General features: G+C 45.6%; 2 protein-coding genes across 2 annotated transcripts; both read left to right on the forward strand.

Moving 5' to 3' along the window:
- The first annotated feature begins 13262 nt into the window (after positions 1-13262).
- PET100 (PET100 cytochrome c oxidase chaperone) lies at positions 13263-20203 on the forward strand. The gene is made up of 4 exons (XM_075276122.1): positions 13263-13375; positions 16763-16849; positions 19050-19082; positions 20016-20203. The coding sequence occupies exons 1-4, from the start codon at positions 13349-13351 to the stop codon at positions 20082-20084; spliced, it is 216 nt and encodes a 71-aa protein (XP_075132223.1). The 5' UTR covers positions 13263-13348; the 3' UTR covers positions 20085-20203.
- Positions 20204-26264: 6061 nt separating this feature from the next.
- STXBP2 (syntaxin binding protein 2) lies at positions 26265-60616 on the forward strand. Its single transcript, XM_075272853.1, has 19 exons — positions 26265-26458; positions 38203-38252; positions 38802-38883; positions 39331-39407; positions 43091-43169; positions 43597-43700; positions 46715-46863; positions 47904-47988; positions 48290-48420; positions 49852-49959; positions 50043-50100; positions 50890-50955; positions 52832-52912; positions 53472-53610; positions 54314-54420; positions 54841-54939; positions 55348-55439; positions 56601-56758; positions 57856-60616. The coding sequence occupies exons 1-19, from the start codon at positions 26422-26424 to the stop codon at positions 57933-57935; spliced, it is 1782 nt and encodes a 593-aa protein (XP_075128954.1). The 5' UTR covers positions 26265-26421; the 3' UTR covers positions 57936-60616.
- The last annotated feature ends 332 nt before the right edge of the window (positions 60617-60948 follow it).

Raw genomic sequence — 60948 nt, forward strand, 5'->3', positions numbered from 1 at the left:
AGCAGAGCTGAGGGTGCACAAGGGTTCAAGTGCACCCTCGGCTCTCCTACATCAGAGCCGAGGGTGCGCTTGAACCCTTGTGCAGCCTCGGCTCTGCTACATCAGAGCCGAGGGTGCGCTTGAACCCTTGTGCACACTCTGCTTCATCAAGCTAATAGAATGCATTGGCCAGCACTGATTGGCCAGAGTACGGAATTCGGCCAATCAGCGCTGGCCAATGCATCCCTATGGGAAAAAGTTTATCTCACAAAAATCACAATTACACACCCGATAGAGCCCCAAAAAGTTATTTTTAATAACATTCCCCCCTAAATAAAGGTTATCCCTAGCTATCCCTGCCTGTACAGCTATCCCTGTCTCATAGTCACAAAGTTCACATTCTCATATGACCCGGATTTGAAATCCACTATTCGTCTAAAATGGAGGTCACCTGATTTCGGCAGCCAATGACTTTTTCCAATTTTTTTCAATGCCCCCGGTGTCGTAGTTCCTGTCCCACCTCCCCTGCGCTGTTATTGGTGCAAAAAAGGCGCCAGGGAAGGTGGGAGGGGAATCGAATTTTGGCGCACTTTACCACGTGGTGTTCGATTCGATTCGAACATGGCGAACACCCTGATATCCGATCGAACATGTGTTCGATAGAACACTGTTCGCTCATCTCTAGTATTGACATCTTGAGACTGGATGTTCTGCTTCCCACCTGTAGCCTGATGTGTATCTTGAGATTGTTGATACCTGTATCTATCAGACACTTATGGCATATCTTATGGGAATACTCCTTTAGCTTTGTAAATGTGTGACATCATAATCATAAATCCATATATACTGAGGCCAACAAATAGGAATCTTATTATTAGTAGTTTTTATCTTACCAGATGGAGTTTCTAGGTAAGTCATATAATAACATAAAAAACACTTAAAAGAGACACATACAAGACAATGATGAAAGTTATCTTACCACGTTGGCACCGGGCAGTATTCCCATTCGCTTTTACATCTACACAATTCAAGTTGCATTCACATTTTGGTTCTGGTCTTCCTCCCCAGTTGCCTCCACCTCCTCCCCAAGGGCATCCACCTCCTCCTCCTCCCCAAGGGCCTCCACCTCCTCCCCAGTGCCAACCAAACGCCGGAGGCTGTGAATCTGCAAATAGAAAAATTCAGATCATTCAGTTAGTTTTACAATGTGAAAACTACCCATCTCTCCTAGGTAGTGCCCTACCATAGGGATTCCTAATGTTCAATTTCCCCACAGCGCCACCACAGGGAACATGAGGTATTGCACATGGTCTGTGCATGTGATACTTGTCAGCTCAGATACTTACAAGATATGGCTACCAGCAGGCTGCAGACCAGGAGTAACAGAAATGCCATTTTACGGCAAAACAAAAAAGTACAGACTGTATATGATGTAAGATTTTAGACTTATACGACTCACACGTGGATTTTAGACTTATACGACTCACACGTAGATTTTAGACTCAAATCATTCATTTCTCCAATATACCTTTATACCCACTGCTGTGCCATCCTGATGCCTTAAGTTACATCCCATCCTATAACCCTATTGCCACCTACTCACTACTCTCCCTGACTCATAACCCTCTGCACTAGATGCCATGTTCCACCTTACCCTGCACCCCAGCGGCATGAATCCCATATGCCAACCTCTCACAGACCCCTAAATTCCATGTTACACCTCTGTACTGAACCATATATTCCACCTTTTCCCCCATCTTTCCTGCATTGCAGCCAACAGCCCAGCTACTCACCTTCCCTTGCAAACTGCAACTATGCAAAAACTACATCCCGTCCCTTTTTATACCCTGTCACCTTTTCAGATATATACGCTACAATTTTTTTGACTCTTTACGCCACCCTATAATTGCAATAGGTGTGTGCCCGCTTGACACCACCCCATAATAATCCTAATTGATATTTCAGTTGTCAGTAAAATCATGAGAATAAAAAAACATTGTTTCCTCCTGTGTCTGATCTATTAGGTTCTTGCCAAGTTTGTAATGAAACCAGTTCAAGCCCCCTATTGATATACAATATACTTATTGATATCAGCTTCTTACACTAAGGTCAAATTTGGTTTCCCTAAACCTACTTGGTGCAAGTTCTGCGAGCAGTCATTGTGGGGCCAAGTCCACCAGACCACCTACTCACCACTGCCCACTTATCGTGAGAGGTCATACTATTATTAGTCTATGGGAAGTGCTGCAGTACCAAAAGTCACCACTAGAAATCATATGGTGAGTGAGCAAGATGGCTCCCAACATTATTGGGAGCCACTCTGTAATTGAACAGCGGGTCTGTGGGCCTTCTCTGTTTTTTAGTATACATGGCCTATCTTTAGGATAATTTCCTTATCCTTGTTTTTGCCACATGGGGTCCCGACCTTAATGGTATTATCCAGGTATTATCCACTCCTGCTGTCCCAGTGGAGTAAGAGGTGTACTAACAAAATACAGCCAGGCAGCTGTCAAGGAATTACCGTGCTCTGGGACATACTGGATGCCTTACATGACTGCTGTAATCAGATTATAATCTCTGTTTCCTCAGTGCTAAATTTTACTAGACACCTACCAGAGGCAGAGCATACACTCCCCTGATATTGTAAGAGATTTGTCACTAAGGGCTCGTTCACATCAGCGTTGTGAACTCCGTTATGCAGGTTTCCGTTTCCTGCCTAAAACAGAGCAGGAGACTGAAACCTGCAGGAGTCTCTCTCACCCATTCATTTGAATGGGTGAGAGAGATGTCCAGCCGTGAGCGTTTTATGCTCTCCACCGCGAAACCGGGTTTTATAATCCGGACACAGAGTCGGACATGCAGTACTCTGTGTCCGGATTAAAAAATCCGGCTTAGCGGCGGAGAGCATAAAACGCTCACCGGCGCTCACGGCCGGACCCGGTCTGTGCTTTCCGTCTTCTAGCACGCAGAAGACGGAAAGCACAGAACGGAAAGAAGAACGCAGGTGTGAACGTAGCGTTATTTGCTTGCCACTACACTACCAATACAGGAGCTGGGGGCCTTTCCTTCAGGGAGTAGCTATAGGGGGTGCATTGCTACATCTTTACTGCTTCTGACTTACCATGGCTGTCAGTCACTTATCAAGGAGTCAACAGTAAGGCTGTCGGAAGAATGGAGGAGTTGGAGTTAGTACTTCGGCCTACCGATTCCACAGCCCTGGGAGGAACACCCGCTAGCTCTGCTTGTCATCTGCTGTGACAACTGCACTTCGTGTTTGCCGGTATACTACTCTCTATCACTACATTCTGTGCCTGCTCCTGTTTCTTTAATTAACCCTTTCCCACCGATGGCATTTTTTGATTTTCGTTTTTGGCTCCCCTCCTTCTAAACCCCATAACTTTTTTATTTCTCTGCTCCCAGAGCCATATGAGGTCTTAATTTTTGCGGGACAAATTTTTCTTCATGATGCCACCATTAATTATTCTATATAATGTATTGGGAAGCAGGAAAAAAAATCAGAATGGGGTGGATTTGATGAAAAAAATGCATTTCTGCAACTTTCTTACGGGCTTTGGTTTTACGGCGTTCACTGTGCAGCCAAAATGACATGTCCCCTATATTCTGTGTTTCGGTACGGTTCCAGGGATACCAAATTTATATGGTTTTATTTACATTTTGACCCCTTAAAAAAAATCCAAAACTGTGTTAAAATTTTTTTTTCTAAAAGTCGCCATATTCCGACGGCCGTAACTTTTTTATACGTCTGTGTATGGGGATGTATAGGGCGTCATTTTTTGCGGGGCCGGGTATACTTTTTAGTTCTACCATTTTCGAGAAATGCTATTGCTTTGATCACTTTTTATTCAAATTTTTATCAGAATCAAAACAGTGAAAAAAACGGCGGTTTGGCACTTTTGACTATTTTTCCTGCTACGGCGTTTACCGAACAGGAAAAATAATTTTATAGATTTGTAGAGCGGGCGATTTCGGACACGGGGATACCTAGCATGTATGTGTTTCACAGTTTTTAACTACTTTTATATGGGTTCTAGGGAAAGGGGGGTGATTTGAATTTTTAATACTTTTTATATTTTTTTTTTACTTTTTTTTTATTTTTTGCATTTATTAGACCCCCTAGGGGTGTTGAACCCCAGGGGGTCTGATCACTAATGCAATACATTTTGCAGGCTGCATAGACCAGCCTGCAAAAGAAAGAATTTGCAGACAAGCCTGGGAGCCTTGTAAAGGCTCCCGGCTGTCATGCCAACGTGACATCGGCCCTGGAGAATGCTCCAGGAGCTGGCGATCACCGGCAAAATGGCAGCGCCCATGCGCCACCGGGAAAGTGGTGCCTCCGTCATCTTTTACCGGGGTGCGGGAGGGGTTTATGCCTCCGATTGGTCCGGGGACCAATCGGAGGCATTAAAGCAGTGGACACCTGGCGGCTATGGCGGCCGCCCGGCTCCCGGGCGGTCACCATAGTTACACACCCGACATGCGCCATACTATTACGGCGCATGTCGGGAAGGGGTTAATAGTGTTCTCACCTGCTTAACTTCCTCCTGCCTACCCCTGTGTGTCTGTATCTATATAAATCTAGTTCTGTTTTTTCAAAACCCCATTATTAAAACATCAGTTTTCACAAAGCAGTACATGTATGATCAATCATAGTACATTTTTAGTACCATTTGGGAAAGGGTATGTCATACATTAAAAAGAAATTACATGTGACATAAAACTGTACCACAAGGTTAAAGTACAAACAAAACATATTCAACTACAAGTGATTGATAAATAGAATGAGCGTGATCAAGAAATCATATTATATTAGGCACAACAGTAGTGGCCTCCTGCTCTGTACCTCTGCTACCTGCGGCCTTGTGCCTTCTGCAGTATACCTCTGCTACCTGTGGCCCTGTACTTCCTGCTGTCTACCTCTACCACCTGTCTCTAGTCCTGCCCTTGTTTCACATTTACCCGTCTTCTGATTTTAGTCTGTACATCTGTCTGTGCTGTATTTAGTCTGGTGCCCTGTACCATAGTTTTGACCGGCCTGATCAGCTGCTGCCAAACTGGGACCACCTCAGAAGGTAGGAACATACTGGATTAGGAAGCACTGTGGCTCTGTGATCCGCTGCCACATTAAAACTGCAAGTAACGTCTTGGATCTGGTAAAACTGAGAGGGTCTGGTTATTTAAAATGACACAAAACCGCCATAGCTGTGCAAGTCGTTTGTACAAGGATGTAATTGACATGATCACCATGCAGGAACCTCACAATACAACTGGTATCCGCTGGTTAGTGGGTTAAGCAATAAATTATCTAAGGAACATCTCAGCTATCCATACATTTATAGCCAATGGTCATTTCATGAGAAGAACCTTGCAATCTTCTTGATAAAGACAGTAAGAATGATAAGATTACTATTGTACTTACTTTTGGCCACTTCATCTTCCATATTTGCACTAGGCAAATCCACCAGAGATTCTGAAAATAATCTACAGAAATGTGGAATTGTGCCATGGATTGGAATATGGATCCACGTGGAGATTACTGCCATTGTAATTCTATGGATCAGCTGTTTAAAGGGCTGCAACTTTTTGGCAAGTGATCTATTGACATCAATACTGTGCAGGTACAGCTTTGTACTTTTAGTGTGTTGTAGGTGTGCCTGGTATTACAGGTTACTACAGCTTTGACCTATTCGTGGAAGAGAAGTTACTAAAAGTACAAATCTGTGCTTGGCAAGTAATGGATGGGTCCCAACAACCCAGACCACAGCGCTCAGACCCTGGCTGATCTAATACTGATGATATACAGAGCACAGCCCATCTATTTTTAAGCAATCATGATGGGTGCAAGCACATTTGGGGGAGTACAGTATATTAAATCTAATGTACATGGGTACATCATTAAATCTCATGTGAGCTCATAGTCTGCAAAGCTTTCTGCATAGTTAATAATTTTATTTATATAGCGCCAACATATTCTGCAGTGCTGTACAATTTGTAGGGATCAAATACAGACAGAAAGATACATTACAAAGAAAGTCATTTTCACACACTGGGACTGAGGGCCCTGCTCACAAGAGATTACAATCTATGAGAGAGTTTACAATCTATGAGATTATATAGTTGTGTTTTCCTCTTCTTTGTTGGGATCATTAAAAAAAAAAATCAGATCATAAATAACAGCCAGAGATGTGCAAAAGCTACTTATTTCTATTGAAACAGCATGGCCATTCAGCAAAGCCCTAGATGGGGTAGGCATACCATGTGTAACCCATGTCACATGGTCTATTCTCGTCTAATCCGCTACCTCTCTGCTAACTCTCTGCTTGACCCCTTACAATCTGGCTTCCTCGCTCTGCACTCTACTGAAACAGCTCTCACAAAAGTCTCCAATGATCTCCTAATGGCTAAATCCAATGGTGACTTCTCTCTTCTTATTCTTCTGGACCTCTCTGCAGCTTTTGACACTGTTGACCATCATCTCCTCCTCACTATGCTCCGCTCAGTTGGCCTCAATGACACTGCACTCTCCTGGTTCTCCTCTTATCTCTCAGACCGCACTTTCAGTGTATCATTCGCGGGCTCTGTTTCCTCCCCTCTTTCCCTTGCTGTTGGGGTTCCTCAGGGCTCGGTCCTAGGCCCCCTGCTCTTTTCTCTCTACACAGCCCGCATTGGACAAACCATCGCCAGATTTGGCTTTATGCTGATGACACCCAATTATACACATCTTCCCGTGACATCACCCCTGTACTCATACAGAACACCAGCAACTGTCTCTGCTGTCTCTAAATATCATGTCCTCGCTCTATCTGAAACTAAATCTCTCTAACACTGAACTACTACTGTTTCCACCATCTAACAGATCTGTCCCTGATATATCCATTGCAGTCTCCGGCCTTACTATAACTCCTAGGCAGCAGGCCCGCTGCCTCGGGGTCATATTTGACGCAGACCTTTCCTTCACCCCTCATATAGAATCACTCGCAGGTTCATGTCACCTCCACCTCAAAAACATCACCAGAATACGCCCTTTCCTTACCAGAGATACATTAAAGACACTTATTGTCTCTCTGATTCATTCTCGCCTTGACTACTGTAACTCCTTACTAATCGGTCTTCCCCTCACTAAACTCTCCCCTCTACAATCTATTCTGAATGCAGCGGCCAGGCTCATCTATCAGTCTAGACGCTACAGCGATGCATCGGGTCTGTGCCAGTCGCTACATTGGCTGCCCATTCATTATAGAATAAAATATAAAGTTATCCCCCTCATCCACAAGGCTCTCCATAATGCTGCACCTCCATACGTTTCCTCCCTCATCTCTGTCTACCGCCCAACCCGTGCTCTCCGCTCACTCAATGACCTAACACTTACATCCTCTATTATCAGAACCTGCCACGCTCGTATACAAGACTTCTCCCGAGCTGCACCACTTCTCTGGAATGCTCTACCCCGGACAATCAGATTAACTCCCAATTTCTACAGTTTCAAACGCAAACTAAGGACGCATCTTTTCAGACAGGCCTATCACAATGTCTAACGTAAACCCTTAACCCTCCTCTGTCCCCACTCCCACATTTCCCCACATGATATGATGTCATCTCATGCTAACTTTATAGGTCCAAGCTCCATCCACATGTTACAGGACACGACTGTGGACGGCTCATAAAGTCTTATGTTTGTGTAATGACAGTCACCTCTATTACAAGTGTCTGACCTCTGCATAAACAATGCCGCCCCTGCTACCTCTTGTGTCACCCCCTCTACCTCATAGATTGTAAGCTCTTTTGCGAGCAGGGCCTTCAGTCCCATTGTGTGAAATGACTTTCTTTGTAATGTATCTTTCTGTCTGTATTTGAACCCTACAAATTGTACAGCGCTGCAGAATATGTTGGCGCTTTATAAATAAAATTTATTATTATTATTCCCTCAATTTATCTCAGCAGAGCTCCCCCTATAGGTGATGCAGTATAGTGTTCCATAGTGGACATTAGGAGCACCACAGCCCCATCTACTTCATAGCGGTGCTTCCAGTAAATTGTCAATCTCTTAAAGATCACATACTGGTAACATATCCTGTGGATAGCTTATCACTATGAAAGAACAATTTGGGGCCACAAATCCCCTTTGATCCAATGTGTGAGGCCACCTTTACCTAGTCCTCACTGCTCGAGACCCATGGTGACATAAACATTTAGTTGGGGCAATGAATGGCTTTCCTTTCCGTTCACTTTAGTTTTAGCAGCAGAGTTGCGCATTACAAGTATATGGCTGCCCCTGTTACAAAACCCCATTAATCCCAGTATAATGCAGACCAATTACATTTCAGCAGGTTCATTTGGTTACCAAATAAAACCTTGTTAATAAACAATTGATGTTTCATAAGGTCAAGTAAATACTGTAATAAATTTAGGGTGTGCCCGCTGTGTTTATAGGGTGTACCCTGTTTCTGTGTCATGGATATGTGCCAGTATAGAAGAGAATCTATATGAAGCAATGATTGATAGAGCTGGTAGCTATCAATGTCGCCAACATGAGTCAGAATGGATTTACATCTATTCCCACCCATGGACACCACTGAATTTACCGCCTCATTGTCATCAGATGTTTCATGTCAGAACAACTCACTGTGTTTTACTAGAAACTGCAAAAATCTGAAAAATTATTAATTCATCTTAATAAAAATGTAATAATTAGCAGTCCAAGAAATGGGAAATGTGCTGCACTGTAGTACGGGGTGATAGTGTGAGGTTATTACATGCACTGCATGGCAGGATTTGGTTGGGATTGCAGGGGGTAATATGGGCGCTCTATGGCGGCACATATTAAGTGCTGTACAGTGGTGTTTGTATGCTGGTGAGGCTCTGGATTGGTTAGTATGTAAAAAAAACAACTTTGAAGTAGGGGGTAACACGGTGGCTCAGTGGTTAGCACTGCAGCGCTGGAGTCCTGGGTTCAAATCCTGCCAAAGACAAACATCTTCAAGAAGTTTGTATGTTCTCCCCGTGTTTGCGTGGATTTCCTCCCACACTCCAAAGACATACTGATAGGGAAAATGGGGCTCACAATCTACATTAGAAAAAAACCCAAAATAAACTTGGAGGTAATGATGTAATAGATGGATGACTTGTCAGCAGGGCTCCACCCTGGCTCATAGAGGGGTCCGAAAAGGGGATGTCCAGGTGTACTGGGCCTATGTTTTCTCAAAGGTCAATAAGAATATTGCAGAGTACAAGCTACCCCCATCTCACATGGATAACCACACATACTAGGAGGATTAGAGTCAATCATGTGATCAGTTAACCCTTCCCCGCTCCCTACAATTATGCAGCTCATATGCTTTAATGTGATAATCCCAGGATTGCACAATATTGTCAATCATCACCAACACAAACAGACAAAAATACATTGTACAATGACCTAGAACCATCTCATTGATCTGCGTCGTGCCTGGAATAAATTAATTCCCAAATTCCCGTGTTTGCAAGTGTAAGCGCTGCGGCCCTCCAAACAGTTGATCAGTGCGGGTGCCAAGAGTTGGACCGCCACCCATCTAATATTAATGGACAATCCCTAGAGTACGCCATTACATTTACCTGGCTGGACAACCCATTTAATACTTCATGTCTTAAAGGGATTGTCCAGGATAAAACATTTTTGGCAAGAAGGCCCACCACAGTCCGATTCTGCTGCTCCTGGGGTCCTCACCGCACATTTGACGTCTCATGTCCATTCTTTAGGCCTAAGGAAAGGAATGGGATATCACACGTGTGGTGGGGACAAAACCCCTGTAACAACAGAACAGGTCCATGGTGGGACACACCAGAGCAACGGGAACAGGTGATTAGGTTTTGTTTGTTTTTTTCACCTTCCCTGGCCTCCTTGCCAAAAACGGTTTATCCTAAACAACCCCTTTAATGGAGTAGTGGTTTTTTTTAGCCATTTTATCCAAATCCTATGTAGTCTGACCCTCTTTCATCTGTCCATTTTTGTTTGCATGTCAAAAGAAAGAAGGAGAGCGAGTAACACATAATAATAATAATTACCGGTAATAATAATAATAATATATTTTATTTATATAGCGCCAACATATTCTGCAGCGCTGTACAATTTGTAGGGTTCAAATACAGACAGGAAGATACATTACAAAGAAAGTCATTTCACACAATGGGACTGAGGGCCCTGCTCGCAAGAGCTTACAATCTATGAGGTAGAGGGGGTGACACAAGAGGTGGCAGGGGCGGCATTGCTTATACAGTATTCAGACAATTTTGTAATAGAGGTGACTGTCATTACACAAACATAAGACTTTATGAGCTGTCGACAGTCGTGTCCTTTAACATGTGGATGGAGCTTGGACCTATGGAGTTAGCCTGAAATGGCATCATATCATGTGGGGAAATGTGGGAGCGGGGACAGAGGAGGGTAAAGGGTTTACGTTAGACATTGTGATAGGCTTTTCTGATAAGATGTGTCTTTAGTTTGCGTTTGAAACTGTAGAAATTGGGAGTTAATCTGATTGTCCGGGGTAGAGCATTCCAGAGAAGTGGTGCAGCTTGGGAGAAGTCTTGTATACGAGCGTGGGAGGTTCTGATAATAGAGGATGTAAGTGTTAGGTCATTGAGTGAGCGGAGAGCACGGGTTGGGCGGTAGACAGAGATGAGCGAGGAAATGTAGGGAGGTGCAGCATTATGGAGAGCCTTGTGGATGAGAGTGATAACTTTATATTTTATTCTATAATGAATAGGCAGCCAATGTAGTGACTGGCACAGGCATAATAACATAATAGCAGACATTCACTAGTGAATAGGACAGCAGCGACACCTACAAGGAATGGACTTGGAGTTAACCTGAAAAATAACTGATGGATTTTGTTTTCATTCTACTGTTTGGCTGTATTAAAAAAACGGTTATAAACGGCCCAGAGTGACAATTGGATGTATGGACATTAGGAGCTGAAGTCTAAATCCTCAGCGTTCAGGTCTGACACCTAGTGGTACTTTGGGTAACTGCAATATTTCAGATTTTACTGTGAGAGCAGAGAGAGTAGCAGTAACATCTAATACACCTGGGGTGTAACTACCGGGGTAGCAGCTGCTACAGGGCCTGGGACACTAGGGGGCCCGGTGACAGCTGCTACTGCTGCAGATTTTATTTTTTTTTAAATAGGCCGTTACCTGCTGGTGTAACTCCAGTACATAACGGGCCCTATTTACTGCAGTGCTGGCGGCTGCCTGAAGATGGAGAGGAGCTGCCTCCTCCACAGTCCATCTTTTAACAGTAGAAAAGTCAGCAATTGCTGCCTTTACTATTACACTCAAGCAGGGGCCACCTGCTGTCCGGGCCCCTGCTGCCTCCCGGCACTTGCATAGTGACAGCGGGCAGGAGATACTGCTATCTCCTACCTGCTGTCCCCAGGCCCTGTGCCGGCATCTATACTAGTAGATTGAAGGACCTGAGACATGAAGTCATCAAAGGTCCTTTAATCTACTAACATAGACTCAGTGTCTTTTGTGGGCGGAGCTTCCCAGATTTACAGGACAGTGTACAATGGGGGGAATGGGTTATAGGCTGTGAGGAAGAGGGTACATGGGTGTGCAGGCTGTGAGTGAGAAAGTCTGCACCCACATTACTTCCTTTCTCACATACAGCCTGCACACTTATGTACCCCTCCTACTCACAGTCTGCACCCCCCCATTCTGCTCTATGTGAGCAAGAGGAGGGAATGGGTGGTGTAGGCTGTGTGTGAGCAAGAGGGGTACATGGGGGTGCAGACTGTGTGTGAGCAAAGAGGGTGACCTGGGGTGCAGGCTGTGTGTGAGAAAGAAGGGGGAATGGGGGTGCAGGCTGTGTGTGAGCAAAGAGGGGTACATGGGCGTGCAGGCTGTGTGTGAGCAAAGAGGGTGACCTGGGGGCGCAGGTTGTGTGAGAGAAAGAAGGGGGAATGGGGGTGCAGGCTGTGGGTGAGCAAGAGTGTGGTTGAATGGGGAGTTCCCCCCTCCAGATCACCCTCTTGCTCGCACACAGCTTGCACCCCTATTTCCTCTCTTGCTTATACACACCCTGCACCCCACGTCACCCTCTTATTCACAAACAGCCTGCACGCCCATGTACCCCTCTTGGAGGGGGCCCCATGTCAAAAGTTCGCCACGGGGCCCCGCCATTCCTAGTTACGCCACTGCCACACCAGGATCCATTCAGCAAGCATGGAGAGAGCTCATGTACATTTACAGCACCGCTACATCTACTATACAGCTATACATGCATGGGGAGTTATTGGTTTGAAATGTAGACTTATTGCAAATGACGCGTCCACATCCTCATTGGTCTCCACCCACTTTTGTAAAAAGAGACAGGGGCATAGACAGATCAAAGAGGTGACTCTTTGGGGTAAAAAAAGGGCATGCACCTAAGCTGTGTCACAACTACTCCCATCTATATGTTTTATGGCACAGAGGGAATAGTAAATACCCCCAATGTACAGGATGTTGTAAACCCATCTGCCTTGCCATGAATGTGGCTTTCTAGTGGGTTATAATAAATTTATTGGCCTAGGTATCCTCGTCCCACTGCAATGATAAGGACAACCAAGACACAGAGCGAATGATGTAGCACATCTGTGGTTGCAAGAATGGGCACTGCAATTACACCCATCTACATACAAAAACTGGTGTAGAGGGGTCAATAAATCCCCCCTAAAGCCAAACACGGGCAAACGACACAACTTCTGCTCCAAGTAATCTCATAATGAAAACTTCTACAACTTTCTAATAGATTTGTCTCTTTTCTTCAAGGTCTGAACTTGCTGATGGCGACTGGGATCAGTCTTGTATACAGCATGAGGCTGCAGATTATATCGCGGTGCCACATGATGGCGCTATTCATGTTGTCCTATGGGGACAGCGACCTAACCGTGGATAAAATATATTTTGGGGGGGGATTCATCAAATGCACCTTAAAATGCCTGGACTTACAACTTTAAATAGAGAAAAACTTGCACAAACTAAAACAAGTTTTTCAAATAGTCGCAAATGCAAGAAAGCAGTGTGTGGATAAGGACTTAAGACAAATGTCTCCCACCCAGTGACCACAGGAAGTCTCCCTAAGACTGGCAGCTAATCACAGCCTTCCCTGTGGCCTGCATGCTGGGAGTTGTAGTACCACAGCAGTCACACTACCACACCCACACTACTGTTTGGTGCAGTAGGTTGTGTTTTGCCGCGCGCCTCCGTCCTTCTCGGGAGCGCGCACGCCGTCGTCACGTGATGTATATCCGTACACAGACAACAACGCTGATTGACAAGCGCTTCAGCCAATAGAAGAGGAGGAGGCGTGGTCTGCGGCCTTGCGCTAAACATGGGGGTCAAACTGGAGATATTCAGGGTCAGTACCCGTGTGATGTGACCGAGGACCCCCAGGCCAGAGGGGGTGTGAGGAGCGGGGTCTCTGCTGGGGCAGGAGCGGGGTGTGAGGGCAGGAGAAGAGGGAAGAGCTCTGAAGGTCATGGCGTGCCCCGGTGTGCTGTGTGGGTCATAAGTACTTGTGGTACTACAACTCCCAGCATGCCTTATTGGTAGTTGTAGTGTTGGAAGAGCCAATGGCTCCAAGCTGAGAATTATAGTGTCAACCAAAACTGCAGGTTCTGTTCTGGGGCATGCTGGGAGTTGTAGTGTCACATCTAGGCTCATGGAAGGGTTGTATCACCTCAGTGGATCTGGAAGCATATGTCCTAAGTCATCCTGGGGGTTGTAGTGCCACAACAGTTCTAGAGCTGCCCTGGATTGTGCTGGGGGTTGTAGTGCCACAACGGTTCTAGAGCTGCCCTGGATCGTGCTGGGGGTTGTAGTGCCACAACGGTTCTAGAGCTGCCCTGGATTGTGCTGGGGGTTGTAGTGCCACAACCATTCTAGAGCTGCCCTGGATTGTGCTGGGGGTTGTAGTGCCACAACGGTTCTAGAGCTGCCCTGGATCGTGTTGGGTGTTGTAGCGCCACAACGTTTCACTGCCCTGGATTGTGCTGGGGGTTGTAGTGCCACAACAGTTCTAGAGCCGCCCTGGATTGTTCTGGGGGTTGTAGTGCCACAACAGTTCTAGAGCTGCCCTGGATTGTGCTGGGGGTTGTAGTGCCACAACGGTTCTAGAGCTGCCCTGGATCGTGTTGGGTGTTGTAGCGCCACAACGTTTCACTGCCCTGGATTGTGCTGGGGGTTGTAGTGCCACAACAGTTCTAGAGCTGCCCTGGATTGTGCTGGGGGTTGTAGTGCCACAACCATTCTAGAGCTGCCCTGGATTGTGCTGGGGGTTGTAGTGCCATAACAGTTCTAGAGCTGCCCTGGATTGTGCTGGGGGTTGTAGTGCCATAACAGTTCTAGAGCCGCCCTGGATTGTGCTGGGGGTTGTAGTGCCACAACAGTTCTAGAGCTGCCCTGGATTGTGCTGGGGGTTGTAGTGCCACAACAGTTCTAGAGCCGCCCTGGATTGTGCTGGGGGCTGTAGTGCCACAACAGTTCTAGAGCCGCCCTGGATTGTTCTGGGGGTTGTAGTGCCACAACAGTTCTAGAGCCGCCCTGGATTGTGCTGGGGGTTGTAGTGCCACAACCGTTCTAGAGCCACCCTGGATTGTGCTGGGGGTTGTAGTGCCACAACAGTTCTAGAGCCGCCCTGGATTGTGCTGAGGTTTGTAGTGTCACAAAGTTCTAGAGCTGCCATGGATCGTGTTGGGTGTTGTAGCACCACAACGTTTCACTGCCCTGGATCGTGCTGGTGGTTGTAGTGCCACAACAATTCTAGATCTGCCCTGGATCGTGCTGGGGGTTGTAGTGCCACAACAGTTCTAGAGCCGCCCTGGATTGTGCTGGGGGTTGTAGTGCCACAACAGTTCTAGAGCCGCCCTGGATCGTGCTGGGGGTTGTAGTGCCACAACGGTTCTAGAGCCGCCCTGGATTGTGCTGGGGGTTGTAGTGCCACAACGGTTCTAGAGCTGCCCTGGATCGTGTTGGGTGTTGTAGCGCCACAACGTTTCACTGCCCTGGATTGTGCTGGGGGTTGTAGTGCCACAACAGTTCTAGAGCTGCCCTGGATTGTGCTGGGGGTTGTAGTGCCATAACAGTTCTAGAGCTGCCCTGGATTGTGCTGGGGGTTGTAGTGCCACAACAGTTCTAGAGCTGCCCTGGATTGTGCTGGGGGTTGTAGTGCCACAACCATTCTAGAGCTGCCCTGGATTGTGCTGGGGGTTGTAGTGCCATAACAGTTCTAGAGCTGCCCTGGATTGTGCTGGGGGTTGTAGTGCCATAACCGTTCTAGAGCCGCCCTGGATTGTGCTGGGGGTTGTAGTGCCACAACAGTTCTAGAGCTGCCCTGGATTGTGCTGGGGGTTGTAGTGCCACAACAGTTCTAGAGCCGCCCTGGATTGTTCTGGGGGTTGTAGTGCCACAACAGTTCTAGAGCCGCCCTGGATTGTGCTGGGGGTTGTAGTGCCACAACCGTTCTAGAGCCACCCTGGATTGTGCTGAGGTTTGTAGTGTCACAACAGTTCTAGAGCTGCCATGGATCGTGTTGGGTGTTGTAGCACCACAACGTTTCACTGCCCTGGATCGTGCTGGTGGTTGTAGTGCCATAACAATTCTAGATCTGCCCTGGATCGTGCTGGGGGTTGTAGTGCCACAACAGTTCTAGAGCCGCCCTGGATTGTGCTGGGGGTTGTAGTGCCACAACAGTTCTAGAGCCGCCCTGGATCGTGCTGGGGGTTGTAGTGCCACAACAGTTCTAGAGCCGCCCTGGATTGTGCTGGGGGTTGTAGTGCCACAACAGTTCTAGAGCTGCCCTGGATTGTGCTGGGGGTTGTAGTGTCACATCTAGGCTCATGGAAGGGTTGTATCACCTCAGTGGATCTGGAAGCATATGTCCTAAGTCATCCTAGGGGTTGTAATACCACAACTGTTCTAAAGCTGCCCTGGATCGTGCTGGGGGTTGTAGTACCACAACTGTTCTAGAGCTGCCCTGGATCATGCGGGGGGTTGTAGTACCACAACCGTTCTAGAGCTGCCCTGGATTGTGCGGGGGGTTGTAGTACCACAACCGTTCTAGAGCTGCCCTGGATCATGTCGGGCGTTGTAGTACCACAACTGTTCTAGAGCTGCCCTGGATCATGCGGGGGGTTGTAGTACCACAACCGTTCTAGAGCTGCCCTGGATCATGCGGGGGGTTGTAGTACCACAACCGTTCTAGAGCTGCCCTGGATTGTGCGGGGGGTTGTAGTACCACAACCGTTCTAGAGCTGCCCTGGATCATGTCGGGCGTTGTAGTACCACAACCGTTCTAGAGCTGCCCTGGATCATGCGGGGGGTTGTAGTACCACAACCGTTCTAGAGCTGCCCTGGATCATGCGGGGGGTTGTAGTTGGAACAGCACTAAAGCTCCAGATTCTGTAAGGGCCCAGACTGTTGCATATCTCTGTTATGTCCTGGAGCATGCTAGGACTTCCATTCTCACAGCAGACAAATAACTAGTGATTCTGGTCTGACCATGCTGGGATTTGTAGTGTGACAAAGACTTGCAGGACTCTTACTGTAATGTGACTCTAGATCTAACACCAGATCACCCCAGGACATTTTACTATGAGTGGAAAGATGTATTTCTGTGGTCACCCAATACCCCAGAATATCTGACAGCCCACCACATATCGGGTCCCATGGTAGTTTGGTTATAGGAAGGAGTCCGGTACATGAATGAACTTTTTTGACAAATGCTATTTCATACCTTCCCCTCTAGATGGCGCTGTACCTGACATTCCCTGTGACAATGTTCTGGATCTCCAATCAGCCTGAATACTTTGAGGAGTACATAGTGAAACGTAAGGTAAGTCAGTGTGGCATACTTCAGTTCTTAAAGGGGTCATCTGACTTTTACATGAGGCTTAAAGGGGTGGTGCCGTTTGGCCACTTATTCCCTATCACAGGGCACAGTTCTTCCTGGTGATGGGTCCACAGGGCTTGTGCCCACCGCTGTATATGGTGCCATAATGGAGTCCTCTACTGTCCCTCTCTCTGCCTTCAGTTTTGCTCCATGTTCCTTCGTGCTACACATTCTCTTTCATATTACACATCCCATTGTCCAGGGCGTTAGACGGGAGACCTCTTGTATCGCGGGCGCACAGAGCGGGCACCTTATCATCATTATAGTCATGTCACTGCTGATCCTATTTAAACACCAGGGCACAGAGCCAGCTCCTCCACCTGGAGCAAACACGGGCACACCCCGGGAGCACCTCTGCGACTGTGCCCTGTCTGACATGGTGACCCTTTAGCAGCCGCAGGCCTGACCATGTCCTCTCCCACCACCACTCTGGAGACCCCTTCATAGTGTCCTGCATGTAGGACTTTTTCTTCTGCCATTTTCAGTTTTAAATTGACGGACCCCATTATAGTCAACAAGGTCCCTCGAGCTCCATGTGTATCCACAATTTTGGTGGTCCTGGTGTATCTCAAAGGTGAACCTGGATATACGTTAAAGGGATTCTACCATTAAAACCTTTTTTTGTGGATATGACTTTGGAACAGTCTTTAGAAAGGCTATTCATCTCTTACCTGTAGACGTGGTCTCCGCTACGCCGTTCCTTAGAAATACCGTTTTTTACCAGTATGCAAATGAGTTCTCTCGCAGCGATGGGGTTGTCCCCACCACTGCCAGAGTAGTGTCTCCAAGTGCCGCCTCCTTCTTCATCCGCAGCGTCATCTTCAATGTCTTCTTCCGGCGCAGACTCGTAACTTCTAGGCCTTGGGCAGAGCAGACTGCGCAGGCGCACAGGTCATGGGAAAATGGCCGTTTGCACAGTATTGTTTGCAGCCATTTTCCCATGCGCCTGCGCAGTCTGCTCTGCTCTGCTAGAAGTTACGAGCCTGCGCTGGAAGAAGACATTGAAGATGACGCGGCGGACGAAGAAGGAGGCGATGCTGGAGACACTTCTCTGGCAGCGGTGGGGACGGCCCCATCTCTGTTTGAGCACTGGGGCCCGCCCCCATCGCTGCGAGAGAACTCATTTGCATACTGGGGAAAACCGGTATTTCTAAGGAACAGCGCAGCGGTTTTAATGGTAGAATCCCTTTAAAGGGGCTCTATCAGCAAAATCATGCTGCTAGAGCCCCACATATGCGTGCATAGCCTTTAAAAAGGCCATTCAGGCACTGTAAATGTTATATTAAACTACCCCCCCCCCCCCCATTTTAAAATAATACCCTAAAAAAGAATGTGATCTACTTACGCATCGTGCACGCTGGGCGGGCATTCAGGGTGTGTCTTCATCTTCGTCCCCGCCTCTTCTTCCTCCGATGTCCTCAGGTCCCGTCCTCCTCCGGCGCTCGCGAACTGACATTGATATAAATATCAATGTATATATGCGCAGTAGCATGCTGCTTCTACTACGGCTACTGCGCATGCGCCCAGGCCATTTTTTTTAATCAATGTCAGTTCGCGAGCGCCGGAGGAGGACATCGGAGGAAGAAGAGGCGTATCAGATTGGTGGGGGTCGTGCACCCCCACCATTAGCAATTTGAAGTAGCGGCGGTGCTCACTTGAGCTCTACTTTGCTTCACAATCCAGTGATGTCATTGATGTCAGACATATGGCTTGTTTGCCGCTCTCATGGTGGGGTGACCCAGAGCACAGGGTCTTGGCCTGGCAGCAGGGCTGTTGCTGGGTGGCTCCCCCTGGTGCTGAGCTGTGGTGGTGGTTACTATGCAGCACCCGTCTAATAGAGTAGGTACCCACTATAGAGAGGTGACTGTAAAGTGACTAAGGGGCTTCTACACCCGAATGTTCTTGTAGATTGTACTGAGAAGCATCGATCAGTGTGTAATACTGGAATGTGCGGCCATATCTATTCATTTAATAGTCCCAGAAAACCCCTGTAATCTCTGCCATGTTTGGTCACTAATATTGGGCATTCACAGCATGCTGAGAGATGTAGTTTTGCATATTGGTCACGTCCATATGGTAATATGAGAGTGTGAAAATATCACATTTTATTTTACTAATTTTTTTTTTATCCATTTTATTTCAGAGAGAGATCTATCCACCAGAACAAGATGATCAGGTAATGACTGTGTGTATGTGAGGATGAATATCGTGTGTGTAATAAAAACTAAACATATATATATATATATATATATATATATATATATATATATATATATATGTTACAACAATGAGCCATAACATAACTAAAATTCTAAAATTAACCCCTTCCTGCCGATGGAATTTTTTGTTTTTCGTTTTTGACTCCCCTCCTTCTAAACCCCATAACTTTTTTATTTCTCCGCTCCCAGAGCCATATGAGGTCTTAATCTTTGCGGGACAATTTTTTCTTCATGATGCCGCCATTAATTATTCTGTAGAATGTACTGGGAAGCTGGAAAAAAATTCAGAATGGGGTGGATTTGAAGAAAAAATGCATTTCTGCAACTTTCTTACAGGCTTCGGTTTTACGGCGTTCACTGTGCAGCCAAAATGACATGTCCCCTGTATTCTGTATTTCGTTACGATTACGAGGATACCTAATTTATATGGTTTTATTTATGTTTTAAACCCTTAAAAAAAAATCCAAAACTGTGTTAAAAATTTTTTCTAATAGTCGCCATATTCCGACAGCCGTAACTTTTTTATACGTAGGTGTACGGGGATGCATAGGGCGGCTTTTTTTGCAGGACTGGGTGTACTTTTTAGTTCTACCATTTTCGGGAAATGTTATTGCTTTGATCACTTTTTATTCAAATTTTTATCAGAATCAAAACAGTGGAAAAAACGGCGGTTTGGCACTTTTGACTATTTTTCCCGCTATAGCGTTTACCGAACAGGAAAAATATTTGTCTTGCTTTGTAGAGCGGGCGATTTTGGATACGGGGATACCTAACATGTATGTGTTTCACAGTATTTAACTACTTTTATATGTGTTCTAGGGAAAGGGGGGGGATTTTAATTTTTAATTTTTTTTTTACTTTAAAAAAAAAAATCTTTTATTGTCACACAGAAGAGACAGCTACAAGAGATGAAGGAGACGATGAGACTGAAGAAAGAGCAGCTCTACATGCAAGACTAGAGCGTCCAATGTCCATACATCCCCCTCCCCGAATCCCTCACTGTTGTATTGTACTGTGTACATATCTGATGTATATGACTACATGATAAAAACTACAGTAAAGTGATATTTTATACATACTGGAGATGTCTCATTTCCTCTGCAGTGTCTGGATTACTCTATATTACATCATACACGCTGGACACTACTACAGTCTCTTTTAGCCCCCCCGCGGCCGTGATCCGTGTACCTTCCATGTATTTCAGGGACAGCACACTGACCCATTCTTTTCTATGGGCCTGTACACATGACCGTGAATTAGAAGGTCACGTGTGCGGGTTCGACAGTCCAGGCCATAAAATTGAATTGGTCATATTCCTGTCCTATTTTGCAGCCCTTACTTCCATGGGACTAAGAACCATTTAATGAAAGGGTCCACTGAAGCACAGGCGGCACATTGGTGACATCCACGTGTACCCCGTGCACCGCCTGTGCCTTTAATTCATGGCTGCGGAAAAGCATACAGTTGTCTGGATCCGGTCTTAGTTGGGGTGACTGATCAGTAGGGGGTGCCAGGTATCAGACCCCAACTGATCTAGTATTGATGACTTATCTTAAGTCCTAAGGATGGGTCATAAATATGAGAATTCTAGGAGTCTGAAACCCTCTTGTATCGGACCTGGGGGCGCATGCGCTTGAAACTGAGGTTTACTCCCTCTGCATCAAACGCTGGAAGTATCGGAGATGTGTCCAGAGAACTCCTTTCTAGATAAGTGAACAGTATTTTTTTTTTTTTTTTTTTTTTTAATTTTTCGTCGTTGCAGCCACTGACAGGGTTACAAGAGGGCTATTTGGGACAGGAAACCTACAGTCCACAAGGAGCTGTGGATGGTTTAGTATCCATACAGACCTGACAAGTTCCCTTTATGCTTACTGCAGTCCCACTGACCTCTGGGGCAATAGAGTAATGCCAGTCTGGCCCACTGTGTTATGCCTACTGGAGGGCCTGTGATTGTACATGGCACAGGGCTATGCAACAAGAATGAGACTACTTTGCATAACACAAAATACCCTCGTTTTTTGGTCAGGATTTTGAGGCCATATCCGCCTCAAAATCCTGACTAAAAAGACGGCTCCCATTGAAATCAATGGGAGCCGTTTCTTCTGGCCCCCGGAAAAAAAAGAAGCGAGGTGCCCATTCTTCAGGCTGACTCGCCTCGTGATTCGGCCTGAAGACACTCCGTCCTCTGGACTAGGCCTGTTCATTGAGCCTAATCCGGAGCGGAGTGCGCAGCTGGATGTCTGTGCAGTGCACCGGCTTTCAGTCGCGTCCACCTGGCTTTTGGACTGGACCCTGAGGCAGCAGAGTAACGCCTGAGATTGCAGTCCAAAAAACTCCGTATGAACTTACCTGGACTGCTTCTTGAAGGATTAAGGAAAAAGGGTAATACCTCGGGGAAGTCAGTAACGTACTCCTACCCACCTGGTAATTCGCCATCCACTTCATTCTATCATCCTCAACATGTTTGCTGCAGCTGGTGGCCACGTTTAAAATAAATTTTTAGACCTCCTTGTGGAAGGGGATCTGTTATTTGGGAGACTAAACCAACACTAAATCCTAATAGGGAGGCGATTTGGGGTCCTGATATGCCTGACCATGTCAGGTGTGTAAGCCTGTACTTGCCACGAGATGGTGGGGCAGTACACTGTGGTCTATATAGAGCTGGTGGTGGGTCTAGTGTGATAAATCCACCTGACGCCGGGTTCACACCAGTGTTCGGCCTCCGTACTTAGGTTTCCGTCTTCTGCCGGCAGAAGAAAACCTGTCAGACCGGGTCCAGCGTTTTATGCGCTCCGCAGCGAAACCGTTTTTTTTTTTTTTTAAACCGGACACAAAATACTGCATATCTGACTTTGTGTCCGGTTAAAAAAAAACTGGTTTCGCCGCGGAGAGGATAAAATGCTCACCGGCGCTCACGGCCGGACACTTTTCAAACCCATTCAAATGAATGGGTTTGAAAACTGACTGCAGGTTTCCGTTTCCTGCCCAGTTTCGGGCAGGAAACGGAGACCCCGGGTGCAGATGTGAACGAGCCCTGACCGGTTCTCTCTAAATCCTAATACAGAACTCCCATGACATCCACTAAGTGCCCATTTTTGCTAAAATCATTGTACACCACTTCCATCCCCATTATTCTAGGTGACTAGCAGACGACCCAGCTTTTCCAGATGCCACGCCTCTGTCCAATGGTGTGTACGAGATCCCGGGCACTGATACAGAACCCCATAGCAGGGCCTCCAACCTCTAATTATCATTGACAGAACTGCTGTTGTGTTACGTCGCGGAGACCTTTGATCTCCTGCAGGATGCAGGGCCTGGTTGTGATTGTAGCCCCTATAGGCACAGGAGGGGGGCACCTGGGAGTGGGCACTATTTGGAGGCTCAAAACTTCCTGCTGGAGATTTTACTATGACACGGGCATATTTACCGACTACATGTTTTGCACCAAATATGTCTCATGGGAGAAGCTCGATGCTTTTAGTCAGATGGTATTTGAGTCAGAATTTTGCAGGTCTGTATGGCAGATTCATAAGGCCTGCGCGTGGGTTTCCATTCGGGGACACCCTGATTGCACACCTAATCCACCTAAAAAAGCGGTTACCTCAGGAAACCCATGGACCCCATAGACTAGAATGAGGTCCGTGTGGTATCCACATGAAAAATACGGAGAGAAAAGTGTTGCTTGCGGCCTAATTATGTCTAACACTACAATCAGGATTCGGAGTTTCACACCTTCCCAACATTCACCGGAATCTACAAAGACTCGGTGCTAATGTCCGCAATCAGGGCTCGCCCATCACTGGCAATGAAAAAAAAGTTGTTGACTCCCAAAAATTTTAGATTTTTTTTTAAGTGGTGATAACGTAAATAAAACTATATAAATTTGGTATCCCCAGAATCGTTGCGAAACATAGAATACAGGTGACATGTCATTTTGGTTGCAGAGTGAACACCATAGAAACAACGCCCATAAGAAAGTCGCACAAATTCAGTTTTTCTCCAGTTCCACCCCATTCTGAATTTTTTTTCCCAGCTTCCCAGTACATTGTACAGAATAATTATTATTATTGTTTTTTTTAATATAGCACCATTAATTCCATGGTGCTTTACATTATTATATTAATTCCATGGTGCTTTACATTTGGGGGTTACATACAATACACAGAATATACAGGTAGATATAATACTAACAGTGATCGGCTGGCACAGTGGGGTAGAGGGCCCTGCCCGCGAGGGCTTACAATCTATGGGGGAAGGGGCTAGAGACAGAAGGAGAGGGGGAGACTGTACAGATGGTGGTGCGGTGATAGTGTTATTGGAGGTTGTAGGCCTTCCTGAATAGATGAGTCTTCAGGGCCTTCTTGAATCCTGTGATTGTGGGGGTCAGTCTTATGTGTCTTGGTAAGGAGTTCCAGAGTATGGGGGATGCACGGGAGAAATCTTGGAGACGGTTGTGTGAGGAGCGGATGAGGGCAGAGCGGAGTAGGAGGTCATTGGAGGATCTGAGGTTACGTGTGGGCAGGTAGCGGGAGATTAGGCTGAAGATATATGGAGGGGACAGGTTGTGGATGGCTTTGTATGTTAGCGTTAGTAGCTTGAATTCAATTCGCTGGGCTATAGGTAGCCAGTGGAGGGACTGGCAGAGGGGAGCAGCTGATGAAGATCGGGGGGTGAGGTGGATTAAGCGAGCAGCACAGTTTAAGGTGGACTGGAGGGGGGCGAGGGTGTTTGCCGGGAGTCCATGGAGAAGGGTGTTGCAGTAGTCTAGGAGGGAGATTATGAGGGCCTGGACGAGCATCTTGGTAGTTTCTGGGGTGAGGGAGGAGCGGATTCGGTGGATGTTCTTGAGCTGGAGGCGGCAGGAGGTGTTGAGGGTTTGAATAGGTGACTTGAAGGATAGGTCGGAGTCCAGGGTTACCCCAAGGCATCAGGCCTGTGGGAGAGGGGAAAGTGAGGTTCCGTTAACTATGATAGATGGGTCAGGTGGAGGGGCCATATGGGGTGGGGTGAAAAAGATAAACTCTGTTTTCTCCATGTTGAGTTTGAGAAAGCGGGAGGAGAGGAAGGAGGCTACGGCCGCTAAACAATCTGGAATTCTGGACAGCAGGGAGGTCATGTCTGGTCCAGAGATGTAGATTTGGGTGTCATCGGCATAACAGTGGTACTGAAAGCCATGAGATTCTATGAGTTGGCCCAGGCCAAGGGTGTAGATGGAGAACAGGAGGGGTCCTAGGACGGAGCCCTGGGGGACACCTACAAAGAGAGGGCGCAGTGAGGAGGTGGTGTGCGAGTGGGAGACGCTGAATGGCGGCATCATGAGGTACAATTTTCTCGCAAACATTAAGCCCTCTTATGGCTCTGTGAACGGAAATATAAAAAAGTTATGGGGTTCAGGGAGTCAAAAGGTGCTTGCGGCAGGAAGGGGTTAAGGGGTGCAGAGTTGGACACTATAGATAAATGTGCTTGACTGTGTCTCGTATTGTTAGGCTAGGTTCATACTAGGGTGCCATATATGTCCCTGGCATTGGCGAAGCAGCAAACCAGATTTTTGGGTAAGGCGACCTGCATATAAGCCTACTTAGATCCATAATTATGGATAGTATGCAGGCCCGGCGGGTCATGAACTTGGGGCGCAAAATATGGAGCAGATCATCTATGGCGCCCCTTGTCTTATTAGCAGGCGTCTCTCATGACTCCGTGACATACATGGTGGATTCAGTGACACACGCTTTTCCTGCACTAGTCTGACTAAAAGTACGAGGTGCGCCAGAATTCTCGGGAGGCACCGTCCTGTCAGCGAGACAAGGGATGTGGGACATCTTTGGTGCCAGTAAGGTCGGTGTACCAAGATGAGCCACATTGACACTTGTGTACCCCAAAAAACTGGGTTGATAAAACCAACCATTTTTGACTGTCATGTGAATAGTCTTGCAGTTTTCCATGCGTTTTAATCCAAGCCAGGAGTGACTCCAGAAGTTTTTAGTATTTTTGGCTCAAGATACAAATGAGCTTTATTAGTGTTACCAAAGAATAAATCATTTGGTGTTGCCAAAGCAAAAAGGGGGTTGGTGGAGGGGGGTGGGTACGGGGTTCATGAGTTGGGGGTTTGTGTGTCCCTAGGGTCTCATCGTTCTTGTTTGGGGGGTGTGGGTATCGGTGGGTATGGGGTTAACGGGTGATGGGGGGGCTTAGTGGTCTTTTAAGTGGTGGGTTTAATAGTCCATGGGGTTAGGTGGTTTGATAGTCCATGCGTCTCATCTTCCTCTTAGTTGGTGACCACTGTATGGGGGGTGGGTGATTTGGGGTATAACAGTCCGTGGAGTCTCATCTTCCTCTTGTTTGGTGACAGCTGGACACGTATTGGCCAGCGATCTCCACAGTGGCCTCTTCTTCTCCCAGTAGGATGTAGAGTTTCCTCTTCTCGTCTGCAGATGTGAAGTCTGGGATGTGGGCAGAGAGTCTTTGGTAGTAGACGGCCCTCACAGCTGAGTATTTGGTGCAGTGTAGCAGGAAGTGGGTCTCGTCTTCTAGGGCCCCCTGGTCACAGTGCTGGCACAGTCTGTTTTCTCTTGGCTTGTACGTCTGCCTGTGTCGCCCCGTCTCCATCTCCAGGTTGTGGGCGCTCAGTCTGTACCGGCTCAGGGTCTGTGTGTTTGGGGTGGGGTATTCTCTCCAGGTAGGGGGCCATGGTGTAGTCCCTTTGCAGTGACTGGTACACAGTGAGTTTCTTGGAGTTATTTATTTAGTTTCTGGCTTTGGCTTGAAAACCGCATCAAAACTACAGGTGTGAATCCAGCCTTATGGAAATATTTGCCATTCCTAACATCTGATTGTCCATACAGCTTCATTATGCCAGCTGACTCTATACGTCTTTCCCGCCCAAACACGTCACCCAACCACAAAAAACTCAGCCAACCCCGTCTGTATAATTTATTCCTTGAAACCACGCCTCATAGCCCACATCAACCAATCACTTTCGAAGCCCCTCCCATCTATCGCTATTAACCACGCCCAAGCTTTAACCGGCGTCGCCCCAACAGCAGTCGAGTCCTATGGCTGAACACCAGCAGCCATTACGTCACTAAGCCGCGCCCTGTCTGGGGTCTGAGCTCCGGTAAATAAACCCACGTCATTGGCTCGTCGCCTACGCCCCCTAACAACCGAGTCTCAACCCCTTGGTAACGGACTTCCTGCTCCTCCCGTGATGTCACGAGCGAGTGTGACGCCACAACGCGGAAGTCGCCGAAGTTTCGGGGGACCGTAAAGTTTGGTGACGGCGGTGGGAGAGAGGATAAGATGGCGCCGTCCGGACTGAAAGCGGTGGTCGGAGAGAGTAAGTGGCAGCGGCGGTGGTGTGACGTCACTGGATTAGTAATAGTGTGTATGTGAGAGACCGGCTGAGAGTGTGACGTCATGAGCTATAGGATATGGAGACTTGTTGGGCTTGTAGTACAGCAGGGACGATTTCATGGCTCTGCCACAATGTGCCCCCGGATATGTAGTCTGTATACAGTATGTGTGTGCAGCTGCCCCCCCTGTGTATACTCCAGAGCTGCATTCATAGTTCTGTCACTTACATTAGGATATATTGGTGTATAACCTATACAACACCACTATGGGGGTCAGGGGTCACAACCTCAATATCAGGGGGCGGCTTGCGTCTCTGACATATTTCTATTTTTGAGATCGTGGGCAGAGAAACGATCCCGCAAATGACATGAGGAGTTGTAGAGTGCGATTTTACCCGCAGTGTATACAGAGGGAAGGGGCAGAGCGACTGGTTATGATCACATGACCCAGAGTCTAAGGGAGGAAGTCAAAGATTCTCTGGAGACCCCCTTTAAAGCAGTTAGGCGACTTTCAGTGGTCACCGCAACGCAAGCCTGACTAAACGCCTGTATACCCCATGTTATAACAATACAGGAGTATCTGCGGTGTGCCGTGCCTCTGTTATTCCTCCTGGATATTTGAATACATTGACTACTAGGTGTTCCCATTCTCGTGGTCAAAGGGGCGTGTCCCTACCCAGTGCGGCATTGTCGGCTTTATTCGGTTTATTTATTTGTTTCCAGGAGGAATAACAGAAGATTTCTAACAATAGTACAGGATAGTTATGTCAAGTATTTACTAAGCTAGGTATGTCTGGAGAGAGGGTGGCTCCTATTTAAAGGGATTGTCCACTTTCAGTAAATACTTGTCATTGTTTGTATAATAAACGTTGTACAATTTCACAATATACTTTCTGTATCAATTCCATTAGGTTTTTTTAGGTTTTCTCAGCTTGCTGTTATTCATTATGCAAGTGGGGAAAAAGATCAGTCCATGGTCATGTGATGGACACACAGGTGCACTGCACCTCACCAGGCAGATGTCTGATATACAGACAATAGCAATTGTATACTGAAACTGGACACCCCCTTTAAGGCCTGGACTCCATGTGGAGTAGTCACAGCAGGTTAGTTTCTAGTGATATTGGTAGCGGCTAAGCTGCTGTGATATACAATACCAGTGTAGTGTATACAGCCTAGAGCAGTGATGGCGAACCTTTTAGAGACCGAGTGCCCAAACGGCAACCCAAAACCCACTAAATTATTGCAAAGTGCCAACACTACAATTTAACCTTAATAATGTGCGGATCCAAAATTGGGGATGTTACAGACGATCTGTAATAATATCAATTGTCTGCTATAAAACAGATACTATGTGATAAAAATAGTGAAGGGCCCACACACAGTACAATCTGCTCCACAGTGGCCCACACACAGTACAATCTGCTCCACGGTGGCCGATACACAGTACAATCTGCTCCACGGTGGCCGATACACAGTACAATCTGCTCCACAGTGGCCCCCACACAGTACAATCTGCTCCACAGTGGCCCCCACACAGTACAATCTGCTCCACGGTGGCCCCCACACAGTACAATCTGCTCCACGGTGGCCCCCACACAGTACAATCTGCTCCACGGTGGCCCCCACACAGTACAATCTGCTCCTGAGTGGCCGATACACAGTACAATCTGCCCGACAGTGGCCCCCACACAGTACAATCTGCTCCACAGTGGCCCCCACACAGTACAATCTGCTCCACAGTGGCCGATACACAGTACAATCTGCCCGACAGTGGCCCCCACACAGTATAATCTGTTCCACAGATGGGTGCCTACAGAGAGAGCTCTGAGTGCCAACTCTGACACGCATGTCATAGGTTCACCATCACGGGCCTAAAGAGATCCTATACATGTAATGCTGAGTAAACCTGCTGCTGAAAGTGTCTTAGGCCTGGTTCACATCTGCTTTCTGGTTTCCATTTAGGGGGGTCCACTTGGGGGTATTTTTCATGCCGAGTAGGGAACAGATTCCCTGAACTGGGCCTTAAACTGCAGGTTTTGAACCCTCGCCAGGTCACTCTCTAGCTGTGGGATAATACCTGCAGCTGACCCGCCATAGGTGACCTTATTGAGGAGCCACCCTTAGTATAGACCATCAATACCAGCTCATAGAAGGGGTGCAAGCACTGCGGCCTCCTCCGGTACATTAAGTCCCTGCTTCATGTAGCCGGCTGTCTTCTATAGTGACTACCGTTCAGCTGTGCAGTCTGGACATGTGACAACCTAGTTCTACTTGCCTCACTTGGTAGCTTGCCCAAAGCAGGTACTAATAAAGTACCAGGTATTTTTTGGGTACTTTCTTTTTTGCAGGGGAAGAGCAACAGAAGCAATTTTAGGCCGTCTGGTATGCAGTGGAAAAGGAGATTTTGTGACTGCAATGTCATATCCATCAGTCACATGGTCCTTCAGGAGCTCAGTCCCATTCAAGTAGATGGGACTTATCTGTAATACCAGGCAATGTACTGTGAAGCCACTTCAAGCCCTATAACCTACCAGCCCACTGCGCCATTCTAAGGTTTGGGCTATACAGGACTTTGGCAGTGACTTGTGTCGCTCACTCAAACATGGCCGTGACTCCTTCACTAATGTAAGAATAGAGCTGTACTGCAACTCTGCTTTCTAGCTGCAAAAAGATCAAGCAGTGTTCAATCCTTTTGAGACCAGGGTTCGCATTTTGACTCCTTTAAACTTACATTAGGAGTCAAAGGCAGACCTGTTGCATGACAGGAATTGCAGCCGGAGTCCCCGGTGCTGAGATCGGTGCAGCTCATTCTACTTGTTTGGCTCAGAACTTATAGATTTGTCTTATATGACGGCTGAACCTTCGGTGCAAACAGCAGAATAGATCTCAGCTTCCTGAAATTCTTCCAATACGTTGTACATAAAGGGACAGCCGCTATTCGTAAGGGGTCACCTCTAGGCCTCTCAGCCTGCAGTTGGCTACTCCGGGGCCGTCCATCTTCACTGATCATAGGCCCAGTTGTTATGGCGGTGGCCAGTCGTGAATACTTTGCGTGTTGGTCTCAGACCTGCTGTTATGTAATGTGTACGGCCAGATGTAAGGCGGGATGACGTGCCGATGTTGGTATTTTAATGGTTAATTTTACAGGTTGTAAATGATTTATGAGGGCTCTGAACTCTGTAAAGTAGTCTGTATTCGCCGTCTCACATTTACTACTCTATAGTCTTTACTTTTTTCCTATGTTTTTTTTAGTATAATCCCTATTTTTTATTTTATTTTTTTAGTATTCCATAGAAATGAATGGAGAAGCCATGATATGGCTCAGAGTAGGGATTGGGGGGGATCCTTGTTCCCAGAGGTCAAATCTGCATCGCTTTGCCATGACCGTTCATGGGCAGGCACTACTTTAGTCCTCGTGGTCGGTCAGGAACATAGCACCCGCACAATAGCTTCTACAGGAGAATGCAGAGGATTAGTGTCCCTCCATTTACAGCCACGTTATGGACAGAGCAGGGACTGTCAGGGGGTGGACAATATGTAAACCTGGGGAGGAAGGTATCAGAGCAATGCTCCATAGGCGGGGTACTGGTTCTTATTGAGGAGATGGTATACGGAGACAATGCTCTATGGGAGAATATTGTGCAGATTAGCTCTCCTCCAGAAGGAAGAATACTGACTGAATATATGCATTATATAGCAGATGGTTTTCCTCATTCATGACAATAATAATCTTATGCACGCAGAATAGTTGTGGGGACCATTGTCATTTTTCTCCACACCGCTTTATATCACCCCTGTTTTGTTGTCATTGTAATATCACGTAATTGTAGGGCTAGGCGATTAAGACATACGGTAAATCAAAATCGAGATTAATCGGGCAATTTTACCTTGATTACAATTGATGGCAATTTAGGTCCCGCCCCTTTTAAAGCTTGAACCTAGGTGCACCTGGTGGTTTCACGTGGACCAAAAATTGCCGCTAGCTCTCATTCACATCAGCGTTTGGATTCCGTCTGGGGAGAGTCCGCATGGGGAACAAAAAGGAATTCCCCAAAAGGAATACAATCGCAATTGCAAGCGCTGTGCTGTAAAAGCACACGGACCCCATAGACTATAATGGGGTCCATGTGCTTGCCGCCAGATCTCCGCACAGAACATGCAGACAGGAAAGTAGTTCACCATCTACTTTCCTGTCCGTATGATTCGTGTGGGCAGCGCACGGCAAGCACACGGACCCCATTATAGTCTATGAAGTCCGTGTGCTTTTACAGCACAGCGCTTGCAATTGCATTTGTATTCTATTGGGGGGGGGGGTCTCCACACGGACTCTTCCCGGACAGAATACAAAAGCAGATGTGAACGAACCCTTACACGCTATACAGACCCTGGAGTATAAGAAATTGAGGCCCAGGTAAAGTGAGCAAACGTAACCAAAAAGACCCCCCAAAACTCTCCAGGTTCTATTCAGAAAGTTTTTATACCCACTTAAAGAGGACCTTTCACCACTTTTGGGCACATGCAGTGTTATATACTTCCAGAAAGCTGTCGGCTTTCCCGATCTGTGCCCGGTGTAAAGAGCTTACGGTGCCGGTACTGTAGTGCTCTATGGTCAGAAGGGCGTTTCTGACCATTAGCCAGAGACGTCCTTCTGCCTCGCGGCGCCTATCGCGCTGTGCTGTGGAGCGGAGAGGAACGCCCCCCTCCCTCTGCTCACAGCGCTCGTCCATAGACAAGCATTATCAGGAGCGGGAGGGGGCGTTCCTCCCGGCTCCACAGCACAGCGCGATTGGCGCCGCGAGGCAGAAGGACGTCTCTGGCTAATGGTCAGAAACGCCCTTCTGACCATAGAGCACTACGGTACCGGCACCGTAAGCTCTTCACACCGGGCACAGATCGGGAAAGCCGACAGTGCGCTGAACTCAGCGCACTGTCGGCTTTCTGGCAGTATGTAACACTGCATGTGCCCAAAACTGGTGAAAGGTCCTCTTTAACAGATGCAAAAAAACCAAAACAAACCTGACAGAAACTGATTTGTTGCGACTTCTTCTTCTCTTCCAGTTTTCTTGCAGACCGCTGAGGCCTTAGCAGTAAGGGTAAGTTCACATGGTGGAAGCCTTGTCCGCTGTGTGACTTTTCCGTGCGGCTAGTCATGCATTGCTTCGACATCCCGTCGGGGCATTCTGCTCCTGATTAGGCCCAAATGAATGGACCTAATCAGGAGGGAGTCTCGAGCTGCGGCTGGCTCAGTCGTAGAGTCCGCAGGAAGAGGGGACATGTTGCTTCTTTTTCCCGCTAGATGAAAAAGAAGCTAGTGACTCCCTTTCAAATGAATGGGAGATGTTTTTGCAGGCGGGGGGCTGAAGACACTTTACACTATAATTGCAGGTTCAGTTTGGTTAGAACGAAATTGCAGTTAGAACCTCGCAAATGTTGTAATAACCAAACCAAATAGCCGACATGAACACAATGGCACTTGCTTATCCAGGTTGATCTTTGGCTTCGGTTATTTTTCGATTGGTTGCCACATCCCTATGTCATCCCATAAAGCCTGTACAGGACCTATTGCTTAACAACAGCTTGAATTGCCAAATTATTCATATTATCAAAGTGTATAAAAGACTCTCATAGACGTGGCAGAACTGTGGTATTGAAATTGTCATTGATGGGGAGAGAGCGAGTAAGAGCCCCCTCCCTCCAGTGCCATAGTCACCTAGTCAGGGCTGTGGATAGGCCGGACCACCAACTCACAGCCTGACTCCATAAATGGCCGACGGCCATGGTCACACAGGAGCAGTGAAGATTCTTTAATTCGTGAAAGGGTCCAGTGATTGATTCCTATGGAAGTAAATAGATAACAAGTTATACATCAAATTCATAATTAATAAATTTTTCCAACTCTACCCAAAACTGTCCCACCCCAACTCCACCGGCCTGCTACTGACCATGGCTTCTGTAGGACCGTACGGTCTGGGGTGGAGCTATTAGTACATTGACGGACCCTTGTCATCCATTTACAATGGCGAGTGCAAGGATGCAACCACCAATGCCACCTATTATATCTGGGGGTCACGTATCCTGCACAGAGCTCCATAGACTTAATGTTGGTTTTGTGAAGTGGAGAACCCCTCTGGCAGGGGTCTTCCTGACTCTCCAGGGTGGGCTTCTTACAATGGGGGCTCTAGATTTTACTAAATCAGAACCCCCAAATTGAAAATCCACTAACAGAGTTTCTTTTATGAGGTTGAACACCAGTAAAAGATGCCATTTAAAGCATCGTTGTTCTAAATATGTGATCTTAGTCATGGCCCGAAAGTCCTAATCCTTTCCATAAACACAGATATTAATCTGCCTGCAGCCACCAGGTTTCAATGCACTGCCTGTATGTGGCATGCGCCCTCTAGTGGTGGCCACAGGCAGCCAGAAGTTTCTCATTTATTCTACACCTTATGACTGTAGTCTGTGATTATATGAATATGTCCATGGTGGAGAATATGGTTACAAAGAGCATCTTTGGCTCTGGAGGGCCCGTTATGTCCTGCGTTATACAGACAACTCATTCATGTGAAAGGACACTGTGCAATATTGTGTGATTTTCTTCATAGGTGGCGCTGTAGGGAAACTGAGCACTGCCTCGTTTTTCTTTTATGGATTACATCTGATGGGGGTCCCAGAAATGAGACATTATGAAGAAACCTTTATATCAAGGAGGGATTGCCCAAGGTGGAGAACCCCTTTAAGGGCTGGCATAGATGTATACTGCATCCCCTCTTAGTGTATGTATAGGGCAATGGTGTGTCTGTGACCACATGACAGTATTCTTACTTAGCTAGTAGTAGTAGTAGTAGTACTGACCCAAAAACCGTGCCGCCCCATACACACAGATGTTTTCCCTCTTGTGTTCCTGCAGCGGTCACTATTTAAGGGTTAATTAGAAGCTGTTTATGTAATGGCTGTCATCGGAGCGTCAGCTCTGGAGCTCGGCTTGTTTATATAACGTCATGTTTGGCTCCTGGATGGGTGTATGTACATATAGTGCTAGTTCCTGGACTCCTGTGGTTAGACAGCCAGAGAGACTGCTGGGAAGGAAGCGGATGGAGGACGGCTGTACACGCTACCTGATGGCTGTATTATCTGTGCTGGTCATTGTAGTCCTGCCAGGTCTATAGTCTGGTATATACTCAATTAACACTTTATTAAATGTCTAGTACTTGGCATTACTCAGTACTAGTAATAGTCTGCTATTCTTCATGCCATGGATTCATGGACTGGGGGGGTATATTGTGTCCTCCTCATCTCAAACGGTTTTAGTAATAGGACTTATAGCTTGTGTGTGCTCTCTCTGTATACGGATCAGGGCCACCTGCATGTACAGTCCCTGTATACGGCTCTGGACTGCCTCTGTGTACTGTCCCTGTATACGGCTCTGGACTGCCTGTGTGTACGGTCCCTGTATACGGCTCTGGACTGCCTGTGTGTACGGTCCCTGTATACGGCTCTGGACTGCCTGTGTGTACGGTCCCTGTATACGGCTCTGGACTGCCTGTGTGTACGGTCCCTGTATACGGCTCTGGACTGCCTGTATGTACTATCCCTGTATATGGCTCAGGGCCGGCTGCTTGTACTGTCCCTGTATACCGCTCTGGGCTGCCTGTGTGTACTGTCCCTGTATATAGCTCAGGGCTGCCTGCTTGTACTGTCCCTGTATACGGCTCAGGGCTACCTGCATGTACTATCCCTGTATACGGCTCAGGGCTACCTGCATGTACTGTCCCTGTATACGGCTCAGGGCTGCCTGTGTGTACTGTCCCTGTATATAGCTCAGGGCTGCCTGCTTGTACTGTCCCTGTATACGGCTCTGGACTGCCTGTATGTACTGTCCCTGTATCCGGCTCAGGGCCGCCTGTGTGTACTGTCCCTGTATACGGCTCAGGGCCGCCTGCTTGTACTGTCCCTGTATACGGCTCAGGACCTCTGTGCTTATCTGTCAGCGATTCTCTATCACAGGATTTCCTCGCAGTCACGCCCGGCACTGTTGCAGCAGCCGCTTCCTCTTTTTTCGGCTTTCCCATATGCCCCCTTGTATTTTTCCTTTGCTTGTGTTGGATTTCTCTTCACTCTCCCTTTGAGCAGATCTGGGGGCCGTGTATAAGACATTATATGATCCCCGAGCTGGGGTTACAAGTAGCTGACACCAAGCCTCAAGACAGTTGGAAACTCCTTATCTTATTACTTAGAATTTAGCGGAAATTATTGCTTTAGTCTTTCTTATTTTCTGCTTTTAGACTTCTCCTTTTTACCAGCAACACCAGAGACGTTGTGTTATCTGCAGGGCCACATTGGCTTAACCCTTAAAGGACCCGGGCACACAGATCTTTTTGATAATCAAATTTTGGGAAATGGTTTAAGCTTAACCCCATATAGGATCTGCAAAAATAGAAGTATACCGAAAAATACAGTCCATAGACTTTGTAGCAGATCTGCTCCATTCAGGTGAACTCTAGTCTTATATGGGCGCAAGGGGGCGCTATATCTGGAAGAAAATAATTCAAGCATGGGTCAAACTGCTTGAGGTCCTGCAACCAAAACTCACCAACCATGTCTTTATTTATGTACAAGGGCCCAGGCATGCTGAAAGTGGAAATGGCCTTCCCCAAATTGTTACCGCAAGGTTGGAAGCGACAATTGTGTAAGATGTCTATGCATTCTGTGGCAGTAACACTTGATGTAACGGGCCTAGACCAAATTCTGGTATGGCCATTATTGTACTGGCCTTCAGAGTAAAAGGAACTTGTTATACACTATGTGATCAAAAGGATCCGGACACCTGGCTGAGAATGACTTACAAGTTGGTGACGCCCTCCATCGGTAATGCTGGATACAATATGGTGTTGGCCCCTGTTAAATATCTTGTATTTGCCGGTGAGACTTGTGTCCACTGTTAAATATCCGGACCTGGCCTTGTCCACGATAGGAAGAAGTCAGCTTGTTATAAATCAGTGTAGAGGTTTATTAATATCTTGAAGGAAAACACAGGAACAGGGAAAATGTCCAAATAACACAAATATCAGTCAGTTGTCAATAGCTTACATCTTCAGAGAAGTTAAATCATCTGGATATCTTGTAGTTACAGCTTTGTTCATGCTTGTCATCTGGTTGGTGGACTTGGGTTGGTTACGACGTCCATGGATGTCCATCTGCCTGGACCACCCACCCTGGTGTTCCCAAAGACAGACCTCCTGGTCTTCCCCTGGTCTTCCCAAAGACAGACCCAGACATGTGTATTTCTTACTCATTTATATTCATGAGAGTGGGTGTTACCTTCCATCTTGTAGCTATGTAAGGAGATTTCTAAAATAGTGTACACTAACCGCACCCATGTTCCAAGAATATAAGACTATGATGTCAGTAGAGTGTTAACCCCATGTCTGCTAGAGAATATTGTAAATATATAATATTTAACAGCCCCCCCTTACCCTTGATGACGGCTTCCACTCTCGCAGGCAGAGGTTCAATCAGGTGCTGGAAGGTTTCTTGGAGAATGGCAGCCCATTCTTCACGGTGCTGCACTGAGGAGAGGTATCGATGTAGGTCGGTGAGGCCTGGCACCAAGTCGGCGTTCCAAACCATCCCAAAGGTGTTCTATAGGATTCAAGTCAGGACTGTGTGCAGGCCAGTCCATTACAGGGATGTTATTATCGTGTCACCACTCCGCCACAGGCCGTGCAGTATGAACAGGTGCTCCATCGTGTTGTAAGATGCAATCGCCATCCCCGAATTGCTCTTCAACAGTGGGAAGCTATGTAGGCCTGTGCTGTGATAGTGCCACGCAAAACAACAAGGGGTGCAAGCCCCCTCCATGAAAAACACCACCACACCATAACACCACCGCCTCCGAATTTTACTGTTGGCACTACACACGCTGGCAGATGACGTTCACCGGGCATTCGCCATACCCACACCCTGCCATCGGATCGCCACATTGTGTACCGTGATTTGTCACTCCAAACAATGTGTTTCCACTGTTCAATTGTCCAATGTTTACGCTCCTTACACAAAGCGGGGCGTCGTTTGGCATTGACCTGCGTGATGTGTGGCACCCAATCACCTGACCACGTTCAAAGTCCGTGAGTTCCGCGGAGCGCCCCATTCTGCTCTCTCACGATGTCTAATGTCTACTGAGGTCGCTGATATGGAGTACCTGGCAGTAGGTGGCAGCACAATGCACCTAATATGAAAAACTTATATTTTTGGGGGGTGTCTGGATAGTTTTGATCACATAGTGTATATGGTGGACAGGTCAAATTAAAAAAAAAAAAAAAAAAAAAAAAATTGAAAAATCAATTTTTTTTTACATAACCCCTCATTTTTTTTTTTAAAGCGTTAATAAGTTAACCAGTAGGTTAATTCTATCCCAATATCATGCCATTGAAAAATACAACTCAAAAAAAAAATGCCCTCATGTGATTGCTTAAAGGGAATTTGTAAGCAGGTTTGATACCACAGAACTACCAGCAAGCTGTTTAAGGTGAAGGCCCCACGTGGTGTCCTACAGCAAAAAAAACGCTTTGGGAAGAACTGTGGCGGCAACACATCATGGATCTTCCCGCAGCACTTTAGATAGAAAGTTCTCAGAGGTTTCCTCTGTGCTGGATGTCAGGACCCAACAGATCCTTAAGACAGGCCATCAGTCATTTTAGCCTGGATAACCCCTTTAAAGGGAACCTATCGGGTCGATTTGTCCCAAATCTCCTTGTTTAAATCCAACTGTGCCTGCAATTTTAAAAAAAAGTTGATTAGAGATGAGTCTGATGGATGTCACTGACTCTTCTCTGGTGCTCCCGGCGCCTGCGCGGTTCTTCAATGAAGCAGAGTATGTACACATGCACAGAAGCTGTACTGGCTTTAGGACACTGAGCCCTCGGTCCATAAGGGCCTGTGGGTAGTTTAGTCTCAAATCGCCCTGGGATTTAGGGTCTGTAGAAATCAAGGAATGGCTGCGGCCTGCTGAGATGACACTTCTGGGTAACTCCAGCGCATGCGCAGTGCAGGTCTCTACATCACTGCATGCAGGGTACATATGCCGGAGACCCTCAGCTCTCTCATTCCCTTTTCCTCCTGTGACGTCTTACTATGTGAATCAGATTTTTGTTCTGTTTATCAAAAATTTCAGTTGTGTTTTCTGTACATGGCTATTGCTGCAATATCGCTAACATATGCCGTCTGCGTCTGCCTCCTCCTCTGCTGAGCACGAGCACACTGTCATGATTCATTGTCTCCAATCCACTGACCATAAGGCTTGGGCTACACAGCGATGGTAGCCACGACTTCCATCACATGACCAAGCAGCGCTTTCACTACTGTTAGTGAATGAAGTGTCATTACAACCCCTGCTGTGCCACAATTGTCACTTCTAGTCCAACATTGCTCAACTCGACTAGAAGATGTGACACACCAGGGGTCAAAGTGCAACTCCATTCATTAACGCTAGGTAAGGAGAAGTCGCCTTGTAGCCCTGGCTAGTGCCCTGACTATGTGGCCCCTGATATGGGGTATGGTGGTTACTTACCATCATTTCAGCTTTGTTCTAGTGATAGATGAGGATCATGGAGGTTGCACCAGTTGTGTGGTGAGTTAAAACCTGTTAACCAGTAGTTTCATGTCTCTACCTACATCTATTATATTATATTCTACTGCCCTTACTCATTCTCTGTCCTGTTCCCTGCAGAAATCCTGACCGGGGTGATCGCCAGTGTGAAGAAAGATGGAGAATGGAAGGTGAGATTCCTCAGATCTTATGCAATGTCTATATCAGTGGTCGCCATTGGCTGTTGTATCTTGTGGGCTGCTTTATTACAGCTCTGCTCCCATTCACTTCCATGGGAACACTGCTGTATTAATCCACTATACAGTGTACAGATCCATCTGCTTCTGGTTCGTATACTGTATAGTTTACGGCCTGGCTGCTGTCCTGAACAACTGGTCAGTGTAGTTGCTGGGTGTCTGTCCCCGACCTAGAATGATAGACCATCAAGAAAAATCCCTTTAAGGTCAAAATTGACCCTGTCCTCAAGGGTCTAAGGCTTCATGTGAATTTTATAAGGATTACTCACAACTGTGCCGTTGCCCCTGAGTCTCGGCAGTGCCACAAATGTCCTCACAAGACCTTAGACCAGGACAGGTGAACACCTTGCCTTATTTTGTCCTTTACTATATATATATATATATATATATATATATATATATATATATATATATATATATATATATATATATATATATATAGGTTTTATATAGCTGTGTGATGATTTTTTATTTTTTTCATAGGTCCTGCTTGTCGATCACACCAGTATGCGTATACTGTCCTCCTGCTGTAAGATGTCCGATATATTGGATGAAGGCATCACCAGTAAGTCTACATCTGGGGTGTGAATGGCATTGTGGCGTACAGTGCAGGGAGCCAGATATGGAGGAGAAACGCACTAGCCTTATTGTTCATCCAATCCCAGCATAGCTTTTATATTTCTAGAGTAGGTTAAGGAATGAAAGCTGAGCTGTGATTGGTTGCTTTGGGCAATGGGTTTTTGAAATGGGGCCTAGCTCTCCCTGTTTATATCATCAGCCATAGATTTCAATATTACCTTTATTAACCTGCCTCTATTTAGTGCTACATCTTTTTGGAGAACCGTGGTCACTCGAGGAGGGAATTGGGGGAGGGGGGGGGAATAGCATAGGCTAAGGGACTCTTTCTATATTGAGATGGAGGTTATAACCGAATAGTATAGTTAGACAAACTAATATTTTGGTTTGTTGTTTTGTTTTGGTTTTTGTTAATTTTGTAATTTGCACACTTCAGTTGTCGAAGACGTTAATAAAAGGAGAGAACCGATCCCCAGCCTGGAAGCCATTTATCTCATCACTCCCAGTGAGAAGGTAATTTAATAAGTGGTAATTAGAGATGAGCTAGTACTGTTTGGATCAGCCGATCCGAACAGCACGCTCGCATAGAAATGAATGGACGTAGCCGGCACGCGGGGGGTTAAGCGGCCGGCCGACGTCAAAGCGGAAGTACCAGGTGCATCCATTCATTTCTATGGAGCGTGCTGTTCGGATCGGCTGATCCCAACAGTACTCGCTCATCTCTAGTGGTAATATCTTTGTATGTTTTTTTTTTTTTTTTTTTTTTTTTAATTGACATTTAAAGGGGTATTTCTATCGTGGACATTTATGGCATATCCGTATGATTTCAACTCAGTGAGGAAATGCAGAATCTTTGAATTGGCAGACAGGGCACCAACGCCCTTCGCCTTTCTACCTCCTGGGACCAAGACCTCTTAGACATTTATCTGATATAATCTAGAAACCTGGTTTATTGGAGCCTTCACTTTGGAATGGTAATGTTATACTCCGGGAAAATGTGGTTTCCCCAGTCTGACTGATAAGTAGTCTGCCTTCTACTTTGTGTTCTGTCCCTGAACTAGCTGAACCCCTCTGGTGTCCTGAATTAGGAATCCCAGCAGTAAATAGTCAGACCAGTTCAGCGACTGGTTAGCCATACCTGCTCTACCACCACACTTCTGACATTGGTAATACAGTGTAAGGCTGAGCCCTCAGGTGGCAGAAACGCAGATTTTGTTGCGAATTTTTGGATTGAGCATAAGGGAGAAGTCTAAGAACTTCCTATATATTTCCCATTCCTCTTGTAGTCATTCTTGGCTTTGACTCAAAAATACATAACTGGTATCATCACAAACATAAGGACTAGAGATGAGCGAGTACTGTTCGGATCAGCCGATCCGAACAGCACGCTCCATAGAAATGAATGGATGCACCTGGTACTTTCGCTTTGACGTCGGCCGGCCACTTAACCCCCCGCGTGCCGGCGACATTCATTCATTTCTGTGCGAGCGTGCTGTTCGGATCGGCTGATCTGAACAGTACTCGCTCATCTCTAATAAGGACCCAAAACCGTAGAACTAATAGGTTATTCATTGAGTAACATTTAAAGAGAAAGATGTCAGATTAGCTGTTCTTCAGTCATCCCACCTCTATGGAATGCAATAAAACGATGATCAAAAATGTCCCATGTACCCTTCAATCATATTGGTGAGGACTACCGCTCATACAGTAAAAAACAAATCCCCGGTCTCCGCTTCGTGGGTTTCCGTTTTCTGCCTGAGAAACTGGACAGGAGACGGACCCCGGCAATCAGTGTTCGCCCATGAGCGTCTTCTGCTCTCGCCATGAAGTCCTGCATGTCCGACTTTGTTTCCGGTTAAAATAAACCGGTTTCGCCGCACGGAGGCAGAAGACTCTCACGGGTGGACACTTTGCAAACCCATTCACATGAATAGATTTGAAAAGTGACGATTTCCGTCTCCGGTCCAGTTTCTCTGGCAGAATTCGGAAACCTGCAAAGTGTAGACCGGGGCGCAGATGTGAACCCACCCTAACTTTGGTATTTTTCAAGCCAGTCATACATTGTTGGTAAGAGTGCGGTGCTTAATCAGTCACTATGGCGCTTTTATTCTCAGTATCCGTGGGGTCCCAGAGGTTAGGCCCTCACAATCATAAACATATGGCCTATCCCCTTAATACGTCTCCTTTCAAACTTTCTAAAGACACAGTGGCCAGGGCTTGGTTTGTATTTGCTTAGTTATGTCATCTAATGTGAACATGGCTCTGACATGGTGACTTTTATGGCCATTATATAACATTACAAGTTTTCTGTGACCCTTGCAGTGACCACGTCACATTGACTTAGCTATAACGTGGTACGTCACTTAATGAGAAATCTGTAAGAGCCACCTTATTCCAGTTCTGCTCCCAGAATAAAGCCTGCATTCTCACAGTGGTGAGGACACAAACCAGTTACACCAGTTTCTCTAATGCTACTTTTAGAACCGACTACCATAACAACATCAGTTCACTATTATTGCACCCGAAGATCCTCCTGTGCACTTGCGTATGTCTATAGGTCCATTGTTCCTTTAAGAGCAGGGCTCTCAGTCCCATTGTGTGAATTGTCTATTAATCTGTAATCTTTCTTTTTGTCTGTACTTGAACCCTACAAATTGTACAGCGCTGCGGAATATGTTGGCGCTATATAAATAAAACATATTAATATTATTATTATTATTATTATTATTATTATTATTATTATTATTATTGGGTTGTCCAGTGTGAACTGATAGGAACCTGTCCTTAGATATCCTAGACATGGCAGAAGCATATACCAAACCATACCTGCATTACTGTAGATTCTTTCTATACAGAATCCAATTGTGGGGAAAAACTTCAGTGTATCACAATATCAGAGCATGCTATGGGGCAACACGGTGGCTCAGTGGTTAGCACTGTAGCCTTGCAGCGCTGGAGTCCTGGGTTGGAATCCTGCCAGGAACAACATCTTCAAGGAGTTTGTATGTTTTCCCAGTGTTTGTGTGAATTTCTTCCCATTCTACAAAGACATACTGATAGAGAAGAAAATGTACATTGTGATATATATATATATATATATATATATATATATATATATATATATATTCTCAAATCATGCTCCTACAGAATAACAGCAAATCCCTAGATATTTTTATGGGTGTCCTCTTAGGGCTAGTTCACACCTAAAAACCGCCTGGCTTATTTTGGTCCTGAAAAAAACTGCTTCCTAATTAGGAAGCAGTTTTTGGACCTTGAGACGTTTTTTTTTTTTTTGCAGCGTTTTCTGTAGCAGTTTTTGCTAAAAACTGCTTCAGAAAACACCAGGTGGTTTTCCCCTCCCCTAAAGTGAATGGACTGTAAAAAAAAAAAAAAAAAAAAAAGTTAGGCGTTTTTGGTCGCATTTTTACCAAAAAAAAGCTAGGCGTTTTTTGCCTCCCATTCACTTCTATCGTTTTCCTCAGGCAGAATCCGCCTGAAGAAAGGTCATGTCGCTTCTTTTTTTTTCTGCTAGCATCAAAAAACTGGTAGCAGAAAAACAAAAGCTAGCGGTCTCCATGGACCACCATTGTATGTGTGTCTGTCAAAATCTGCCTCATTGCCCCCGTGTGAACTAGCCCTTACTCTTCCTGATAGACATAACTACACTTTAGTGTACAATCCCTTGACTTTATAACAGTCATGTAATACTTCATTTCTCCTCTGGAGGTGCTGTGGGGAAATTGAACACCTGCAGGTCACTTGGGATTCTAGACGCGGAGCGCTCTATTCAGCCAGAAAACCTTTGTAACATAAAGGGATGGTGCAAAGCGACCCCTTAACTAGTCCATATCTGTACAGTGGGTACTTGAGCTTGGAAGAGAACGGTTGACTCCTATTGACTAGTCTTTATGTATTTTCATGGTTGCCATTGCTCCAGATCAGACAATTTTTTTTCTTACACTCCAACTGTTGTGAAGGTAAAAGTCCCAGCATGCCTATTTGCTCTGTTCTCCATAGAGTCTAATTAGCATATCAAAAAACAAAACTAACTGCAAGGATTGTTTAGAAATGGTGCGGCCTAGAGAAAAAAAATTCCGACTGTGCCAGAATCAGGCAAGATGCTAAGAAATGGAAATGGTGGAGGTGATGAAAGGCCTTCTTTAAATTTTATCGTTTTTTTTTTTTTCTCTTACCAGTCTATCCAAGCTCTTGTATCAGACTTCAAAGACCCAGGAGCTCCCATGTACAAAGCCGTCCATATATTCTTCACAGACAGTGAGTATGACGATTGGTCTGGGTGAGGGCTTTGGTTTTAGTGCCAGGACATAAGCTAGGTTATGACGTATCGGGGATGCAGAAACCTGATGTGAAAATCCACAGAATTTAAAATTCATTTACACGCAAAATATTTTCACATGTGGATGAGATTTGTCACTTCAGATGGAAAATCCACAACATAGGTGCCATACAAGAACCTAGCCTAAATATTGCATTCAGTGGAAGCTGTATAAATCTGTCTGCATTGAGCTCCCCCTAGTGGTGGCTTCGAATAGAATTGTTTCACTTAGCTATACTGAATAATATGGCTCCAAGTGAACTGACCTAGAAATTTTAACAATAAAGAACCACTTTCTGTGTATGTGAATGAAGAATAAGCAGCAGCCACAAGGCCTTTATGATAACACGCGCCTCTTCTTCTCAGCTTGCCCAGAGAGTCTATTTAATGAACTGGGGAAATCCCGAGTCCCAAAAGTCATCAAGACGTTAAAGGAAATAAACTTGGCGTTCCTCCCGTATGAGAGTCAGGTAAGTCACACTTCTATTAAAGCTCTTGTACACAGGCTCCGTCCATGCACAGTATTGTCATTTTAGTGTATGGGCTCCTTCACACACACTTGATTTTCTGCACTTTAAAGGGGAGTCTGTCATCACATCCCAGAATATCAATCCAGCCCTGCCGATAGGTTAGGGTCCCCTGAATCAGACACGGTTTTCCCCTTGTGAATCACTGCCTATGTTGCCGAGGTATTGCTGTTTTTGTCATTATGCGAATAAGCTCTTTGGAGCAATGAGGGCGTGGTTATTGCTCCCCATATCGGCAATGGAGGCAGCGATTCACAAGGGGTAAAAAAACTTTGATTTGGGTGACCCTAACTTATCTGGGAGGCCGAGTTGATATACTGGGTTCTGGTTTTATGGTATTTTTTACATATAGCTTTGGTGGTTTTCATATCCTAAAGCGAAAAAACAATATACCTAGACCATTGTGTAATTTTAATAAGAAAATGTCAATGGCCCCAAAACCAGAGCTGTGTATGTGTAAATATTTCAGAAGGTTCTCCGCACTAGAGGTAGGTGACATATAGTAGGTATAGCGCGGAGGGAATTTATAGGACTTCCTGTCAATAGTCTTTCATTGAGGGACTTTACAGTCAGCCAGTGACTAATAAGAGGGTACAACAGGTTAAATCCATCCTCGTGGTAACTGTTAAAGGGGTTCTCCAATTTGGACAACTCCTGTGTGGTAGATGACAAACATATCTCAAAGTATCCCTCTTCTGGGCTCTCTGATTGGCTGTAATTTGTGGGGAAACTTGACAGTAAGTTGTCAATTTCCTTGCAGCGCCACCACAGGGAAAATGAAGCATTACACATATCAGTGGGTTAGCTGTATGATGCAGGGCAGGTTCTCCTGAGTAAGAGATGAAGATCCTGAGCCAGAGACCCCTCTTACCCCCCCTTCTATGACCTTAATAGGGTGTAGGAAAGTGCTTTTCCTATACTTGACCCCTTTAATGCCCCTTTAGAAGTCATCTCAGTGTAGTGGTTACTGAGCTGGAACGTTAGCTGGAGTCTTATCACATCTTGCCATGTTATCTCATCAATAGATATGATCTAAACCATAGGAAATTACACAGGCCATGACTGGAGAGCTGCTTGTAGACAAGTAGGGAGAGCCATGACATGGGTGGAGTGCTTCCCTATGTAATATCCATACATAAATGAATACAGATGGTGGCAAGAAGCCATTTACTGCTGAGCACAGCAGATTAGATACAGCCGCTTGGCCCTGCCATAGTCATACCTTTCCAGGGGTGTGGTACTATTGGGGTGGAGAATGCTGCTGTATTAGTTTACGGATCCATGTTTAAGAGCAGAATATATTGACCTATATGGCCTATAGGAGGCAGGATAGGTAATGGAGCTCTTATAGACACCTATCTGCACATCTAGTATGCTGATTCCTATTGGCTGGCCTGTACAGTATCCGCAGTCACTCCTTCTTTCATGTACAAGAGGATCCAGGTGGTAGGGTTGAGCTACTGAGCATGTGTGACCACCAGCTCTGTGCACATTATGGGGACATTCTGAAAGGAAAACAAAAGAACACCAGGGGGCACCACAACAAGTATGTAGCATCAAGGTCTACACACGTGAGCTTTTTATTAACCCCTTAGCGACCCTTGACGTAACTGTACGTCATGGGTCACATGGGGATGTATGGAGCGAGCTCACACGCTGAGCTCACTCCATACACGGCAGATGCCGGCTGTATCATACAGCCAGGACCTGCCAATAACAGCAGCGGTCGGTGCCCGAGCCGATCGCTGCTGTTAACCCTTTACACATTGCGGTCAAACGTGACCGCAGTGTGTAAACGGCGCCGGCGGCATGGGCGCCGCCATGTTTTGCCGATCGCCGCCCTCCTGAACATCACATGAGGGCGGTGATCGGTTGCTATGACAGCCGGAAGCCTATTGAAGGCTTCCAGGCTTGTCTCTGCACTAGATCTATTAGACGATGCCAGAGGCAGCCTCTAATAGAAGTGCTGGGATTCTGCTATTCACTGCAGTACTGTAGTATTGCAGTGAATAGTATGAGCGATCAGACCCCCTAGGTTTCAAGGTACCTAAGGGGTCTGATCATAAATGTAACAGAAGAAAAAAAAAAAGTTTTTAAAAGTATTAAAAAAATAAAAAAAATATAAAAGTTCAAATCACCCCCCTTTCCCTAGATTAGCTATAAAAGTAATTAAAGAACATTAAACATATTAGGTATCCCTGCGCTCCAAAATGCCCGAACTATTAGAATATTAAAACATTTATCCCGTACTGCGAACGGCGTACCGGCAAAAAAAATAAAAACCGCCAAAAAGCGTTTTTTTCAACACTTTGCCTCCTATAAAAAATTGAATAAAAAGTGATCAAACCATCAGATCTTTCCCCAAATGGTATCAATAGAAACGTCATCTTGTCCCGCATAAAAAGACACCACAACCAGCTCCATACATGGAAATATGAAAAAGTTACAGGTGTTAGAACATGATGACACAAAATTTTTTTTCTATTTTGCAAAGTTTATCATTTTTTTTAAAAGTATCAAAACATTTCAAATACTATATAAATTTGGTATCACCGCGTTCGTACTGACACGTAGAACACAGGTAACATGTCATTTGTACCAAACAGTGAACGCTGTAAAAATTAAACCCATAAGAAAATGGCGCAAATGCATTTTTTCTCCAATTGCGCCTCATTCTGAATTTTTTTCCAGCTTCCCAGTACATTGCACAGCATATTGAATGGTGCCATTACAAAGTACAATTTGTCCCGCAAACAATAAATATCATGTGACTCTGTGAACTGAAAAATGAAAAAATTATGGCTCTTGAAATGTGAGGAGGGAAAAACGAAAATGCGAAACCAAAAAATGGCCGGGTCCTTAAGGGGTTAAGTGATTTTCAGTGTCTTGTTGCTCCTCCATAGACAGATACAATGAAACTGTCCCTAACCCATCCCGTGATGCTGATCTACTTCCAGGTCTACTGTCTAGATGCCAAGGATTCTTTCCACACTCTCTTTAGCAAAGTAGAAAAAGAAGTTCGCAACAGATGTCTGGAGATGCTGGCAGAACAGATCGCCACATTGTGCGAGACCTTAAAGGAGTATCCATCTGTCCGATACCGCAGGTAAGTACCCTGTGACGGTGCAGTCACACACATGGTGGAGCCAACCAGAGTAACATTAAACTGGTTTTCTGTGCTTTTGCTCCTCGAGCGTCGCTTCTATTTCACAGTCCATGTGATGTCATGTTCATCAGTCACATGACCTGATCGCAACTCGGTCTCGTTTAAGTGAATGGGCTAAGGGCGGATTCACATCTGCGTCCTGGTCTCCGTTTTCAATTTCCGTCTTCTACCCAGGAAACTGGACAGGAGACGGAAACCGGCGGGCAGTTTTCAAACCCATTCATTTGAATGGGTTTGCAAAGTGTCCGCCCGTTAGCGTCTTCTGGTCTCCATGGCTAAATTGTGTTTGTTTTTTTTTAACCGAAGACAAAGTTGGACATGCAGGACTTTGTGTCTGGTCAAAAAAAAAAAAAAACCGGTTTTGCCACGGAGACCACAAAACGCTCATATGCGCACGCTGACTGCCAGGTTTCCGTCTCCTGTCAGCAGAAGACAGAACCTGAAAGCGGAGACTGGGATGCAGATGTGAACCCGCCCTAAGCTGTACTACCAAGCACTGTCAATGTACAGTGTTGTGCATGGTAAGTGGTGAAGAGGGCGCAGTGCTCACCTGAACGCTGCAGCTTTGTGAAACCGCCGGTTGGCCGAGGGGCCGGGTGCCAGATCCCTGCTGATCTTTAATAGCAACCTGTCCTAAAGGTAGGTCAGCAATTATTTAGTCTGCAATTAAACCCCTTTATTAGTAGGACCAAATACTACACCATCCACATATGGCCACATACACGTAATCTATTCAAGATGGTGATGTGTACCTTGGGTAATGTGGGCTGAGGTGTTAAAGAGATCAACCACCAGTTCTTGTGGCAGGGTATTCATTTATGTGCAGAAGTGCTGTGTGTGCAGCTGCTGCGATCTGTACCCTTGAGGAGGTAGGTGTATGGGCGGCTTGTTCGCAGTTGGCTATATAGGGTAGGTTTCAGTCTTGCGCCATGTATGGACTTGCATTAATGGTCATGTAATTCTTGATTCTGCTATTGCAGTGGCTATGAGGACAATACCACCCTCGCTCACATGGTGCAGGATCGGCTGAACGCATTCAAAGCAGACAACCCCAGCATGGGAGAGGTGAGGCATCCATCATGGACTGTGACTCTTCTCTTAACTGTGTAGACTTGTTCCTCAGAGCCAAGTAAGATCCTTGAGAATCCTCTACTATTCTGCTGTGCTTAACCACACTTGGCAATATCTATGATTCCATGTTGTCCATCACCTCCATGCTGCCTTCTCCTGTCCCACAAGCCTTTCCTGCCTTTCTGGTCTCTGTACAATTACCCTGTCTCTCATCTCTCCTTTGTTGAAGCTTCTTCATGTCATGCCCAATTGTCCCATTCCCTACCCCCTTTCCCCTTTGTTTCTCCCATCCCAGGGCCCAGACAAGTCCCGCTCCCAGCTCCTGATAGTGGATCGTGGCTATGACCCCGTATCTCCTCTCCTGCATGAGCTCACCTTTCAGGCCATGGCTTACGACCTCCTAGATATTCAGCAAGACATATACCAGTAGGTGCAATACATTTCCCTTCCATGTGTGTTCAATGAACAAGAAGAAGTCCTGTCAGCTCTGCCACTGGTAGCGGGTGCTGCGGTTTTTATGTCCAGTTACCCAGGGGTGCAGTACTGTCCTCTCTCATGACTTGTCTGTTTTAGTATTCATCATAAAATAACCATTTTGGCACATGTTTTTAAAGACTAAATTGTTGGTTGGTTCCTCTGTTATTCCTCCTGGAAATGTGACTAAATTGACAACTGACTTTTCTTTCCATCTGTGAGTAAGGTTTGCCCCTACACAGTCAGACATTGCCGCCACAGATTGGATGGTATCAGATTGCCAAGGGAATAGGGATTGGCTTCAGTGTATTCCTATATTTCCAGGAGGAGGAAAAACTGAGTAAAGGCACAGCACAGAGAGTTCTAAAAGTTTCTCCAGACTTATATTATAGGGAGCGTACTGACTACAACAGTGGAATAAAAAAATATTCAGCAAAAAAGTTTGCCTGATAAACCTCACACTTCACCTGGTGTGGAAATGTTATATACATATATAGGGTAGTCTGAAAAGTTTCCGACCTAACAAAGAAATAAGACAGCGCATAGACTCACTACAAAGACCGTCAAAATGGCTGAAATTTTTGTGAGTACGTTCCAACGCATGCGCGAACACATTCCCCAACTTTGGTTGACGAGTGTTGCCATCTACATGTGGAGGCCAGAAACTTTTCAGACTACCCTCGTATATCTTGCGTGACTATACAAGGGCGCAGCTTGTACCATATAGATCAGGTTAAAGGGGTGTAGAACTATTGTCTATGTTATGTGGCATTGTAGATTCATTGTTCCTGGTGATAAAAGCTGACCCTATTTTTTTACCATCTTAGACAATCCTTATATTTAGGGATTATTAATATGTGAGTTTTGGGGACCTCCACAGATCAGCTGATTGTAAAAGCCATTGGGTTCCAGCGGCATACCAAGCACAATACTGTACATCTTGTATTAGCTGTGTCTGGTATTGCAGCTCAGCCCCATTTACTTGTATGGGACGGTCCTGCGGCTGTATCATGTGAGCAATAAGTGACATCATTGGCTTATAGAAGAAGCCACCACACTTGTGAGCATGAAGGCCTCTTTAAACAGGACCCCCACCAATCACATATTGATGACCTTCCCTGGGGATAGGTCATCCATATATAAGTGTGGGAAATGTATGGTGTCAGCTGCTGTGCGTTAAACTTAGAGGCTCATATGTAATGTGACCATATACCTTCAATAGCTGAGCTTTTTAACCACTAGACCTCTCTGGCGGCTTTTCTCCTGTGAGAAGAGGGGGATCGGGCGTGTTATTTACAGTGATGAACAGTAGAGTAATAAAGCTGTTCTGCAGCTGCCACTATTGACATCTTTTGTCATACACATTTTCCTTTTGTCTTCCAGCTATGAGACCACCGGCATAGGAGACTCCCGTGAGAAGCAGGTCCTTCTAGACGAAGACGATGACCTGTGGGTGGAGCTCCGCCATATGCACATCGCCGATGTCTCCAAGTAAGAGACTATATCTTATATCCTTCGGTGGCTGCTTTCTATGTTCTCTGGGATCCTTGGTAAAGTGTCCATATCTCTTTCAGGAAAGTGACGGAATTGTTGAGATCTTTCTGTGAGAGTAAAAGAATGACAACGGACAAGGTAGATTTTATGCTGCATTGGCATTTTCCATATTATTTTTTTGCTTAAAAATGGACCATAAGGGGGCGCACAAGTAAACAGGGACGTTCTGCTTTGAGTAAAAAGGTGTCTTACGTACATGTTAGGCTCCAATCTATCCTTATTTATTCTTAGAATTATTATTGACCTATTACTGATGAGGGCTATGATTATGGACATGGCCATCGCCTCCTTACACAACGTCCCGTCTTCTCTTGCCTTGGGCTTCCCATCACCATATTCATGATTTCTATGATGGACTCATTTACATTCTGGCACGGTTTGTTCTCCTTAGGGATTGTTCACATGTAGGAATTTGATGTTGCATTAATGCAGAAGATGCCTCGAAATCTTCCACCCAATATTTCAATGGGAGGTGGTAGCTGCTTCAAATTCCTGAAGCAAACATTTTCTTCTTGACGAAGCCCATGTCACATGTCTACGTGTATCCAAATAGACTAGACTGAAGGACTTGGTAATAGAAGTCCAACATGGCTGCCCATTCTCTTCCCTAACATTGTGTGTAAGTGGTGCTCCTGACTTTACCACTAGATTATTTCTCAGTCCCACCAAAATCATTGGACTTGGTTGATGCCCATCTAATGTATGTTGTCAAGTTTAAAGAAGCAAAGCAAGTAACTTGCAGCATTACAAATCCCAGGTGGACGGCAGGAGTAGGTTGAAGGTGTCAGTCTCACAGCGTCTCCTTGCGTTCTCTCTATTGTAAATTGTATCCGTGTGTTTTTATTTATTTATTTCTTTTCTTTTAAGGCAAACATCAAAGACTTGTCTCAGATACTGAAAAAGATGCCGCAATATCAGAAAGAATTAAATAAGGTAAGCGCTGGCATGTCCCCTTCTGAGTGCCAGCTTACATATGGAATTGCTAGAACTAAAATTTCAAATAAGGGCCCTTACACATAACGGAGTCCCATCTGTGGAAACCAGTCCATGTGTGGGCTATATGTCTCACACTAACCATGGCCGTGTGCAGAGGTGTCACTACAACCTGGTGCACTGCGCTCCTGGAAAGCCGATCACTACAGTAATGAGCTGACATAACACTGTCAGGTCATTACTGTAGTGATCGGACTGTTCCAGACATCACTGTGATGTAGTGACTCCTATGTACCAGCCAGTCTGAGCACTACGACACACACATGGGTTCAGTTGTGTGCAAGGACCTTAACGCTATGAATTCATGACCTCACGTAGCTTGTGCTGCAGTTACAATTTTGAAGGCCTCAGAGCTGAAATCTTCCAGCATTCCATACTTGCTTCCTGTCTTGCTCAGACATTGTAGTCATGTGTACACACTCCTACCAGAAAAGCTGTCAGTCACTGTGTGAACAGGGCATGCAGTACTTAAAGAGGACCTTTCACCGATTTGGGCACAGGCAGTTCTATATACTGCTGGAAAGCTGACAATGCGCTGAATTCAGCGCACTGTCAGCTTTCCAGCAGTATATAGAACTGCCTGTGCCCAAATCGGTGAAAGGTCCTCTTTAAAGGATTTCTACTGTTTGTATTTTAGGACTTTTTTATAACTTTTTTGTTTTGTTAAATGTGTGAAAAGTGAGCAAATAAAAATCCTACTGTCACCCAGCATCTTAGGGCGGGTTTATACCAGTGCCTGGTCTACACTTTGCAGGTTTCCGTTTCCTGCCCGAGAAACTGGACAAGAGACGGAAACCTGGCAGTCACTTTTCAAACCCATTCATTTGAATGGGTTTGCAAAGTGTCTGCCTGTGAGCGTCTTCTGCCTCTCCGCGGTGAAACCATTTTTTATTTTTATTTTATTTTTTTTTTAACCAGACATGCAGGACTTTGTGTCTGGGGGAAAAAAAAAAAAAACCTGTTTTGCCGCAGAGACCAGAAGACGCTCACGGACGAACACCGACTGCCAATTTCCATCTCCTGTCCAGGTTCTCAGGCAGAAGACGGAAACCCACAAAGCGGAGACCGGGCGCAGGTGTGAACCCGCCCTTACACTCCTAGGTGTTTTCAATGCAATTTTGGCTTAATTTAAGTGTAATGTCTTGAGAAAATATAATAATAATAAAAAAAGATTTGTGGCTAAAAATCTGGCTCAAGCAGATCTGTACTCTCAACATCAAAATAAGAATGGAGGCTATTTTGCTGATTCTTGACACTTCTACTTATGTCTACGTGAAGATATCTTCAATGTGTCCGATACCTCTGACAAAGGTCTCTCACTTGTCTGCTTTGTAAGTGTGTGTTTGGGGAGTGGGGGTTATGATGACTAGAGATGAGCAAGTACTATTCGAAACGGCTGTTTCGAACAGAACGCAGCCATAGGAATGAATGGACGCAGGGGGTTAAGCGGCCGGCTGCCGGCAAAGTCTGCGTGCCGGCCGCTTCCATTCATTCCTATGGTTTTGTGCTATTCGAAACCACTGTTTCGAATAGTACTCTCTCATCTCTAGTGATAACTTTCAAGTTCCTGTATCCTTTCCCTCTGGGGTCACTGGATGCTGTACACTGAGAGATGACTTTACCAGACTGTGATGGGTAACAGTGGGGGTGACCTGAAAAAAAGTTCCTTCATCTCCCTGGGGTCGCTGGGGGCTGTACAGATCGAGAGATGACAAGTAACAGGCTGTGATCTTTTATTCCAATCATATCTCCAGATTTCCCTTAGGCAAAGTCTTCCATATTTAGTGTTTTCTCTCTCGTTTTTTTTCTCTCTCAGTATTCCACACACCTTCACCTGGCAGAAGACTGCATGAAGTGTTTCAAAGGAGGCATAGACAAACTGTGCGCTGTGGAGCAGGTACGTCCGCATACAGAAGACTTGTTACAGTGTGTAAAGTCCCGTCACATCTTAGACCAGTGGTTCTTAACCAGGGTTCGATCGAACCCTAGGCCCTATGCATGGTTCATTTTGTGTACCAGTAAAAAAACATATACCTATGTTTTGAATTTGGAAAAAAAATCATATTTTATGTATCACTAAAGAAGGGTTCAGTGAATGTGCATATGAAACTGGTGGGTTCGGTACCTCAAACAAGGTTAAGAACCACTGTCTTAGAGTAACAGCAGTGGAGAACGATGTTAATTTGAACCTGAAAACTCCCTTTAAAGAGAGAACCTTTCATGTCCTCTAACACGGTGAGTGTCCCATACTGCTTCAAAGCGGACAGTGCACTGAATTCAGCACAGTGCCATTTTTTTGTCGGTATCTGTCCCGGTTGCAAAGATGCCTGTGCTGTTAGTGAGCTGTATATAACACACCTCATGTTGGAGGACATGGAAGGTCCCAAATGTCTTTGTACTGTTATGGAGGAGACCCCCACCTCAAACACAAGTTTATCCTCCTTATCATCTTATAGGACTTGGCCATGGGTGCCGACTCTGAAGGTGAAAAATTAAAGGACCCCATGAAGATTATTGTTCCTGTGCTACTGGATCCAGCCGTCAAACCATATGACAAAATCCGTATTATTGTGCTATATATTTACCTAAAGAACGGTATGTCTCTTTTTGGGGGCCTCCTATGGGTCACTCAAAGGTTCTTGTCTAATATATAGATCTGTACTACACCTATCTACTACTGACTCTGTCCCCTAAATGAGTCCCTACTAATCTGAGTCAACTCATTTCCCATCCGATTCCTGGCACCTTTAAGAAATGGTTGATTGTGCTGCGGGATCATTCCCTAGCCAGACAAGCAGTAATGTAGGATTACATGGTGGCCGTACATGAGTCTGCAGGAGTCGCTCTTGCAGAGTTACTTTCCATTCTCGCTCATAGAGCGATCCCCAAGTGGGTGAGCCACATACTGTCACCCATCCATGGTGTCCACATATAATAGGGCATATGCCCTACAAGCACTATATACCATTGTAGATGTATAACTGTGTAAAGGAGCTGTTATTTTGTACCACACCTCTAGTGGCCACACACTGAACTACAAGATAGTGGAAATGTTCCTTCTTAATAATAATAATAATACATTTTATTTCTATAGCGCCAACATATTCCGCAGCGCTGTACAATTTGTAGGGTTAAAATACAGACGGATACATTACAAAGAGAATCATTTCACACAATGGGACTGAGGGCCCTGCTCGCAAGAGCTTACAATCTCTTCTCTTCTACTGTATATACCTATCATTGCATGACTGACTCTTAATAAGCGAATGGCTTTTTTTTCTAATTATGTCACACGTAGGTATAACTGAGGAAAACCTAACCAAACTAATCCAGCATGCCAACATACAGAGCGACAGCAACATCATTCTCAACCTGCAGCGCCTGGGAGCCCGCGTGATATCAGGGGTATGCTCTTATATTGTCATGTACATTGCTTTTCAGTCTCTTTCAGATTTCTGACGTACAATGCTTGTACTTATTGGACAGGTAGCAAATAACCTTTCCTGCTGCAGCACCTCTTTTCTCCGTGTCTTGATTGTTTTTGTGCTTTTGAGTTTCTATGAATTTCCCATCCCCCAAACCCAGAGAGAGACTCCAGTTTATCACCTTGAGTGAACAGACCCCAATGATTCTAAATTTCAGATCCTTAACAGTCACTTTTATCCCACTTTTTCTGGAATGAGCCTCTAAATGTCGCTTAGTGTTAGTCCAACTTTTCGTCCTATTCTAATCTCCATATTGTACGGTGTTTGTCACGGTCTGTCATCCTATATACCTCTGTATCTAATCCATGAAACGTGAATATCTGCTGTCTGTCTCCTGCAGCAACCATGCTCCACACCCAACAAACCCGACAGAAAGATCCGGCCAGAGTCCACCTACCAGCTGTCTCGCTGGACACCAGCCCTAAAAGACATCATGGAGGTAAATTTAGGACTCCTACTGCTAATTTATGTGTGGAAGATTGAGGGACCTTAAGTGTGTCCCTGCATTTTATCCCCAGTATTTCCATTGTATTGTTACAGAGCTCATGTTATTTATCGCTGCCTGTTCTGGGCTTAGGAGTCCAGTGGGCGGTCCTATCATCTATAAAGCAGTGAGTAGGACCGCCTACTGGACTCCTAAGCTCAGAAAACTGCATCAAGCTGTTCAGCTTCATTACCTTACACTTGTAGATTAGACTGCAAGCTCAACGCCACAGGATCCCTCTAACCCCCAGGCCTTAAATTAACCCTAGATAGGATCTTCCTTTTTGTTGGTATTTTATAAATGGCCTCAGATATTTGTGTGTGAATGAGTCCGCGCTCTCTGACCACCCTGTCCCTTTTATAGGATGCCATTGAAGATAAGCTGGATAAGAAACAATGGCCCTTTGTATCAGAACCCTGCAACCAAGTGGGCAGCACTCAGACCACCGTGGTGAGGTGAGGAAATTTAGTCTGGGCATTAATATATATAAAAATATATTTTTCGGACTATAAGACGCACCTAGGTTTTAGAGGAGGAAAATAGGGGAAAAAAATTTGAAGCAAAAAATGGTAAAATATTTAATAAATGGGAGTTGTAGTTTTGCAACAGGGCAACGGGGGTGTATAGGGCGTTTTTTTATTTTGCGGGGCCAGATGTACTTTTTAGTTATACCATTTTGGGGAATGTCTATTGCTTAGATAACCTTTTATTGAAAAAAAAAAAAAAACCTGGCGCTTTAGCAATCGTGATATTGACGTTCACCGTACAGGAGAACTATTAGTAGACCGGGCATTTGCGGACACAGGGATACCTAATATGTATGTGTCTGACATATGATTCTCTACTTTTATATATATTCTAGGGAAAGGAGGTGATTTAGAACTTTTACTTATTTAATTTTTTTATTATATATTTTTAAAGCTTTTTTTTTTTTTTTTTTACTATGGGGGGGCTTGAACCTACAGTCATTTGATTGCAAGTCCCATAGACTGTATTGCCGTCTATGGGACATTCTGTACATTACTATTACGGATGGTCATGGACTAGCCGCAATAGTAATATAGCAGTGACAGGCCTGGGAGCCCTCATTAGGCTCCTGGCTGTCACCCGAACAGGTCGGCTCATGCGATATCGCCGCGCAGGAGCTGGCCTGCAACTTTACAGGTATGGGGCCGGTGGGGACCGGCCCCAGGGGAGAAGGGGCCGCCAATACAGACCCGGCATCCGCTGTAATAGAGAGGCAGGTGCCGGGGCCTGAGACATCGCTGCCCTGCCCTGCATGAAGCCAACAGCGGCAGGAGCGATGCGGATATTCCCGGCGGGGGGGACGAAGGAGCGGAATAGCAGTTCCTCCCGCTGCTGGCTTCATGCAGGGCAGGGCAGCAATGTCTCAGGCCCCGGCATCTATCCCTCGCTGGCATCGGCCTCTCTAGTACAGCGGGTGCCAGGCGCCACATTTGGACTATAAGACGCACCCTTCTTTTCCCCCCAAATTTTTGGGGAAAAAAGTGCGTCTTATAGTCCAAAAAATACGGTAGTTTGTGATTGATTTTATTCATTCAGTCATTCATACACTTTTTTTTTTTTTTTTTTTACTATACGTTTCTCTTTCCCAGTGCTCGTTTCGGTCATTGGCACAAAACCCGCAGTGCTGCAGAATACAGATCCGGGCCGCGGCTTATTGTCTACGTCATGGGAGGAGTTTCCATGTCTGAAATGAGATGTGCCTATGAGCTGACCAAAGCAACAGACTCCAAATGGGAGGTTCTGATTGGTAGGTTTTGTGCTGTCATTTTTGTCCAGGTTCAGGGGTACCAGGGGGGTCTCTTTTGCCTTCACTTGATTACTTTAGACTTAACATATTTCCCTCCATTATCTGACAGGCCCCAGGGACAATCTGCTGGTTTGACTATGGGGTTGATCTAGTCTCCTATTTTTATATTAGGTTTATTATTTTTTCCTAGCAATGGTGCCATTCTTGTCCATGGACTGGTACTGCAGTGTTACATGCTGAGGGCTGAGCTGCAGTACCAGGCACTATCTGAGGTGCTCTTTCTGGGATGATATGGGGAACAAACCCTTTGGGATCCTGTCAGATCTGATATGAAGCATGAAGTGACTTTAGAGACTCTCCATGACAGGGGGGAAAGTTCCTGAGACAATGGCTGGGTCCTATTCCTATGAACGTTGGACCGTTTCCACAGTGTGATTACATCCCTTCATGTCCTTGTCAGATTGGGAGAGAATATGGCTGCCCAACCCCTTTGGGCTTATGCGCATGACAGTGATAAAATGTGGATATTAAAGGGATTGTCCTGTTGTGGATAAGCGTCCAAGGACTGGGGACTAGAGCACCTTTGGGCTTGTGTGACCGGCACACCATTTATTTCTATAGGGCTGCTGGAGATTACAGTCCTGGCAGCCCCGTATCCCCTCTTCCTGCCAATAGAGAAGTGTCTATAATAGGACAACTCCTTTAAAATGTGGGTAAAACTCTACTATTGGTTCTCCATCAGTGTCAAATATTTTTCATCAACTTTTTTTTTTTTTTTTTTTAAATAAGAATTTAAACAAAAATAAAAAACCTCCTGTCCCCAGCACAGCATTGTCCACCACCAGTGTCTGTCCTGGCTTGTTGCAGGGCCTCATTGTTGTCAGTCCTGCGGCTCACATGACCCCTAAGACCAATCACGTGATGCCAGGTTCCTTACTGGTGACTGGTGAGGCCTAGGACTTCCAGTAAAGGGGCCACGGCAGACAACAGAGCAGGGGGACAGAGGGTTCCTGGACAAGCCCTTTAATCCATTACACCCCTTACGTGTTCCTACAGTTCTGTTTCCCTGACTTTACTCTCTGCCTCTTGTGTCTCAGGCTCCACTCACATATTAACCCCCACCATCTTCCTGGACGGCCTGAAGTCTCTGGATCAGCCGACTCCCAAGAACGAGTGACACAGTCTTCCATCTACTTTGTTCAAGTCCTTTGGTCCGGATCTCTGTCCTCTTTAGTAACACTCCATAAGTCACACTGCGGCCTGAGGACTCGGACCATGTGTTCACTCCGCCGGTGCTTTCTACCATGGAGGAGCAGGTTACAAGTGTTCTGTATGTCACTGAGGTCCGCTCGCTACCTTATTAAACCAGGTTTTACCTGAGCGTCAGGCCCTGGCAGAACTTTTCCTCCATCTTGGTTGTTTCTAATGGTTATTTTTCAAAAATGTTGTAACCAAAAATAAGATTCCTGAAGGATATTTATGTTTTGGTATTGTGCCTTGTACGACCTGCCTGTCTGCCTACCCTCGCCTCCTGTGCTGCCACCGCCGCAGTGATCTGGGTACACAGCGCCCACCTTCCACAGACATTTCATCCCCTCTGCTTCACATCTAGGAAAGCTTTGTAGTATATAGTCCTTGTAAGTACAGTCTATAGCGGAAATGACTTCTATCCTGTAAATGTCAGATTATTTAGAGTGACCCCTGCTGGTCATTATGTTAAATTACATTAAAGAAAATCCAAAAATCTGTATTTCATTCCATTGAAACAGGTCATTTTTAGGGGCCAAGACTAGGTCTTTTTTTTTCTTTTGTGGTGATCTATATGGAACATCCCTTATATAATACAGGGTTTTGGTGACAACTCGGTATTAATAAGCTGATGCTTTAAGGATATGACCGCAGCCATTTGTCTGCTTTCTATAAATAAAGCTTTGAGGCGTTGAATTTCAGGGAAGGCGGTTGGTGGGCTTCTACCATCCCGGGACATGGCATTAGTTTGTGTAGGGGGCCGCAGATGTTTAGCGGGAAGGACTTGTGTGAAACTGGATGAGGATGTAGCATCCAGTGAATGTGCACATTGCTCTATGTGAATAAGTCTATAGATGGTGCCTTGCGTTTGTGTTTTTAATATAAAATATATATGTGTGTGCCTTTTAATATGAAGTATATACGTGTATGTCTTTATCAGTATTCTCCTCTTCTTCAAGTGCCATCTTCTGTCTTAACATGGATTTCCAGTCACTCCTCCATTCTTGTGCAATAGAAAATTGGAGCCAGGTCTTTGCATCAATTCTGACGATCTCTGACTTTGTTCTAATCTGTATCTGTTCTTTATCACAGTCATGATGTGTGTTCTTGGGATCCATCTGTTGATATTGGTTCCAGTCTGGAGGTTTTAAGATGTGAATAAAGAGTCAATAAATTGCAGCTCTGGTGCCATGATGTCCACATATCGCCTCCATCTTGGGCCTTGCATCCTTCACTGGAGCTGCTGAGCCATAGATATATCAAGGCAACATGGTCAGCACATATGTTATAGATCATGGCAAACGCCTCTAGTGTTATCGTGATCTCCATGACCAACAATGACTTCACAAGGATCACCATCCAAGCCTAGGATAATGGGACAAATACAGTGTGGATTTCTCTTAAATTCAACACGTCACCAGATGGCGCTATCTTAGGAAAGGATAATGGGATTCATTTACGTCCAAATCCCTTTGTTTTCTGCTTCCCCCATCCAGACATTGATATTCTATCAAATCACTATCGGTAGTCTCATTGCATACATTCTGGAAAACCCCTTTAAATAAAGATGTCCTCTTGTGAAATATCCTGTTTCACATAGGTGGGGTCATAATCCACAGCATCCATCTGGATGATGATCCTATCTGGTGATAAAGTTAATCCATGAACTGTGACCTTTGCTGTATGTTTAATGCTTCACCTATGGTAAGATATTGCATTCATCTAAATAATGCACAATTGTAATTCCAGATACAGTCCTTGGACATGAGTGGCGCTGTTCCCAGGAGGGGGGGGGGGGGGGGGGTGACAAACTTTACTTACCGGTATCTAATTGCTTATTAACCCTTTAAGACTAGGACTATTCAACAACTTTTGGCTCTGAAACATTAAGATGTTAAAGGGGTTGTCTGCGGCTCTGGAATTTTATTGCTTGCCATGGACTCCTGATCAAGCACAGCGCTGTACCTTGTCTAGTGGCTGTGCTTGGTATTGCAGCTCTGCCCCATTCATTTGGACAGGTCTGAGCTGCAGCATGGCCATGTGATCAATGAATGTGACGTCTATACCTGAGAAGAGGAAGTGGCGCTCAATATTCCACTTCTAATAAACCCCTGTAAATGTCACGCTGCCAGTCACAACTAATGATGATGAACACAGTTGCACAGAAAGCCAGGAGGGGATGATTTCTGCCGCCTGTTTGGTTGTGGTCCAGGTACCTATGGGTCACCATCATTAGATACCATACAACATTGCAATCTTATGCTGCTGTGTAGCCTTGGCCTACCCACAAGAACTGGCACAGAATTCTGTACCAATGATACAAGTATGGCCATAGTGAGGGCTAGCTCGGAGTCTGCTTTGGCTTTGCCATTCTTGGTAAGTGACCTCCATCCTTAGGTTTTTATCCTGTTTCACTCTTACTGCCGGGGTCTGTGTATGATCCAGAAGACTTGTCTATAGCTCCTTGCCGTGTGCACTAACCATTAGTAATGTATATTTTCCCCCATACGTTACATGCAATACATTCCATATAACCCCTTCATGTGGTGGTGGTGGTGGTAAGGGTCCTGCCATTGTATGGATTTTCTGTAATATTTGTGATAATTTAATAAAGGATAAGTAAACTTGAGTGGAAGAGTCTGTTATATCCTGGGAGAATGTATTAGGATATCGCTTATAGCCTGAAGGATCTATACATAATAAAACTTAGAACAATGTAGAGTAGTGACGGCGAACCTCTTAGCCGCAATTTAACCTTCATACTGTGCAGATACATGATTGCAGACACTTACGGACTCGCAAATACAGTCATGAGATTGGGGCTTTATAGGGCTTTCAATGACGCAAACAACTTTGTACTGAAAGGTAAAGCTCTCTGCGTTTGGTACTTTTGAACAACTAAAGGTCACTATTTACATCGCACAGGATCTGTTTTATAGTGA

This window comes from Leptodactylus fuscus, chromosome 5 (genome assembly GCF_031893055.1).
Source record: "Leptodactylus fuscus isolate aLepFus1 chromosome 5, aLepFus1.hap2, whole genome shotgun sequence".
NCBI classification, from domain to species: domain Eukaryota; kingdom Metazoa; phylum Chordata; class Amphibia; order Anura; family Leptodactylidae; genus Leptodactylus; species Leptodactylus fuscus.

Bases quoted from the DNA above. Each gene is read 5' to 3' on its own strand.
- PET100 (XM_075276122.1), top strand. From the start codon at position 13,349: ATGGGGGTCAAACTGGAGATATTCAGG. The intron at 16,850-19,049 runs GTAAGTCAGTGT...ATTTTATTTCAG, and splicing joins AGTACATAGTGAAACGTAAG to AGAGAGATCTATCCACCAGA. The intron at 19,083-20,015 runs GTAATGACTGTG...ATTGTCACACAG, and splicing joins CACCAGAACAAGATGATCAG to AAGAGACAGCTACAAGAGAT.
- STXBP2 (XM_075272853.1), top strand. From the start codon at position 26,422: ATGGCGCCGTCCGGACTGAAAGCGGTGGTCGGAGAGA. The intron at 39,408-43,090 runs GTAATTTAATAA...TTCTCTTACCAG, and splicing joins TCATCACTCCCAGTGAGAAG to TCTATCCAAGCTCTTGTATC. The intron at 46,864-47,903 runs GTAAGTACCCTG...CTGCTATTGCAG, and splicing joins CCATCTGTCCGATACCGCAG to TGGCTATGAGGACAATACCA.